Source organism: Dipodomys merriami, unplaced genomic scaffold, assembly GCF_024711535.1.
Source record: "Dipodomys merriami isolate MVZ:Mamm:240054 unplaced genomic scaffold, mDipMer1.0.p SCAF_249, whole genome shotgun sequence".
Lineage (NCBI taxonomy): Eukaryota > Metazoa > Chordata > Mammalia > Rodentia > Heteromyidae > Dipodomys > Dipodomys merriami.
Window position 1 is genome coordinate 545,915 of NW_027203926.1, and position 55,488 is coordinate 601,402.

At 37.0% G+C, this 55,488-nt stretch overlaps 2 protein-coding genes, 1 non-coding gene and 1 pseudogene across 3 annotated transcripts; 2 read left to right on the top strand and 2 right to left on the bottom strand.

The window, feature by feature from the left end:
* Positions 1-270: 270 nt before the first annotated feature.
* LOC138836103 (cytochrome P450 2C5-like) lies at positions 271-28,788 on the top strand. The gene is made up of 9 exons (XM_070034594.1): positions 271-535; positions 1,482-1,644; positions 1,831-1,980; positions 4,494-4,654; positions 6,288-6,464; positions 18,118-18,265; positions 21,960-22,147; positions 25,199-25,340; positions 28,242-28,788. The coding sequence occupies exons 1-9, from the start codon at positions 368-370 to the stop codon at positions 28,421-28,423; spliced, it is 1,479 nt and encodes a 492-aa protein (XP_069890695.1). The 5' UTR covers positions 271-367; the 3' UTR covers positions 28,424-28,788.
* Positions 23,887-23,993, top strand: LOC138836126 (U6 spliceosomal RNA). Its single transcript, XR_011374909.1, has one exon. It is a non-coding gene; the product is annotated as a U6 spliceosomal RNA (small nuclear RNA).
* Positions 28,789-32,666: 3,878 nt separating the features above from the next.
* On the bottom strand, positions 32,667-53,264 carry LOC138836082 (cytochrome P450 2C19-like). Its single transcript, XM_070034564.1, has 9 exons — positions 53,070-53,264; positions 51,780-51,942; positions 51,463-51,612; positions 48,737-48,897; positions 47,106-47,282; positions 44,332-44,479; positions 39,669-39,856; positions 35,605-35,746; positions 32,667-33,040 (listed from the first exon to the last, which is right to left on the bottom strand). Exons 1-9 carry the CDS (start codon positions 53,262-53,264, stop codon positions 32,859-32,861), a joined length of 1,506 nt encoding a protein of 501 aa, XP_069890665.1. The 3' UTR covers positions 32,667-32,858.
* Positions 37,466-37,551, bottom strand: LOC138836131 (U6 spliceosomal RNA; annotated as a pseudogene).
* Positions 53,265-55,488: the final 2,224 nt, after the last annotated feature.

Genomic DNA, 55,488 nt, shown 5'->3' on the forward strand with positions numbered 1-55,488 from the left:
AATGCGTGAAAGAAAAACCATTTTTGGAGTAATGTTTTTATATATCAAGTCATTGACTTCAGTTGTTCCTAATAATGGCTGTACATTGAAAGCATGTAGGTTTGTTTTTTAAGAAGCAATATTTGGTCACCAAAAAGTGCAACTAAACCACAATTGTCCATGTGCCCTCTGGAAAGAGGGACATGTGTACAGATCATTCTATTTTTATCTCTATCATTGGGACAAAGTCTAATCAGAAGAGATAGGAGAGACTGTCTACCCAATTCATTACTAAAGCACTAAAGATACAGGGCCTACAGTCTTGGGGAGCATTATATAAGGTCTGCAGCTCAAGCTCACAGTACTCTTAGAAGAAGAGAAGGCCTCAATGGGTCCGGTAGTTGTCCTGGTGCTGGTTCTCTCCTGTCTGCTTCTCTTTTCAATATGGAGACAGAATTCTGGGAGAAGAAAGCTCCCTCCTGGCCCCACTCCTTTCCCAATTATTGGAAACATACTGCAGGTTGATATTAAAGATATCACTAAATCTTTAACCAAGGTAAGTACTCTTCATGCTCTGACAAGAGATAAATAAAACCATCTTTTGGATTTACTGCTGAAGGTGTATGATTATTATAAAGCAAAATCCTTGTGTAAAATATTGTATACTTGTGACTCCTTCGGTTGCTTTTTTAATCATGGAATGAAGTAATGTATTACCTGAGTGGGTTATTGTCCATTATAATCTCAGTCACAAAATTGCAAATGTTATAGATGGTTCACCCCATTGTAGTTTAACAGTTGTGTTTATGATTGTTTGTTTCTGAAGGTAAGGAAAGGTTGTGATTGAATATTCAATCAAAAATGCTTATAGCATAAAATTAGTCAATGATTTTTATACAGAATCATCATGAAAGTTAACTTTTCTGAGAAACTGTGTGTGATTGAAAGGGAATAAATATCTGCCAGGATGAAATAACATAAAGACATGAGATATTTAGGGGAATAATGATGGTATCAGAATCCACCTGGATTTTTTTGCATAAAATATCTGTTTAGGGAAGAGAATGCTGTTGTGTGAGAAATTGTTTTGGAAAGTGTTTCATGTACTGGGGCAGCCTCTATGGGGCCCATCCTCTGTTTCTAATGCCAGTAGATCCCAACCTGCGCTTACCTATACAAGAACCTGTGCAGACTTTCAGAAAGTGAAATTCTCTGTTTCTTTGTGAAGCATGACAAGCCTGCTGTGTGTTTTGATGTGAAGATGAATTATAATGGTGTATCAACTGCCTGGTCCATTACAAGGCACAGTGTAGGCCATCTTTAAGTGACAGCTAGAACAAATGTCCTTTATAACAAATGAACTTTGGAAATATTTGAAGTTTTGTTTGCCAAAATATAGAAGCATAAAAAATACAATGATGGTATCAGTTTTGCTCAGGCTCACTCTGAGGAGCAAATAGTGACTTCTTTTGCTACTATTTTTTTTTCTTTTCATTTTCCAGTTCTCAGAAGTCTATGGCCCTGTGTTCACTCTGTATTTGGGCATGAAGCCCACTGTGGTGTTGCATGGATATGAAGCAGTGAAGGAAGCTCTGATTGACCATGGGGAGGAGTTCTCTGGAAGAGGCAGATTTCCAGTGGCTGAAAAAGCTAACAGAGGCCTTGGTAAGTGTACATATTCATGTGTGTGTATATTTATGTGTTGGACAGAGGATGTGTGGATGAAGAGGATGGAAAAAGAGGACTGAAGGAATTTTTAGTCAGTGCTTGACCATGCCTGTGGCTGCCATCTGTCTGCTTCCTTTTCCTTGCTTGACTTCTCCATCCATGCTTCTTCTTCCTTTCATTTAGGAATTGTTTTCAGCAATGGACACACATGGAGAGAGATGAGGCGCTTCTCACTCATGACCTTGCGGAATTTTGGGATGGGGAAGAGGAGCATTGAAGAGCGCGTTCAAGAGGAAGCCCGCTGCCTCGTGGAGGAGTTGAGGAAAACCAAGGGTGGGAGCTGCTTTATATCACTTCTTTAGATAGGGATTTAAAAGGTCACATTCATTCCCTTCTGTCTCAGATAAGGATTCCTTTGTTTTCACATCAAAGATCATTAATAGAATTTTTCTTTTTTGTTTTATGCTGATACTGGGTTTGATTTCTGAGGATCACACTTCAAAGCCAGCCCGGGCAGGAAAGTTCATGAAACTCTTTGTTTTGTCTTTTTTTTTTTTTTTGGTCCAGTCGTGGGGCCTGAACTCTGGGCCTGGGCGCTGTCCCTGAGCTCTTCAGCTCAAGGCTAGCATTCTACCACTTAAGCCACAGCACCACTTCCGGCTTTTTTCCTTTTTGTTTATGTGGTGCTGAGGAATCGAACCCAGGGTCTCAGGCATGCAAGGCAAGCACTCTACCACTGAGCCACCTTCCCAGCCCTCCTGGGTTTGATTTCTGAGCTTTAAACTCTTGCTCAGCTCATGGCCGGTGCCCTACCATTTGAGCTACACCTCCAGTTCAAGCTTTTAGCTGGTGAATTACTATAGGTTTCATTGATTTGCATGGAATTGGCCACCTGGGCTGGGTCCTAACCCAATTCTCAGATTTCAGCAGCTTCCACCAACCGCACCAGTGTCTGGCTAAATAGTTGTTTAGAGTTTCTTTTCTGAAGGCTTAAGGAACAATGCTTCCCTCTTAGCATAATTCAGGGTACTTAGTGTAGTAATGACCTGAGGGTGCTTGCTATCAACCCTCAGAGACCCCCACATAGATGCAACTGTATGGTATGCTTATTTCCATAGACATTTCAGTGGTTTCTTAGTACCCATGTTTATAATTTTGGATTGTCATGTTGTGGTGTAAGCTACTGTTTTATTTCTGCTATTGTCTTTTAATATAATTCACATCAAAAATTATTTCTTAGCAAACATAGTACAGTTGCTACAGGTCAACATTATTTCTTCTTACCCAGTACTTTAGTTTTAATTTACATATTTTGAGTAAGTATGTGCTCTATCATGAATCTGCAGAATATGCAAATATAACACATGATTCATTTAGATTTCAACTGTTACAATTTTTAATCCAGTCTTCTCTTACTATATTCTAGCTCAGTTTTCAGATTTTCCTATCACTTTTCTCCATGTTTATTGGATTTCATCTTAAAATTTTTATGGCAATTACTCCCATAACCGAGTCCACTCACCTATTAACTGTTAGTCACAATGGGTACAATTGTCCACTTGGATTCTAAATGACCTGGCTTTTTAAATACATTCTTCCAAATAAAATGAATAATTGAAAATCAGATTTAACCTAGAATGACACACACACATGCAGTCATGGAAGTGGAAAAGCTCAACAACTTCCCAAATATCACCCCCTTCATAGTAAAATAAAAATTTTTCTGAGAACTTATACTCATTTCAATTGTTAAGTAGCCTACATAAATGCAACCAACTAAATGAATATTCTATAATCCTAACAACCTACACCAAATTTCAATGCCTTTACTTCATGATATTTAGGGTGAAGTAAACTCAGTAGCAATTTACATATTCATTATTTTCCCATAGCAATTTCACTGTACAGAAAATGAAAATATAATCCTTTAAAAAATCTGTCAAGGTAAGTCGTTATGTCAAAAACAAACTTTACAACTTTGGTGGGGGGAGGGAGGGAGGGAGGATTAGGTGGAGGGGTGGAGGGAGGATGGGAAGGGATGGGAAGGGGAAACACAGGAGGATGCTACAATGCTTGATAAGAAATGTACTCATTATCTTGTCCATGTAATTGTAACCCCTCTGTACAGTATTTTCACAATAAAAAAATAAAATTCATATGTCAAAAGATAGAATCTCAGAGATAGACAAATTAAAAATATATATAACATATTATTCATCCCCAAATTCCAATAGTTCAGCCCAGTCCATAAATAAAATTTACTGTTTGATTAGATTTACCATCTATTGATTTCCAAGGAGGGAAGGTTCTCTTTTAAATATTGAAATGAAAAATGAAAAAAAACAGAAAAGTGATTTTATCTTTTGGTTTGCCTTACTGGAGATTAAATAAAAGGTTTATTACTTATTTTCCTCATACACCATGAATGCATTTTGCTTTTTGCTTTGGTTCCTTCTAGTATTTGAACTGTGGTACAATCTCTCTTTAGTTTCTCTCCATTGATTATTCAAAAAAGCTACAGTATTTTACATTCCCTTCCTTTCTTTCTTAGTGTTGTGTAGTCTACATACAGTCTTTGGAAATATATGAATTACTAGTCTGAATGGTTGACATCTGGGAATGAAGACTAAGCCTATAGGTAAAGGCAATTAGTATGAACTGACATTATTTTACTAGTTTGTTTGGACTGGCAATTCAAGCTTCAGGTAAAGTGACATTCCAGTTTAATGCAAAGGGGATATTTGGCTGGTAGGGCAATTTATAAGTAAAACATTATAAAAATTGGTAGAAATGACAAGGGCTGAGAATTTCATATGTATATTTCAATTTTGTTTCCAATTGTTCAGGCACACCTTGTGACCCCACCTTCATACTGGGCTGTGCTCCCTGCAATGTGATCTGCTCCATTGTTTTCCAGAATCGTTTTGATTATAAAGACCAGAACTTCCTTAACTTGATGGAGAAATTCAATGAGAATGTCAAGATTCTGAGCTCACCATGGATACAGGTGAAGCCAAGATCTTTTCTTCCTAAGAAAATACTTGTCTGTTTTTTTTCAACAGAACCAAATTAAAGAAAGAGTAAGTAGTAAGGTGAATACCTGGACATGACAATCCTACCTAAGGAATGGTAGAGTGCCATTCAGGAAGCTACTGATTATGGAAACGTGTTCTAGCATTTTCCCTATTCTATTTTTGTAGTAGCTTCAAAGTTTCTGGTTTTATATTAAAATCCTTGATCAACTTTGAATTCATATCACTACAGGGCAAGAAACAGGGATCTAATTCATTTTTTGAAGTTCCAAAATGGAACAATGAAGCTTTTTTGGAAGTGGTTTGGGAAGCAAGGAAGGGAGAGTAGCAGAGGAGGTGAGTCTCATCTAGATATATTGTATAGCTGGGCCCTTTTGGCTCATGCCTAAAATGCTAACGACTCAGGAGACTCAGAACTGGAAGATCAAGGATTGAAATCATTCAGGACAGAGAAATCTGACAGAATCCATCTCCCAAATAGTCAGGAAAAAAAAACAGGGCAGCACATATGGATAAAATAGTAGAGCGCCAGCCATGAGCAAGAAAGCCAAGCAAGAGCCTGAGTTCAAGACCCAGTCTGGCACCAAAAAGAAAGATACTTCTCATTTATATATGGACATGTCATAATGAAAGCCTCTGACAGCTAACTGATGCTAATAAAAATGGAAGAAAAATAATACAAGCATTTGAGAAATATGTCTTAACCTATATTTTATATCCACTTAAAAAGTGCAAATATAGGATTGACTCAAACTAATGAATTCAAGCAATTAATTTGATATTTACCATTAAATCCCAAAGGTATTTTCCTCTAAATTACTTTGTTCAGTTCCAGAAAGATGCCTACTGGATCAATGGATATCCAGGTCCTTAGTGAAAGCTTACATTTCCCACAGCTTTGTTTTCCAATCAGACATCTCATATTCATGCTATTACTGGGCAGTATGACTTTTCCTCAGAAAGAAAGCATATTTGGGACAATGGAAGCTACTAGTAATCACTGAGTAGTGTAGTCAGAGTATTTGCTGATTGTGCTTTGATCTGAGATGATGAGATAGTCTGGTAGAAATGATAAAATTGAACTATAAAAAAATCCTCACAATGTCTTCCCTTGTACTAATTTGGTGTGTCCTAAACTCTATAAAAAATAATAATTATGTGATCATGGAGAAGTCAGTTAGATGGTCTGGCCTGAGGCTGAGTTTTAGGTCATCCTTGAATTTCTCTCACTTTTTATGTTTGGTTTTCCTTCAAGTGGGGCACCAGTGGCTTATGCCTGTCATCCTAGTTACTCAGGAGGCTGAGATCTGAGCGTTGCAGTTCAAAGACAGCTCAGGCAGGAGAGACTCTGATTTCCTCAGTAAACTACTCAGAAAAAGCCAGAAGTAGGACTGGAACTCAAGTGGTATAGTGCTAGCCTTGAGCACAGAGAGGCTTAGACACAGAGCCCAGGCCATGAGTTCAAGACCCAGGACAGGCCAAAGAAAAAAAATTCCCTTCGAGATGGTAGCCATATAACATTTCTATTTATGGCCAAGTTTTATATAATATGTATAGTATGTATGTACAAATATATTTTATTTAATAAGTTATTGTTTTTACTTTTAGATCTACAATCTTTTCCCTGATCTTATTGATTATACACCAGGGAGTCATAAAACAATATTGAAAAATGTTGCTTATATAAAAAATTATATTTTGAAGAAAATAAAAGACCATGAAGAATCACTGGATGTTAACAATCCAAGAGACTTGATTGATTGCTTCCTGATTAAAATGAAACAGGTAAAATGTTAAAATATCTGCACAGTTATTTGAATCCTTGAGAATTTTGTGAGTAATTGGTATTATGAGGAATGTTTAAACTATCAGACCAGCAGTCCTTGAAAAAACCAAGTATCAATTATGTAAATTAATCTACACTAATCTTCTTAGGAAACTTAAAAATAATTTATTAAATAATTAGAATATGTTTGCTTTTTAAATTGTTTTTTATTGTGAAAATACTGTACAAAGGGGTTACAGTTCTATGAGCAAGGTAATGAGTACATTTCTTATCCAGCATTGTTGCCTCCTCCTTTGTTTTTCCTCTACCATCCCTTCCCTCCCACCTCTTCAGCTACACTCCCCCACCCCCCCACCTTCCTATCCCTCCCACCCCACCTAAATTGTAAAGTTCATTTTTCAACATAGTGTCTTGTACATCTCACTGTTGCAACGGATCAATCTGTATCCCTATTTAAACAATTTGTTTTTTCCCTTCCCCTCCCCAAATTATACCAATATCAAATAGAGTAAAAACAGGTGTTATACCATGGGGGAAGGACATACAAAGCAACAAAAAAATCACGTGGTACCTTATAAATGCTTTAGAAACAATAGCAAGGAAGAAAAAAACCACTTGCTTTGCATAAAAAAACCATTTCTTTACATAAAAAAATCTAATTATAAGGAATATCAATACCAAACTTCAAACTCTACTATAAAGCCATAGTAATCAAAACAGCTTGGTTTTGGCATAAGAACAGACCTCAGGACCAATGGAATAGAATTGAAAACCCAGAAATGAACCTACAGACCTATAGCCATCTAATCTTCGATAAGGGAGCTAAAACAATAGAATGGAAGAAAGACAACCTCTTCAGTAAATGGTGCTGGCAAAATTGGTTAACACATGTAGAAAACTTAAGCTAGATCCTTATATATCACCCTGCACCAGAATCAACTCCAAATGGATCAAAGACCTTGAACTCAAAGCAGACACTCTGAAAACATTACAGGATGGAATAGGAGAAACCCTAGGTCTTCTTGGCTCAGGCCGAAATTTCCTGAATAGAGACCCGGAAACACAACAAATAAAAGAAAGGTTGGACAAATGGGATTGCATAAAGTTGCAGAACTTCTGCAGGGCAAATGACATAGCTAGCAAGATCAATAGAAAGCCCACCGATTGGGAGAAGATCTTTACTAGCCATACAACGGACAAGGGTCTCATATCTAAAATATACTTGGAACTCAAAAAATTAAACCACCCAACAACAAATCCTCAAAGAAACAACTGCCCAATAAATAAGTGGGCGAAAGACTTAAAGAGAAACTTCTCTGAAGAAGAAAGAAGGATGGCTAATAGACACATGAAGAAATGTTCAACATCCCTAGCCATAAAAGAAATGCAAATCAAAACAACATTGAGATATCACCTCACTCCAGTTAGAACGGCAAAAATCAAGAACTCTAACAACCACAGATGCTGGAGGGGATGTAGACAGAAAGGAACCTTACTTCATTGTTGGTGGGAATGTAAACTTGTTCAACCACTTTGGAAAGCAGTATGGAGGTTCCTCAAAAGACTTCACATAGAACTCCCCTATGACCCAGCAATCTCACTTTTGGGCATTTACCCAAAAGTTTACAAACAAGACCACACTAAAGCTACCAGCACAACTATGTTTATTGCAGCATTATTTACCATAGCTAAGATATGGAACCAACCCAGATGCCCCTCAGTGGATGAATGGATCAAGAAAATGTGGTATATATACACAATGGAATTCTATGCCTCCATCAGAAAGAATGACATTGCCCCATTTGTTAGGAAATGGAAAAACTTGGAAAAAATTATATTAAGTGAAGTAAGCCAGGCCCAAAGAAACATAGGTCCCATGGTTTCCCTTATTTGTAATATCTAGTATATGTATGAGTCAAGCAAAAAAGGTCAGATAATGTGATGTCAGGAAAATGAACCCTTAGATGTGTATTTTAATGTTTTTTTCTTTCATGCATGTGTTTCTAACGCATTTATAAGATTATCTCTTTTATGCTTTGTATGTCCCTCCCCCACAGTATAACCCCTGCTTTCACTATATTTGATGTCAGTATAACTTGTGGAGGAGACGGGGAAAAACCAGTTGTTTAAGGATACAGGTGGACCTGTTGCAACAATGAGAAGTACAAGTTGTCATGTCCAAAATGAGCTTTACAACGTCGGTGCGGGGTGGGGGGGGGGGAAAGGAGAAGGACTGGGATTGGGGGGGAGGGGGGAGGCTGGGAAGGGATGTGAAGGATAAACAAAGGAGGAGGCTGCAATGCTTGGTAAGTCATGCTTGCCCACGTCATTGTAACTCCTCTGTACAGTATGTTCACAAATTAAATTAAATTAAATTAAAAAAATCTAATTATAGAAAAATAGAAGTCACAGGCCAGGTGGAATAGAAACAATTGCCATGCAAATTATTGTGTCATTTTATAAAGATGTGTGTCACTATTATACATTGTATAGAATAGAAGACCTTATTAGTGTGGACTTCCTGCATGTTCTGTAAGATAGAATTGGCCTTGAAGAAATAATTCTGGAAAGATCCTTAATTGTTCATAGCTCATCATCCTTTAAAAGTTTTTTTTCAATGTGGTATTTAAAATATATGTATGGGCTGGGAAGGTGGCTCAGTGGTAGAGTGCTTGCCTTGCATGCATGAGGACCTGGGTTCGATTTATCAGCACCACATAAACAGAAAAAGCCAGAAGTGGCACTGTGTGGCTCAAATGGTAGAGTGCTAGCCTTGAGCTGAAGAACTGAGGGACAATGTCCAGGCCCAGAGTTCAGGCCCACAACCAACAATATATATCAGAATTATATTATTATACTTTACACATATTTATTAACAAATTAATTGTATAGTTGATTTTATTGTGATATGTTATAGATGCATATAATCTATTTTAATGAAATTCACCTCTCCTATTATGTTTACTACCCCATCTTCTTTGTATATAAATTTCACTGGATTTCATTATAATTTATTCACATGAACATATAATTAATATATATGTAGCATATGTGTACAATAAACATAGATAAGTATAGTTGATTCCTTATTCATTACCATAGGGATTACTATAACACAGGTATGAAAGTCTAGTGTGAAATTACAGCATTAGCTTCTAACTAAAATTTAATCCTCCCTCCCTCCAATTGCATCCTATTTCAGTTTTTTTTTTGTCACAAATTACATCTTTAATTTATTGGGTACCCATAGCATTCATCCATGATGATTGCCTCATTTATTATCTTTAAAAATGTATATAAACTAAATATAAGTTGAGTATAAAAATAGTATTAACATTCATGTTTATCTATAGGGTCATATATAACAAGGATGTGTATTTCTTCATATGGCATGGATTTGTTGTTCAATATGTTTTAGTTTCTACTTAAAAGCTGACTACCCTTAGCACTTCTTGTATGATAGATCTATTCATGAGAGACTCATTTATCACTTTATCTTAGGAATATTCATTTTTTTTCCTGTAAGACAGGAGGAAATGAGATGAAATTAGTGTTTTAGTCCATGACCTGGAATCATTTCCACCTCTTAGATGTTCATTAATTTTTCAACATTTATACAGCCTAGATTATAAAAGGCTATGTGCCCTGCAACTGTTCAATCTCCAAATTCATTTCGATAGATGGAAGTTTTAGTATTGGTGTTTAAGCACACTATCCTAGAGTAATTTTACATTAAGATTTATGAGTAATTGTAATTTGGTGATCATATAAATGTATATAGAGTAGATATTACCAAAGTTTGTTTCACTTGACTAGTGTAGAAAGCACATGAAGTTGATATAGTCAAAGGAGATGACTCTTTTCCTAGCAAGTACAAATGTGGAAAAGTTCAGTTCATGTTAATTATTTTAATTACATATTATTAGACACAATACAAGTCATCTGGAGATTATGAAAGCATAATGGCTTTAATGTCAGTCCAGGGCTAGCTAGAAAATGATGTATGTTGACCATTTAATGTTTTGCTCATTCAACATTGAAAACGGCAACCTTGTTAACAAGTTAACTTCACAACAGCTTTTCAGTCCTTGGCACTGATTTATCCATCCTCTCTCCTTTATACCAATGAGAAGTTAATATGAACACTTCTAGTCTTCATGATTACTGTCTCTTCAGCTCATGCATTCCTAGTCATTCCTTCACAGGTTCCCTAGACCACCTGACTTGGTGCTTCCCATCTGCTGGCCAATCTCATTTTAAAGAACCCATTCTTGTTCCTTGTGAATGGTAGGTTTTGCTGCCTTTAGCATTTCCTCTTTTTTTGTATATATTTTTATTGAAAGATACTGTACAGAGGGGTTACAGTTACATGAGTAATGAGTACATTTCCTATTGAGCATTGTTACTTCCTCCTTTGTTTTTTCCCTACAATCCTTCTCCTAACCACATCCCCAACTCCTCCCCCCTATTCCCCCCCCCCCTACAAAGCTGTAAAGTTCATTTGGAACATAGTGTCTTGTACATCTCATTGTTACAATGGGTCAACCTGTATCCTTATTTTGACATTTTGTTCTTTCTCTTTCCCTCCTCAAATTAGAAAAATGAATATATAAGATGCAGGGCACCAGTGAAAATGGGAACATACAAAGAAACAAAAAAATCACATAGTACATTATAAATACATTAAAAACAACCTCTTGTGTCTATATCTTGGGGTTCATTTCACTTACCATCAACTTATATGGGTATATGTACATAGCTTTTGACCTTTTCAGCTTGTTCTAAACATATACTAGTTACTGCAAATAAGGGAAACCATGGAACCTATGTTTCTTTGGGCCTGGCTTACTTCACTTAATAGAATTTTTTCCAAGTCTTTCCATTTCCTAACAAATGGAGAGGTGTCATTCTTTCTTATGGAAACATAGAATTCCATTAGAGAGAGAGAGAGAGAGAGAGAGAGAGAGAGAGAGAGAGAGAGAGAGAGAGAGAGAGAGAGAGAGAGAGAGAGAGAGAGAGAGAGAGAGAGAGAGAGAGAGAGAGAGAGAGAGAGAGAGAGGCCACATTTTCTTAGCTATGGTAAATAATGCTGTGATAAACATAAGTGTGCTTGTAGCTTTGGTATGACCTTGTTTGTGACCATTAGGGTAAATGCCCCAAAGTGGGATTGCTGGGTCATAGGGGAGCTCTATGTAGAGTCTTTTGAGAAACCTCCATACTGCTTTTCAAAGTGGCCAAAGAAGTTTACACCCCCACCAGCAATGCAGTAGTGTTCACTTTGGCCACATCCTCTCCAGCCTCTGTTATTATTAGATTTCTTGATTATAGCTATTCTAACTGGGATGAGGTAGAATCTCAATGTTGTCTTGATTTGCATTTCTTTTATGGCTAGAGAAGTTGAGTATTTCTTCATGTGTCTATAGGCCATACTTATTATATCGTCAGAGAAGTTTAAGTCTTTTAGCCTACTTATTAATCAGGCAGTTGTTTCATTGAGGAATTGTTGTTGGGGGATTTAATTTTTTGAGTTCTAAGTACATTTTAGATATGAGATCCTTTTCTGTTGTATAGCTAGTGAAGATCTTCTCCCAATCCATGGGCTTTCTATTGATCTTGTAAGCTATGTCCTTTGCCATGCAGAACTGCCATGCAGTTTAATGCAATCCCATTTGTCCAACTTTTCTTTGTTTGTTGTGTTTCTGGCTCTTTATTAAGAAAAGTTCAGCCTGTGAAAAGGAGCCCTAGAATTTCTCCTGTTCCTCCCTTCAATGTTTTCAGGGTGTTTGCTTTAGCCTCAAGGTCTTTGATCCATTTGGAGTTGATTCTGGTACAGGGTGATATATAAGGATCCAGCTTTAGTTTTCTACAGGTGTTTAACCAATTTTGCCAACATCATTTACTGAAGAAGCTGTCATTCTGTCATACTATTTTTTGGCTCCCTTATCGAAGATTAAGTGGCCATAGGTCTATGGGTTCTTTTCTGGGTCTTCAGTTCCATTCCAGTGGTTTTCAGGTCTGTTCTTGTGCCAGTACCAAGCTGTTTTGATTACTATGGCTTTGTAGTAGAGCTTGAAATTTGGTATTGATATTCCTCCAGGACTGTTCTTTCTGATAAGGATTGTTTTTACTATTCAGAATCTTTTATTGTTCCATATGAATTTTTGGGTTGCTTCTTCTACTTCATTGAAGAATGAGGTTGGATATGTATAGGTATCACATTGAATTTGTAGATAGCCCTTGGAAGTATTGCCATTTTCATGATGTTAATCCTCCCAAGCCAGGACCATGGGAGGTTTTTCCACTTCCTTAGTTCTGATTTAATTTCCTTTTTCAGGTTTTTAAAGTTGTCATTGTAGAGGTCCTTCACTTCTTTAATTAACTTCTAAGTATTCGTGGGGGAGGGGAACTATTACAAAAAGAGTTACTTCCCTGATTTCAGCCATGCTTTTTTCATTGTTGGCATACAGAAAAGCCATTGTTGTTGTTGTTGTTGTTGTTGTTTTTGGTTGGTTGTGGGACTTGAATTCTGGGCCTGAGTGCTGTCCCTCAGCTCCTCAGCTCAAGGCGAGCACGCTACCACTTGAGCCATGGCGCCACTTCGGGTTTTTTCTGCTTATATGGTGCTGAGGAATCGAACCCAGGGCCACATACATTCAAGGCAAGTGTTCTACTACTGAGCCACCTTCCCAGCCCAAGCCACTGATTTTTGAGGGTTAATTTTATACCCTGCTAATTTGCCAAAATTTAAAATCAGCTCGAATAATTTGGGAGTGTAGTCCATAGGCTTCTTTAAATAAAAGATGATGTCATCTGCAAGGATCGAGAGTTTTACTTCATCTGTTGTTATTTGGATCCCGTTTATGTTTGTATCTTGTCTTATTGCTCTAGCTAGGCATTCTAATACTAAACTGAAGAGAAATGGAAAAAGTGGACATCTTTGTCTTGTTCCTGAGTTTAGAGGAAATGCCTTTAGCTTTTTGTTATCAAGTGTAATGCTGGCTGTACATTTGTCATATTATATTGAGGAATGTTCCATGGATTCCTAGTTTTTCCAGAGCTTCCATCATAAAAGACGTTGGATCTTTTCAAATACTTTTTCTGCATCTATTGAGATAATCATGTGGTTCTTATCCTTCCTCTTGCTGATGTGATGAATTATATTAATTGATTTGTGTATATTGAATGAGCTTTGCATCCCTGAAATGAATTCTGTTTGATAATGGTATATGAATTTTTTTATGAGTTGTTGAAGCCGATTGGCCAAGATTTTATTGAGAAGTTTTGCATTGATGTTCATCAAAGAAATGGGTCTACAGTTCTCTCTTTGATGAGTCCCTGCCTGGTTTTGGGATGAGTATTACTAAGGCTTCATAGAGAGTTTGGTAGTGAACTTTCACTTTCAATTTCATTGAAGATTTGGAGGAGTATTGGTGTGAGTTCTGCTTTGAAGGTCTTGTAAAATTCAGCTGTAAATCCATCCAGTCCTGGGCTTTTCTTGGGTGGGAGATCTCTTATTGCTATTTCTATTTTGATGCTTGATATGGGTCTGTTAAGTTGATTTAAATCATCTTGGCTTAGTTTGGACATGTCAATATTATTAGAAATTCGTCCATTTCTTCCAGATTCTCAAACTTATTATCCTAAATGTATTTGGTGACTAGATATTTAAAATTGTAATATTCCCCTCAAAGAGAGATCCCTTATTTAGTATGTAGCAACCTTCTTTATCTCTTGTTGCTAATTTTAATTTGAAGTCTATTTTATTTAGTATTAAGATTGCAACTTCCACCTGTTTATGGAGGCCATTTACTTGGTAGATTTTATACCAGCCTATCACTTTCAGAATATCTTTGTTTTTGTGGGCTAGGTGTGTCTCTTGAAGGCAGAAGATAGAAGGATCTTACTTTTTGATACAATCTATGTCGCTTAATTGGAGACATAAGTCAATTAATATTGAGAGTTAGGACTGAGAGGTGTTTGGTAGTTCCTGCTGTGTTATCTACTTTCTTGGGGGCTGTGGCAACTGGATTCTTCCTATGATTCTTATATTCTCTGTTTGGGGGCTGTTTCTTGGCCTTTATTGTGCTCTTGTTGGTTTTCTAAGTGTAGGACATCTTTAAGTATCTTTTGTAGGGCTGGCTTGGTGGAGATATATTGTTTCAATTTTTCTTTGCTGTGGCAGGTTTTTATTTGTTCTTCTGTTATGAAGGAGATTTTAGCTGGATACAGTATTCTTGGTTGATAGTTGTTTGTCTTTAAGATTGGCATACATCATTCCAGGCTTTTCTTGCTTTCACTGTCTCTGCTGAGAAAGCTGAAGTTATTCTGATTGGTTTCCCTTTAGAGGTGATTGATCTTTTCTTCCTCATAGCTTTAAGGATCCTTTCCTTGGTCTCATTTGATCCTGTGTGGATTACAATGTGTCAGTGGGCTGTCCTCTCCTGGTCTGGTATATTTGGGGTTCTAAAGGCTTCTTGTATCTGAATGGGCCTATCTTTTTGCAAGTTTGGGAAGTTCTCTGCTGGGATCCTCTTAAATAAATTTCCTAGACCTTTAACTTTTGTCTCTAGGCCCTCCTCTACACCCATAAGCCTTAAATTAGGCCTTCCGATAGTATCTTCTAAAAGTATTGCATTTGCCTTCAATACTTATCTCTTCTTTCTCTATAATGTCTAAGCTGTCTTCAATCCCAGGGATTCGATCTTCTCCATCGTCTAACCTACTGTCAAGACTTTCTACTTCGTTTTTCATTTCCTTTCCTTCTAATTGATCAGCTTTAATAGCTTCAAATTCTTTGTTGGAGCTTTGTTTTAGATCTTCTATGGACTTCTTTAACTCCTTAATTTGGTTTTTATTCTCCAGTCCTTTAGTTGGTTGGTTATAGTTTCATTGGAGTCCCTTTCCTCCTGTTGGGCTGCATTCAGGATTCCCTTTGTGGGCTCCATGGATTCCTCCAGCTTTCTGTTTGTGGATCTTTGTTTATTCTCATCTCATTCATGCAATTTTTCTGTTAGCTTCCTCACACTCACGAAATTCCTGTATTAATCTTTGGTTAGCCTCATCATGCTCCTGCATTTCCCTATTACCCTCACACAGAGACCTTTGCAGGCTTAAATCTCTTCATTCAGCATGCTTACCAGTAGTGTTTATAGAGCATTTTGGAACTCTCCTCTGGATTATTCATCAACTGCTTTGTTGTCTGTTTATCATGAGTGGGAATTGTGATTCCTGGACTTGTCTTTTTTTGTGCTTTTCCAACTTGTTCTGCCCATTTGGGTATGAAAGCAAGAACATTTTTTTCAAGGCAAGTATCAACCACAGCCCTGTAATTGCACTGATTGTTTGAAGCAGTCAAAATGAGTACAAATACAGTCTAGTTCAATAGATACAATCTAGTTCAACAACAGCTAGGGATCAATGGACTAAGAAAGTCAAAGAGGGAGTTAGCAGACCAGAAATTAATAGGTTTAGGAAGAATTGTGGGGAGAAAATAAGATTAGAGAATGTGGGGAGCAAAAAGGAGAGAGGGAATTTAACCAAGACCTAATTTCAGAGAGAGGAAAAGGATAGAAATAAAGAAGAGACATAAAGAAAAAGGGAAAAGTTTAAAATTAAAAAAATATATAAAAAAATAAACACTTAAAAGTATATAAGTATGAAGAAATAATACTACAATTAAAGGGGTTAAAGCTGAGAGTTTATGAACTGAGTAATCTATATCTGAATTAAGTATACATACAGTGAAGTATAAGGTCTAATAATCGAAGACAAGCATATATCTGGGGATGAACAGAACAGGAATTAAGTCATGCAAAAAAACCCCAAAAAGGACCAAAATGGAAAAGAGTAAAATAATTAAACACACACACACACACACACACACACACACACACACACACACACACACACACACACACACACACACGCCTAAAATAATGATGAGAAAAATAGAAAAGTAAAAATTTTAATTAGATAGAAACAAGAATTCTTCGATTTTTTTGAGGGGAGGGGGCGGTGGGATCTTGTGTCTCCCCTGTGTCTGTAGTCTTGGTGGAGTCTTGGTTTGCTTGTGGTGTTTGGTTTTCCTGTGGCTTGACTGTTTTCTTAAGTCAGTTTGTTTGAGCAGGCAGACAGCTCTGCCTTATCAGGACTTTGTGATCCTCCCAGTGGGAGGGAGATCTGTTTTGAGTATCACAAAAGAGGGAGCTGGCTGTTTCCTCTAGCTTGGAGTTGCTGTGATGAGGCTAGGTTGTAGCAGGGTTGAAGCTTATCAGCAATCAGTAGCTTTTCCCTGAGGGGCTAGCTCTTGAGACACACAGCCCAGCCTGAAGCCATTCTCAGGATTTATGTTTACTGAGTTTCAATTGTTTTTCTTTTACCCCTCCTGATGCTGGGTCTGCTGCCTGTGCTGCAGTGGGGAGGGGCAGCCTCTGGCTCCATTTACCCAGGGAAGAGAGTCACTCCTCCATAGGTGGAGCTTCCTCGGCCTGGGAAGTGCAACTTTTCCCTGTGTGTAGCTAGCCCTGCAGGTCAGGTTCCTTCCAAGGTCTGTGTTACATGCTAGCTGCTCTGGTTGTGTCTGTGTCAGTATCAAAGTTGGAGTTCTTCTCTCATGGTGGGGGAGGAGCTACCTCCCCACCGCTACTCCTGAGGAGTGAGGATGTCTTGGGGATACTCACACCTTTCCCTTGGTGTCCAGCCATCCTTGATCTGTGACTGTCTGTGGTCAGCAGGATGAAGATTTCTGTTCTTTGTCAGTTTTTGCTGGTGATCAATAGAATCCGTTCACACACCACCTCTGGTACCTTTGTCCCAGGCTCTCTTTTTGATATAGTGACCACAGTAGCAGCCGCCCCCACCACCGCAGACACAGGAGTGCTTGAATATGTCTCCTTAACCAATATCCCTGGTTTTTTCTCTCTGACTAAACTTTCTGTACTATGGTTGCGTACTTGGTGTGACTATCCTTGGACTTTTCACTGGAACATTTAAACTGTTTTCTATGCAAGAGCTTGTTTATCCCCCAGCTTTGCCTAGGCCATCTTCCTCCAGACTCTACCTTTAGCATTTTCACAAGAAATACTTAGCATATGTAAATTTTTGACACAAGATGTTAAATTGGAATAAGGACTTATGCTTGTAATCCTACTACTCAAGAGGCTGAAATCTGAAGATCAAAGTTTGAAGCCAGCTTCATACCCATTTAACCAGCAAGAAGTGGAATGTGGAGTTGTGGTTCAAGTGGTTTAGCACTAACCTTGAGCAAAAATGCTCTAGGACAACACCCAAGGCCTGAGTTCAAGCTCAAGACCATCAACATCATCAATAAAAAAGATGATTGCAAAATTTACTTAAGACTTGTAATTTCCTAACTTTCGTCCTTTATTACTCGATTTTCTTATCCTGTAAAAATTAGAGAAAATATAGTTATTAGTGGCTTAAATGAGTGGTGAGTTTCATGATTTCAAATACAGAGTCGCAGTACCATATCAGTGAGAGTAGAGACAACACAGTAGCCCTGAAACCCTGGGCTCAACTACTGTCACCCCTGCCATGTCATTGTGCATTTCTCTTAGTGCTTTACTCTCCAGGTTTATGTGAGATAGTGTAGATTCACTATAATCACATGTGCTGGTAAATATCCAATCCTAGGAACAGAAAAATCTGAAGGATCCATCAGAATTTACTACTGAAGGTTTGACAATTGCTGCATTGGATTTATTTGGTGCTGGGACAGAAACGACAAGCACAACACTGAGATACTCCCTGCTGCTCCTGATGAAGCACCCCCACGTCACAGGTAGGTGAATTTCAGGAAAACCTGGGTAAGATGCTGCTAGAGATTTGAAGATATGTCTCACAATTCAACATCCCATGCTACCAGCTGTAATCAAACAGAAGTGATGAGAACAAAGCATAAGGAAAAACAATAAGATTCTCCTTTGGTGTCTTGATTTTATAGAAGGTAATTATTAGAAAACAGTTCTAGCATAAATTGATTTTAGACCAGAAATTCCAGTTTTTACAAGAGGTCAATTCATCTATATACTTTTCCTTATTCTAACAATTCTAACGCTGCCATAGGACAAGAGAATTCTTGTCCCTATGCATCAGGAGAAGTACTAGAATTTAATGAGGCTGTCTGAGATAAATTCCATTCTGGGACACGTCCCCAAAACAGAGACAGAAGCCATACTTGAATGAATTGTAAAATTTCAGAAGTCTATTTCCAAAAAACTTAAGTCTGATAAAGTTAGAATTTCACAAGGACATTTGTATTTTTTTATCTTTTACAATGTTATTTTAAATTTAAAGATTTTTACTTGGGAAACACTGTGTTAAGATTTAGGAAATAATGATAAAATAGTTTCAAATAAGGATTAGTCCTCTGAGGGGAAAAAAGTAGGAAAATAGTAAACAGAAGGTCTTTACCAAAAATCTGATCTTCAGAGTATATGTAATTGTGATGAAATAACTGAGCCAGACACATGATGCTTTCATATGAATGTTATAGCAAGAAAAGTTCAGATAAAAGCAAAACCAAGATACAACTCTAAAATTCCCATTAAGTTTAGAAATAGCAGGTGTCACTGGGCACCAGGGGCTCACATCTATAATCCTGGCTACTCAGAAGGCTAAGACCTGAGGATTTAGGTTCAAAAGCCAGCCGTGATAGGAAAGTCAATGAGACTCTTCTCTCCAATTAAGCACAAGAAAACCAGATGGGACACTATGGCTCAAATGGCAGATCACTTGCCTTGAGCAGAAGAGCTCAAGGATAGTGCCCAGGCCCAGAATTCATGTCCCATGACAGAAGAAATGCAGGAAGGAAGGAAGGAAGGAAGGAAGCAAGGAAGGAAGGAAGCAAGGAAGGATGGAAAGAAGGAAGGAAGGACGGAAAGAAGGAAGAAAGGAAGGAAGGAAGGAAGGAAGGAAGGAAGGAAGGAAGGAAGGAAGGAAGGAAGGAAGGAAGGAAGAACAAGTGTCAAAGAAAATAGAAAAAGAATTTAACAAACAGACTTTCCATGCTCAAATTCTCACCACAGCTTCCACTCATCAGGTGTAAAGAAAGGTTGTCTCTCTAGAGAAATTTGAACCTGCAAAACTCTGTACTCAGAAATTTTGGGTAAAGGCAGTGAAATGTAAAGATGAGTGGCCCAGTAAAGCCCTCTTGTTGTTTATATTGCATAAGTTTCTATTTCTCTTGATTCCTGAAATTGATCAGCAAAGTACATCCTCCAGAATGAAGAACTTTAAGAACCTCCATTTTCACCAATTTGATAGAAAATTATCTCCAAGTGTCGAGCAGAACAAAGGGAATAGAAGCATCCACTCCGCATAAGTTGTAGCATTCCAGAATACCAGGATTAGAAAGATCATCACAACTTTCAGAAAGACACAACTAGGTCACATGTAAAGAGAAGGTGAAGATTGTATCAGAAATCTTAAGAGTAACAACGACCTATGTATTGATGAGAAAGGGTGGGAGAGTTAGACTTCCCTATCAGCCATAAACTTCATACCCCATTTTCTCTTTTTTCTCAAAATACCATATAACGTATTTCATTCAGTTATCTAAAGCCAAGATAAAGAAAATCATGGACTCTAGAAACTGGGACAGAAAGGTCATGGGGTGTTCTGAGACTGTCACTGAGGCTGCTAGAAGCTCACCTTAGGAAACACCCACATGAGAGCAAACCAGAAACCAACGATGCAAGGAGGGAGCGGAGACACTGGGAATGAGAGACATGACCAAGAGTCTGATTCTCCACTTACTGATTATGTATTGCTAGACATTTCAAACACCTCTTCGTGTACTTGCAAATAATTCTAACTCAGGAAATGGAAAAATCATGAACTGATATGGAAGACAAGAGAAGGACAATAAATGGAAAACAATCTTAGTTTCCACCCAGGGAACAATATTTCTGTAGCCAGAATGATTAATACTGGTTTAAAACCTCAAATACTATATCTAGTATATCATTGTTAATGAAGTGAGGAGAAATGTGGGTATGTAGCACCATGTATCTATTTATAAATGTGGCTAAATATATGAGATTGAGATGTAAATTTTTATTTCACATATTAGGAAATCAATAAATACTCTCTAAAAGTGATTTTAAAAAAGCCCAAATGGGCACCAGTGACTCCTGCCTGTAATCCTACCTACTCAGGAGGCTGAGATCTGAGGATTGTGGTTTGCAGCCAGCCCAGACAGGAAAGTTCGTGATACTCTTATCTCCAAAAACTACTCAGAAAAAGCCAGAAGTGATACTGTGGCTCAAGTGGTAGAGGCTCAAGGACAGAGCTGAGGCTCTTAGTTCAAGCCCCAAAACAAGAAAAAGAAAAGAAAAAGAAAGCATCATTATTTAGAAACCTGAAGATAATTTTCCGAAGCAGATCCTAGGATGCCCAATATGGCTATCATTAGAAAGTGATTGGATAATGGAAGTATTACTGCACATTGCTCATATGCATACATGAACACACACACTATTTTTATGTTAAAAAATAAAAAATAATACTTCATTCCTATTTTTCTTTGAGAACTATCATTTCTTCCTCTGCACTTTATTATTGTACCTTAATTGTATATTTAATACTGATACTTCCATATCTGCATACAATATTTTTTTCTATTATCATTAAGTTGTTGTACAAGGGGTTTCAAGTTAATACATCAATTCCTGAGTTACAATGCATCTTGATCAATGTCACCCCTTATATGTACTTCATTAATATTTTTACTTATGTTGTCTATTTTTAAAATATACTCTTACTATACTCATATCAATTACGGAAGCTAAATTCTCTTTTTAAGACACATCATTTGTTCTATAAATTAATAGAAATTGAAAATAATGTTATGGTAAAATCATCTCTTATCCTATTTTATGTTAAAGTTTGGTTTAAATATATTATATTTTGCTATATATATAGCAAAATAATTCTGAACTAGAACAAAATGGGAATATTTTATTAATATCTTAAAAGTCATACTATTGTCTTAGAGCCATTTATTTTATTGTGTAGTCCATGAATTATCATTCATATTTGTGGAGATTAGTGAAATCTAGAGATATAAGTGAAGATAATAATGCCCTCAAAAATATAATTTTATTATTAATATTTTATTTATTTTGTAATGTCTTATTATAAGTATGTAGTACCTATAGTAACATACTTCTTCTATGTCAAATAAAGGTACTTTACTTCAATATATAAAGTATATTACATGTACATTAATAGTCTTTTTGGTTTTGTGGGTTTTTTAACAAGAAGCTAAACTTTATGGATATATTAATATATTATAAGGCTACTTAGTAGAAGACTTATGTGAGCATATACTGAAGTATTAATATTCCATGGGGCATGTATTTTTTACATCAAATCTTGTTCAGACACATTATCACAATTTATGAAGCACTGACTGACTATGATCAATATGCGTCTTTCCTCCTGTTTCACCATTTCTTATTATGTCTCACCAGCTAAAGTGAAGGAAGAGATTGACCATGTGATTGGCAGGCACCGCAGCCCCTGCATGCAGGACAGGAGCCAAATGCCCTACACAGATGCTGTGCTGCATGAGATCCAGAGATACATTGATCTCCTACCCATAAGCCTGCCCCATACAGTGACCCGTGAAGTTCAGTTCAGGAACTACATCATTCCCAAGGTGAGCTTGTTTCTTGACTGCTGAGCCTCCATAGGAAGCCTGAGTTCCTGAGTTCACTCTGAGATTCCTCTCCTGGACACCACATGAGAGAGGTGGCAAAATCTCACAGTTCACTACTCAGGAGAGTTTGTGTTATAGAAGGTTTGGGTTGTATATCTATGCAATAATATCCCTGGCATATGGCACTGTGAATTTTCCAATTTTGTTCTGCCCCTTAAATTCTTTTGTTTTGGGGTGGTCCTTCCTATTGGCTATTTTGTATTTGTATTGCATTTTATTTTTAATTTGTATTTTGTATTGGCCTTTGTATTTCCAAATGAATGTTACAAGTATATTTTTATCAAGTTCCAAAAACGCTCAACTGGAATGTTTGTTATGACACAGGAAAATTTTAGATAAATTTGGGGGAAACTGGACTTCTTCAATTCATGAATAAGTTATGCTCCCAATTGTCTTATGTTTTACTTTACAAATAGTATTTTGTTTTCAACAGAGTGGCTTTCAAATATTTTCATTGACTTTTTCAAAATACTGAGTGTTTTGATTGTTATTATTCTTTTTTAGGGGTGAAGTGGGTCTTGGGGTTCAAGCTTTGGGCTGGGACTGTGTCTTGGAACTCTTTTTGCTCAAGGCTGGCGCTCTACCACTTTCAGCCACAGCACCATTTCCAGTTTTCTGGTAGTTAACTGGAGATAAGAATCTCATGGACTTTTCTACCTAGCTGGCTTATAACCACGATCCTCAGATCTCAACTTCATAAGCAGCTAGAATTACAAGTGTAAGAGACCACTGCCCCATTTGAGTCTTACTCATTTTATGGTGCCTTTGCTATACTTTTTACATAATATGTAGAAATATAATTAGTTATTCTGATGACATCATAATAAGTAAACTCATGAAATTTATTAGACATTACTAGTGATTTACTGCAGATTTATTTGGAATTTTAGAGTGCATTACCATAATATCTGGGTTAATATTTTTATGCGGGCTTTTCCAATTCTTGTGTCTATAAATTTGATTTGCTGAATTTTTGCACTGCAGCCAGGATGGTGTAAATAAAATCGGTGATGGTGGTAATCTTTGCTTCATTTATGATTGGCAGAAAAAAAATTCAAGCTTGATATTACACTGTCAAGTTTGGTATCTTTAGTAGATTTTGGGAGAGGTTTTTAAAAATAATTTTAGGGAAGTTTACCCTATATTTTTATGTACGAATTTTAAAAATAATTACATTTATATTTTGAATGAGATCATTTCTCTGTAATGATTCTTCTTTTTAAAGTTTTTATTATAATACTGATGTGCAAAGAAGTTACAGTTACACAAGTCAGGTAGAGTACATTTCTTCTTGGACAATGTCACTCCTTCCCTGGCCCTCTCCCAGTTTTTCCTTTCCAACTCCACCCACAAGTTGTACAGTTTATTTTCAACATAGTGTCTATTGAACTACACTGTTACATTTGTTCACCCTTTGTCCCTCCATTTCTGTGCACCTCCTTACACTACCAAAGACAGGTAAAGAAACAAAATCAAGAGAAAAGAAAACAAAAACAGCAAAAAGACCAAAACTCTTGTTTTCATTTCATGCAGTTCATTCCAATAAATATTACTTCCTACAATCAGATGCACGTAGACATTGAGCCTTTGTGCTCCTCTCCTAAAAGTATCCGTCTGTGGTCTCACTGTGTGCGGATCCCTAGGATTCTTCTTTTTATATGTTTAAAATTTTAAGCATCGTGCTGGCTTAGGCAGCACATATACTAAAATGAGAACAATACAGAGAAGATTGGCATGGCACTTCTATAAGGAGGACACTCAGATTTGTGAAGCATTCCATATTTTTATCAAAACAAATACCAGAAAATGGAAACATTGGAGTAGGGACAAATGAGGGCACAGGAATGGAGGAAGGAAGGGTGAGCAAATGCAGTCACTGTATTCTAGATGGGTATTCATAGACTTTCCATTACTTTATTAACCTCCTAGCTTTTAAGGTTCTGCTGTTGAGAAATCTGGTGTTATGCTGATGGGCTTGCCACCACAGAAGACTCATTGTGTTTCTTTAGAGAGATTCTTTTCTGATATGATCTGTTAGCTGTCCTAAAGTCCTCCTGTATCTGGATTGCTAAAGATTTAGGAAATATTCTCCAATTATTTTACTGAATATTTTCTTATTCCTTTAGCATGGGCCTCTTCTTTCTGTAGCCTATTTTATATGTTTAATCTTTCAAGTTTCCCAGATGGCTTTGTATGCTTTCTTCATTCTTCTTTACTTTTCACCTAGTTCTTCATCTGACTATTCTAATATATCTACTTTGCCCTTGAGCCCTGATATTCTGTTTTCAATTTGATCTACTCTTCGTCATTGAGTTTTTTACTTGATTTATTTAGTTTTTCATTTCCAAAACCTTACATTAATTTCTAAAGATTTTTCTATCTTTGTTGAAGTCCTTGTTGATATATTGCCTTGTTTGTCTTATTTATTCGCTGTTTATTTGTATTATCTTTGAATATACTCATATTTTATATATGTCTTTATTAATTTTAGCGGTCATTCTTATAGTTTTGTTTTTGAGATCTTGGGGTCTTCATCTTCTTCTTCAATACCCTTTGCATCTATTGCTATAGAATTGTTAAATGTTAGACATACATACCGTTTTTTATGTTTTCTGTGTTGCTATTCATCAGATCTGAAGCCATTTCCTTGATTGAAATTCTACATCACCTTTAGGCCAGAAGATTGAACTAAGTGATTTTCATTGTATATGTCACTCTATAACTATTTTGTACTTGTTGTTTATGGAACTTAAACTCAGGGCCTGGATGCTGTCCCTGACCTTCTTTTGCTCAAATCTAGTGCTCTAACACTTTTAGCCAAAGCACTACTTCCAGTTTTCTGGTGGTTAATTGGAGATAACTGTGCATGATAACTTTGAACTACAATTCTTCAATCTCAGCATCTAGTGTAGTTAGGATTATAGGTATGAGCTGCATATATATATATATATATATAACTTAGCTTAGCTTCTTGGTGTATGTTGTTTCCAGGGCACAAACATATTGACATCATTGACATCTGTGCTGCACGACCCCAAGGAATTCCCCAATCCAGACAAGTTTGACCCTGGCCACTTTCTGGATAAAAGTGGAAACTTTAAGAAAAGTGATTACTTCATGCCATTCTCAACAGGTAATAAAATTTCATTCCATATCTCAAGATACCTTTGGGGGGAAGGATGTCAGTTGGAACCTATATAAAGCCTCCTTGGGGCTGGTGTATTTACCCTAAACTCATGATTAGGAGCAGCACTCTCAATGCCCATGCACTTTCCTTGTTCATGTTGCATCTTCACTGTTTGGCACTTCAGTTTCTCTGTGCATTTCTTTCAAGTTCAACAAGTAAAGCAAACAAAACTAGCAAACTTTCTTTACATATATCATAATGATCTTTTCCTAAACAGTGGGTACACTCACAACGAGAAAGATGATTTCATCACGGGCGCCTCCCACATCTTTTTGTGGCATTTGTCACCTCCAGGCTCCTCTAAGGAATGATTGACTCCCAAAAGGCACAGAAGAGTACCAAAGGAGAGCAAGGGAAGATAGGATTTGTGGGGGGAGAATTAACCTATTTGTCACTTTCTTGTACCCCAATATTAAACAGAAAATGGACTAAGCAACATTCTAAGACATTGGGTACTTCAAACAGGACAGATAGTAGACAGAAGACACAGCAGAATATTTTTAAGTAAGTCATGAAGCATAAGAATAAAACATTTACTCTCAACCAAGAGTGTCAGAAAGTGTCACATAATCTTATGAACATATAAGGAACCTGTGACAGATATCCCACAATGATAACAGAGCACTCTGTTCTTCTTTTGATCGAAAACATGTGTCTTGGATATTGTATCTCCACGCTGTAGTATGTATGCTGTGTGTCTGGCCAGGGAGGAGCCTTCCTTCACTGACACTGTGACTTTTTGTATTTTTTGTTTGTTTGTACAATTATTTTGATTTTTTGTTTTTGTTGGTTGTGGGAGCTTGACCTGAGGGCCAGGGTGTTATCTCTGACTTTTTTGCTCAGAGCTAGAAGTTTGAGCCTCAGCTCCACTTCTGATTTTCTGGTGGTTAATTGAAGTTAAGAGTCTCACCCACTTTCTTACACAGGCTCACTTCTAATCACAATCCTCAGATCCCAGCCTTCTGAGTAGCTAGGTTTGGAGGCATGAACCACTGGCACCCAGCTAATAATGTAACCTTTGACATCTGTCTTACATCTGTCATTTAGAAACCATGGGGAAAGGCAGCAATCTCTCTTCAAAAATTCACTTTTTTTACACACAGGCAAACATTTTAAACAATGAGAAAATTATGCTTTCAAATGATTTTGAGCATCAATGAAAATCTGAATATGATATTTGGGAAAGTTAAGGCAAGATTTCATTGCTTGAAAGGACACAAAGAGTACAAAAAGGGACATGAAAAGTGCTCTGTGTATTGATGCCTATTCATTTTACAGTTTTGCCATACTAGCATATTAGTAAATCAGCAATAGGTAAGTATTAGCACATGGGGTGGTGAATAAGACTGTTATAAAGCACAGAGGACTATAGATGTGATAGTGAAGTGATACAGGAAACACTCCAAAATGGAGAATGGATCTTTCTGGATCTGGAGGGAGTGAGAAGATGTGAGAAGGGAGGACAGGAAAGTACTGTAGGCTGAGAAAAGGGGGAGTTGGAATGTATTAAAATGTAAAAAGTGTTCATTGAGGAGCTGGAAAGGTGGCTCAGAGGTAGAGTGCTTGCCTAGCATGCATGAGGCCCTGGGTTCTATTCCTCAGCACCACATGAGCAGAAAAAGCCAGAAGTGGCACTGTGACTCAAGTGGTGGGGCTCTAGCCTTGAAAGGGAGAGCTGCAGGTCAGTGCCCAGGCCTAGAGTTCAGGACCCACAACTGACCCCCCCAAAAGTGGTCATTGAATATTTTCCTGGAGACAGGCCACATAAGCAATAGGAATGTATTTTCTTAGAACATACAAAGTGTTGCATGGAAACCTGAACTCAACATTTTTATAAATAGAATAATGAAACCTTGATTAAAATTGTAACACATCAAAATCTATTATTATTTTAATTTCTCGCCAACACTTCTTGAAGGAATTATTTGCATCTCCAGTTAATATATGAAGAAACTAGGGCTCCAATAGTTTAAGTAACTCAGCCACATGGGTACTTAGTGACAGAGTCAAGATTTGACTTCTGAGTTCACCAGGAAAGCAGTGCTTCTCACCACTACTTCCAAGTGATGAATTCCACTTGGAGTGTCAGGTAGGTCTATGTCTTCCAATCCTGCATATATATTACTCTATACATACAAAAGTTTGGAGGAAATCCCAAAGTATATAGTTACAGGCCTTCTTGGTAAGTAGAGATAATATGAAGAAAGAAGGAATGGGAATAGGTCTACAGGTTGAAGACAAGCGATATTAAATCCTCATCTCAACCATGGGGAAAAAATATGATTGGAAGCTTAGTTGTATTCCAGAAGTATGACTCCTCTCTTTAGCAGAGAACCTAACTGACTTAATAATTCAGCACCCTCCAAATTGGCATACAGAGAATGAGAAAAGGGAGAAAGGGAGAAGGGAAATTTTAAAAAGAGAATATATCATGTAGAAATACTTAATAAAAGGTTAACATGAAGATGGTGATCTGTGTTTCTTTTAAATATAATTTAGTTTGGTGTAGTTTGCCTTTGATTGTTTTAAAAACAGCATGTAAAAAAGGTAGCTCAAATGGGTTATCAACTCAAGATTCTTCTTTCATAGCTTCCTGTGGTAGAATTACAGGTGTGCACTGCTATTCTCAGATTTAAAAAATAGTTCAATGATGTAATAGTTAAGATTACATGTTAGTAGACAAATTGTCTTACCTGTGTTCCTCTATGCATCCATCTGCCATGCATTCGGTAATCTTTGACACTTTCTTTTGTCAGTTACAAATACAATGTTTCATACTTTCACGCTTACATACAAAGAGTCAGTTCTTGCTTTGACTTTTTTTTTTTTTTTTTACAAAAATTTCAGGCAAACGGATTTGTGTTGGAGAAGGCCTGGCCCGCATGGAGCTGTTTTTATTCCTAACCACCATTTTACAGAACTTCAACCTGAAACCTCTCATGGATCCACAGGACCTCGATACCACTCCTGTTCTGAATGGGTTTATCTCCTTGCCACCATCATACCAGCTGCGCTTCATTCCAGTGTAAAGAAGAGCTCTGCTGTCTGGCTCCAGCTGTGGAGCAATCTGCAGTTCCCTCCTCTGAGCCATCACTCACCAACTTCCCCTGTCAGGGATGCTTCCTGTCCTCCCTTCTCACATCTCCCCTCTCCTCCAGATCCAGGAAGATACATTCTCCATTTTGGATGGTTTCCTGTGTCATGGCACTGTCACATCTTTAGTCTCTTGTGCAATATAATAGTGTTAGCAACACCCCACCCACATGCTAATACTTCTCTAATGCTGATTTAGTAATATGCTAGTATGACAAAACCAAAAAGTGATTACTATGTGACAACGTAGACTCCTTTCTCTCTATATTATCCATAATAAATATTACTTTTCATGCCTGCATCATTCTTGGACTGTCCTACTTTGTTCAAAATAGAGCAATGAAACAAAATAGAGTGCCATGTTGTCCACATTACTGCAAGCACTGGGAATGGGAAGGGGAAGATGGCAGGAAAATTCTTTGGCTATGTCACCTGTCATATCTGGAGATGTGGATTCAATAAACAAAAGCAATGACCAGAAGCAGCTCCTCCTGGAGGAACATACTGTGAGACGCAGAAACAAGAATAAACATTAAAGGCTAGGGTTCGTGTCTTTACTTTGGCATTAGTGTGAACACAAAATAAAAACTGGAAATATTCTTGTCAATTGATGTTTCCAATTAAAAGCCAGATATGGCTTTATGTTTTTATATTACTAATCATCTGTTCTATTATGTTTATTGGTATACATCAATTGTAAGGTGCTTCCTACATGTGTACTATATACTTTGACCATGTCATTTTTTTCTTCATTTTTCATAGTCCTAAAGTTTAAATTCTGGGTCTGCCCATCTGACTCTCATACTGTAGAGTCTGGGGTACTGTTGAGGTGGTAGATCTCTACATAAGGCCTAAGCAGCAGGCTTCAGTTATTCTGTTTTTGTCTTGATCTTGTCTCATTCTGTTTTCTTAAGATTCGGTACACGGTGTAGTGGGGATCCTTCTGTAGTGTGTCACTGTTCCAACATCATTCTTTGGGCTTTCTTATGGGAGTAGGAGTGGGGAAGTGCAGGTAGCATTGGGCCTGGTTTGGACTTCTAGTTAACCTTGGTAGTTTGGAAGCTTATCCCCCACCTCCTCCTCAATCCTTGGTCCACAGGAGGTTGAGAGCTGCCTCCTGCCATGCTGGGCAGGAAAGTCTATGAGATTCTTCTCTTCCAATGAACCACCAAAAAAGACAGAGGTGCAGCTGAGGCTCAAATGGTAGGGTGCTGGCCTTGAGCAAGAAAGCCCAGGCCTTGAGTTCAAGACCCATCAGCACACTGTCACACACACACAAACACGCATGCACGCACACGCGTGCACACACACACACACACACACACACACACACACACACACAAACAATCCATATAGACACTTCAATTCTACTTTCAATCTACCTTTGGCTAAAGAAAAATCATTTCCGTGTTATGACCCAGGCCTCAGGTTCATTTTTTGGATAAGGATATACCACTGCAAGGGCTAGAGATGAGGTCATAACACATAAACCCCAAGTCTCATAAGCCATTCCATAGTTAAAACCTTCAGTTAAAACAAATGAAAAGTTCTCTCAGTTTGTACTGTTTTTCAATATTCATGTTAATCACTGACTTTCAAAACAAATAAGAGTTTCATAATGGCAGTATCCATTGATTAAAATGAGGGTTAGGACCACCTTGTGTTTTTCATCTTGACAATTTGCAAATACTTTATGATGAATGAACTCTTTTTCCAGAACAATATTAAGCAGTAACTTTCTGAGTTCATTCATCAAATCGTGTTTGCAACTTATAGAGTTCTGAACTTTAAACCATTACAATTTAGTTCAGGAGTGAAAGAACAAAATATTTTATTTTGGATAAACCACATTTGGTGACTCTATTGTAGATTATCTACCTTAATCCCTATGAGTATTCCCACTCTTCTCTTCATGACGCAAAGAAGGGTTTTGAAGGGTTTTACAATAGATAAATGATATAGTACATACTGCATGTTCCAAGAAATATATCTAGTTAACTGATTTAAATACTGTATAGTGTATACAATTATTAAAAACCTAACAGGAGCTTGGGTCCAGTGGCACCTGCCAGTATTATTAACTACTCAGAAGGCTGAGATACGGAGGATTGCAGTTTGAAGCCATCCCCAGAAGAAATGTACATGACACATCTCCAAAATTACTAGTAAATCAGGCTACAGGAGTGTTTCAAGCAGTAGAACAACACCAAAGACAGTATGCCAACAAAGGATGGAATCTTGAGTACAAACTCCAATTCCACCAAAAATAAAAACATGGGGTTCCATAAACATAATTTTTATATTTTATGTATTATTTATTTCAAATATGAAACATTCATATCCAATTTTTCCATTTCTTGAAGGTTTGACTGGCATAGTTTTCAACAGGAAAACAGCAAGTTGTACAAAATGCTTTTTAGGGGCTGAGTAGCAGGTCCTGGGGATCAATGCAGGGCCTGGGCACTGTCCCTGAGCTTTTTGCTCAAGGATAGTGCTTTATCAGTTGAGCCACAACACCACTTCTGGCATTTTGGTGATTAATTGAAGGCAAGATTCTCATGGACTTTCCTGCCTGGGCTGGCTTGGAACCTCAATCCTCTGATCTCAGCCTCCTGAGTAGCTAGGATTATAGGCATAAGCTACCAGTGCCTGTTCAATATACTCTTCTAGTGAGCCAATTTTATGGAAAACCATATATAATGTATGCTTATGTCCTGTATAAATACATCTTGTATGTATAAACAGGCATAACAATTCACTGATACATGTATAGATTGTGTATGCATCTAGGTCCAATATATGAGATTAAAAATGGCTATGTACATATAACCATATAAGATGATGCTGAGCAAAATGAACCCCAAGATATGGACACAAGAGGTTTTTCCTTTGTTGTTGTTGTTGTTTTTTAATATACTGTGTGATTTTTCTGTTTCTTTGTATGTTCTTCTCCCTATGATATATTCCCTGTTGTCAGTGTATTTGATTTTGGTACCCTGCATCTTGTATATACTTTTATATATGGGGAATGATGAAATGCTAAAAATGAAGACAAAGGGAGACCCACTGCAACAATTACACTCACAAGACACTATGTTGGAAATGAACTTTACAACTTCTGTGGAGGAGAGGAGTTGGGGAAGTGGGAGAGGAAAGGGTTAGTAAGAGAAAACAAATGAGGGGGTAACAGTGTTTGACAAGAAATGTACTCATTACCTTTCCCATGTAATGGTAACCCCTCTGTACAGCATCTTTACAATAAAATAAAATTTAAGATAAAATCCTGGACCAAGGGGCTTCCTCTTAGGAAAGAGATCAGCAGAGATGACCAATAACGGTACTTCTCATGTGATATATGGCAAAATAGAAGGAAGGGAAAATTGTGTGTTAAATACACAATTGTGAAGGTTTGAAGAATGAAATGGGAGGAGTGATTTCAGTGCCCTTATTATAATTGTCATAACATTTATGTTGAGTGTAAAACAATGTGTACAAAGTAGAAAAACAGATGCAGATGCAGGATATGGTCCAATCAGTAGAGTTCTTGTCTAAGAAGGACAAAGCCCTGAATTTAAAAATTAGTACTGTCAAAAGTGAAGGAAAAACTGGTATGGTCAGAGTACATTGTATGCAGGTATGAAACATCTTTAAGTGTACAATTAATATGCATAAATAAAAATAATAGAGCAGATGATTATCAAAATCTGGCTTTCAGTTGCAAAGATAAATTGACAAGAATATTTTTATTTTATTTTTTTGTTCACACTGACACCAAACTAAAGATGCGAACACTAGCCTTTAATTTTTATTCTGTCTATGTCTGTCTCATATATTTTCCTTCCAAGAGGAGATATTCTGGACATTGCTTTTGTTCGTTAAATCTGCATCTCCAGATATGACAGGTGACGTAGCCAAAGAGTTTTCCTACCATTTCTCCCTTCCCATTCCCAGTGCTTGCCATAATGGGGTCAACATGGGATTCTATTTTGTTTCATTGCTTCACTGATTTTTGAACAAAGGAGGACAGTCCAAGAATGACCAAAGTCACAAAAAATGATATTTATTATGGATAATATACAGAGAAAGGAATCTGTGTTATCACATGGTAATAATTTTTTTTATCATACTAACATATTACTAAATCAGCATTAGAGAAGTATTAGCATGTAGACTGGGGAACAAAGGTATTATAAAGCAGAAGAGACTATAGATTTGACAGGGCAGTTATACAGGAATCCCTCCAAAATGGAGAACGGATCTTCCTGGATCTGGGAGAGGAGGGAGACATGACAGGGGAAGGAGGTAAGTGATGGCTCAGAGGAGGGAACTGCAGATTGCTGCACAGCTGGAGCCAGACAGCAGAGCTCTTCTTTACACTGGAATGAAACAGAGCTTGTATGCTGGGGGCAAAGAGGCAAACCCATTCAGAACTGGAGTGGTATCGAGGTCCTGTGGATCCACGAGAGATTTCAGGTTGAAGTTCTGTAAAATGGTGGTTAAGAATAAAAACAGCTCCATACGGGCCAGGCCTTCTCCAGCACATATCCGTTTGCCTGAAATTTTTGTAAAAAATAAAAAAACAAGTCAAAGCAGGAAATATCTCTATGTATGTAAGTGTGAGAGTATGAAGGATTGCATTTGTAACTGGTAAAAGAAAGTGCCATTACTGAATACAAAGAGAGAAGGAAAGCTGTGCAGATACCCAGGAATATATAATCTTCACTAGCACATTTATTTTTTTTAAATCGAAGAATGGTATCACAGGCACACACAAACTTGTAAGTCTAGCAAGGTGACTCATGCAGAAGAATCTTGAGTTGATAACTACTTCGGGCTACATTTTTAAGATCCTCTCTAAAAAAACCCAAAGAAAATCATACTAAACCAAATTATATTTAAAAAACAGATTACTATCTTCATGTAAACCTTTTATTAAGTATTTTTACATGATAAATGCTCTTTTAAAAAATTTTATCCTCTCTTCCCTCTTTTCTCTTTCTCTATGCCAGGCTGGGGGTTTCTAAATTATTATATCATTACTCTAATATGTTCCCTGCTAAAGGAAAGAATCATAACTTTGGAAGAATTTTTGGCTTCCAATCATACTTTTTTCCTGTGGTTGAGATGAGGATTTAATACAGTCTGTCCTCAACCTTAAGAACTACTCCCATTCTTTCTCTTTTAGTATTATCCCTACTAATCAGAAAGGACTGTGACCATGTGTTTTAAGATTACCTCTAAACCTTTGTATCTGTAGAATAATAAAAATGTAGGAGTAGAGGGCATAGACCTACCCGTGACTCCAAGTGGAATTCATCACATATAAAACTAGTGGTAGGAAATACTGCTTTCCAAGTCAACTCAGAAGTCAAATCTTGACACCGTCATTAACTACCCATGTGGGGTAAGTTAGTAAAATATCTGAGCCTTATTTTCTTCAAATATTAAATGGAAATGCTAATAATTCCTTCATGAAATGTTGGTGAGAAATTAAAATAATAATAGATTTGGATTTATTGCAATTTTAATCAAGGTTTCATTATTTATTTATAAAAAGTTTGAGTCTCAGATTTCAATGATACACTTTGAATGTTCTAGAGACATCTATGTTTTTCTAAGAAAACCCATTCATATTGCTCATGTGAACTGTCCCCAGAAAAAGAATGAACACTTTTTGCATTTTAATATTGACAACCCAACTATCCATTTCATCATAAAATTACAAAGTTTAAGTACTACATCATGAAATTCCTTTTAGCTATGATACATTTCCTACAGACATCAAGACCCAGACCACATTTCATGTCCTTTCTTGTGCTCTTTGTGTCCCTTCAAGCCATAAAATCCTCCCCTCATTCAGCTTCCCAAATATCATATTCAGATTTTCACTGACACTCAAATAATTTGAAACCATAATTTTCTCATTATTTAAAATGTTTCCCTTTGTGTAAAAAAGAAGTGAATTTTTGAAGAGAGATCACTGCCTTTCCCATGGTATCTATATGACAGATGTAAAACAGATATCAAAGGTGAGGTCATTAGTTGGGTGCCAATGACTCATGCCTAAAATCCAACTACTCAGGAGGCTGAGATCAGAGGATCGTGATTAGAAGTGAGCCTGGGGTAAGAAAGTCCCTGAGACTCTTACCTGCAATTATTCACCAAAAAGCAGAAGTACAGCTGTGGCTAAAAGGGCTCAAAGTGGCTTTGAGCAACAAAGGTCAGGAAGAGGGCCCAAACCCTGACTTCAAGCCCCACAACTGACAATAAAAATACCCCAAATCCAAACACAAAACAAAAGACAAAAAGTCACAGTGTCAGTGAAGGAAGGCTGCTCCCTGGCCAGACACATAGCACACAGACTGCAGGTGTGGGGATACAATATCCAGACACATGTCTTAGACTGAAAGAAGAGCAGAGTGCTCCGTGATCATTGTGGGAAATGTACCAATATTTGACAGTTTCTGACACTTTTAAGAATAAATGTTTTGTTCTTGTGGTTCATGACTTTCTTAAAAATGTTCTGCTCTGCTTCCATCTACTCTCTGTCCGTGTTGAAGTACCTTAAATACCTTAAAATGTTGCTTAGGCTATTTTCTGTTTAATAATCAAGTTCAAGAAAGTGACAAATGAGTTAATACTCCACCCACAAATCCTCATGTCTTGTCATCTGTGATGATCTTCCCTCACTGCCCTTTGGTGTTCTTCTGTGACTTTTGGGAGAGATTCATTCTATAGAGAAGCCTGGGGGTGACAAATGCCACAAAAAGATGTGGGAGGGACCTCTGATGAGATCATCTTTTTTATTGTGAGTGAAGGCAGTCTAAATGAGTTTTACTGTTTAGGAAGAGATCATTATGATATAAGTAAAGAGAGAATGCCATAATTGCTTGCTTACCTTGTTGAACTTGGAAGAAATGCACAGAGAAACTGAGGTCTCGCTAATATGATCAAACAGTGGAGATGCATCATGAACAGAAAAGTGCATTGGCATTGAGAGTGCTGCTCCTACTCCGGAGCTTATGGGAAATACGCCAGCCCCAAGGAGGCTTTATGTAAATTCCAACTGACATCCCCCCCAAAGTTATCCTGAGGTATGGAAATGAAATTTTATTACCTGCTGAGAAAGGCATAAAGTAGTTACTTTTCTTAAAGTTACCACTTTCATCCAGAAAGTGGCCAGGGTCAAACTTGTCTGGATTGGGGAATTCCTTGGGGTCATGCAGCACAGATGTCAGTGATGTCAATATGGTTGTGCCCTGGGAACAATACACACAGATAACATAAGCTAATTAGATAGATAGATAGATACATAGAGAGAGAGAGAGAGAGAGAGAGAGAGAGAGAGAGAGAGAGAGAGAGAGATCTACATAGATCGATACATATATATACCTAGATCTGTATAAACCTATATATATAAAGTATATATATATGTATATATGCATATATATATACTTTATATATATATGCATATATATGTATATAAAGCAAGGTGCCAGAGGATCACACCTGTAATCCTAGATACTCAGGAGGCTGAAATCTGAGGACTGCAGTTCAAATAGTGTTCAGGTGGGAAAGCCCATGATGCAGTTATCTCCAATTAATCACTAGAAAAACAGAAGTGGCACTGTGGGTCAAAATAGCAAACCACTAGCCTTGAACAAAAAAGGTCAAGGACAGTGCTCAGGCTCTGAGTTCAAGCTCCATGACCCTCCCCCCCCAAAACCAGAAAACAAATAGCTAAAGCAGTGACAGATACAATGAAAATCACTTAGTTCAATCCTCTGGTCTATAGGTAATGAAGACTTCCAACCAATTAACTGGCTTCAGAACCAATAAATATCAACACAGAATGTGTGGAAAAAGGCAAGTATCTCCAAAGTTTAACAATTCCATAGCCGTAGACCTAAAAGATATTGAAGAAGATTAAGCCCAAAGAACTCAAAAGTATGATTACAAGAAAAATATTTCAACAAAAAGATTTCAATACAATACAAAGAATAAGTATAAAAAATGAGTGAATTTGAAGTGGATACAAATAAACAGCTGGATGAAGTAAGACAAACAATGCAATGTATAAATGAGGAGTTCAATAAAGATACAGAAATATTAAAAAATAGTTAAACTAAAATTTTGGAAATAAAAAGCTATATGAATAAAAAAACTAAATAGAAAAGAGTGGATGAAAATGAAACAATATCAGAGAGCAAGGAAAAAATAGATATATTAGAATAGTCAGATGAAGAACTAGGTGAAAAGAAAAGTATGAAAAGATTATACAAGCCTACCTGGGAAACTTGAAAGATCAAACCTATGGAAAATAGGCATAGAGGCTGAAGAAAAGTTCCGTGGTAAAGGACTTGAAAACATAGTCAATAAAATGATGTGAGAATGTTGCCGAAATCATTTTTGGGCGGTGGGGCGTGGGGGGGGGTTCCAGTCGTGGGGCCTGAACTCTGGGCCTGGGCGCTGTCCCTCAGCTCTTCAACTCAAGGCTAGTGCTCTACCACTTGAGCCACAGTGCCACTTCTGGATTTTTTCTTTTTGCTTATGTGGTGTTGAGGAATCGAACCCAGGGCCTCGTGCATGCAAGGCAAGCACTGTACCACTGTGCCACCTTCCCAGCCCTTCCAAAATCTTTAACAATACAAGAGGCTTTTAGAACAGCAAACAGATCATATAAAAAAAGAATCACTCCAAGGCACATTATAGTTCAAAATGAAATATTCAGAAACAGTAAAGAGTACTGACAGCTGCCGAAGAAAAGCAATGAGTCATCTATGGTGGCAAGCCCATCACATAACACCAGATTTCACAACAGCAGAAACCTTAAAAGCAAGAAGGGCATAAAACAATAGAAGGTCAACAACCTCCCATCTAGAATACAATGGCTGCATTTGCTTACCTGTCCTTCCTCCATTCCTGTGCCCCTACATGTCCCTACTCCAGTGTTTCCATTGCCTGGTATCCATTTTGATAAAAATATGGAATGATTCACAAATTTGAGAGTCACCCTTCTGCAGGGGCCATGCTAATCTTCTCTGTATGTGCTGCCTAAGACAGCACCACAGTAAAAATTTTAATACATAAAAAGAAGAAACCTAGGCATTCACACTGTGAGAGCACAGGAGGATACTTTGGGGAGAACACAAAGGTTCAATGCCTATGTGCATCTGATCATACAAAGAAATATTTATTGGAATGAACTCCAGGAAATGAAAATGGGGGTTTCTTCCTTCTTTTGCTGTTTTTTGTTTTCGTCCTCTTTGTTCTGTTTGTTCATTTAGCTTTCTTGGGAGTGTAAGGGGAGGCACAGAAATGAAGGGACAAAGGGTGAACAAATGCATCAGTGGCACTCACCAGACACTATGTTCAAAATGAACTATACAACTTGTGGATGGGGATGGGAAGGAAAAACTGGGAGAGAGCCAAGGAAGGGGTGGCAGTGTCCAAGAAGAAACCTGCTCTATCTGAATTATGTAACTGTAACCCCTCTGTACATCACCTGTATAATTAAAACTTTTCAAAGAAAAAGAATCATTACAGAGAATAGATCTGATTATGTAAGTAAGAACACAGGGTAAACTTCCTAATGTTATTTATTTTTTAAAAATCTACTTAAGATACCAAAATTGACTGTGAAATACCAAGCTTGTAAGCTTTTGTTTGTTTGTTTTTGTGGGAGGGTCCAGTCGTTGGCCTGAACTCTGGACCTGGGCCTCAGCTCTTCAGCTCAAGGCTAATGCTCTAACACTTGAGCCACAGCACCACTTCTGGCTTTTTTCTTTTTGCTTATGTGGTGCTGAGGAATCAAACCCAGTACCTCACGCATGCAAGACAAGCACTCGACCACTGAGCCACTTTCCCAGCCAAAGCTTGAAATCTTTTCTATCAATCATAATGAAACAAAGTTGACCACTAAAATCTATTTTGTTTTATACCATCCTGGCAGCCAGTGCAAAAATTCAACAAAGCACAATTATAGGCACAGGAATTGGAAAAGCAAGTATAAATTATTAAACCAGATATTATGGTAATACACCCTAATGTTCCAAACAAATCTACAGATAATTCATTAGCAATGACTAGTAAATTTCATGAGTTTACATTTCATGATGTCATCAGAATGATTAAAGCAGTTATGTTTCTATATATCAGGTACAAATGATAGCAAAGGCACCATAAAAATATTATCAATCAAGCCATGCATTGGTGGCTCATGTCTGTAATCTTAGCTACTCAGGAGGCTGAGATCTAAGGATCATGGTTCAAAGCCAGCCCAGGCAACAAAGTCCATGAGTCTCTTATCTCCAGTTAACCACCAGATAACTGGAAGTGGAACTGTGGTGCAAACTGGTAGAGCACTAGCTTGAGCAAATGAGCTCATGGACAGTGCACAGGCCAACAAACACCAAGCCAATGAAAAAATAAAATAGTAATAGGCAAAATTCTATGCATTTAAACAAAGTCTATGAATATATTTGTAATCAACTCTATTGAAAACAAAATATTACTTGGAAAATAAAGCAAAGCACAGGTAAATTGGAAGCATGACTCATTCATGAACTGAAGAAATCAAGGTAACATTTTCCCCCAAACTTATCTATAACTTTACTGGAGGTGTAACATACATCCCAGCAGAACATATTGGGAAATTGATAAATAATAAGCTTTTGCATTCATTTGGAAATACAAAAACTAAGCATAGCCAAAAATTCAAGGAGAAGGAGAAGGAAAAGCAGGAGGAGAGGGAGGAGAAAAGGGAGAAGGAAGAAGAGAAGGAGGAGGAGGAGAAGGAGGAGGAGGAGAGGAGGAGGAGGAGGAGGAGGAGGAGGAGGAGGAGGAGGAGGAGGAGGAGGAGGAGGAGGAGGAGGAGGAGGAGGAGGAGGAGGAGGAGGAGGAGGAGGAGGAGGAGGAGGAGGAGGAAGAAGAAGACAACAAGGAGAAGAAGTCCCCAAAACAAAAAGAATTTAAGGGGCAGAACAAAGTTGGGATTCACAGTGTGGGAAACCAGGCATAATTTCCCATGTATATACAACCCCAATCTTGTATAACACAACCTCTCCTGAGCAGACAACTGTGACACTTTTGCAGCTCTCTCATGTGGAGGAGAGGAATCCTGCAGTGACCTCAAGAACTCAGGCTCCCTATGGAGGCTCAGCAGAAAAGAAACAAGCTCACCTTGGGAATGATGTAGTCTCTGAACTTAATGTCACGGGTCACTGCATGGGGCACGTTCATGGGCACAAGATCAATGTATCTCTGGATCTCATGCAGCACAGCATCTGTGTAGGGCATTTGGCTCCTGTCCTGCATGCAGGGGCTGCGGTGCCTGCCAATCACATGGTCAATCTCTTCCTTCACTTTAGCTGGTGAGACATAATAAGAAATGGTGGAACAGGAGGAAAGTGACACATTGATCATAGTAAGTACATAAATTGTGATTTGAAGTAAAAAAAAATTCATGCCCCATGGAGTATTAATACTTCAGCATGTACACACATCCTCCTCCTACTTAGTAGCCTTATAATAAGTTAATCAAGCCATAGAGGTTAGTTCCTTGTTAAGAAAAACACAGAAAACCAAAAAGACTATTAATGTACACGTAATATACTTTTTATTGAAGTAAAATACCTTTATTTAATATACCTTTATTTAATATATAAGAAGTATATTATCATAGGAACTATATACACATAAAGCTGTAATAATAAAACATTGCAAAATAAAGGGAGTAAAATATTAACAATAAAAGTACATTTTTGAAGACACTAATATCTTCAATTATATCTCCAGATTTCACAAATCTCCACAAATATGAATGGTAATTCATGGGCTATCCAATATAAATCGTTCTAAGTATGCCTTTTAAGATGTTAATAAAATATTCCCATTTTGTTCAAATTCAGAAATATTTTTGTTGATAAAAGATAATTTTACAGTAAAATGACGTTCAAATTCTATTAGTTTATGGATAATAGGTAAATAATGTGTTTTTAAAAAAAGTTTAGTTCTTCTGTAGTTGATATGAATAGAAAAATACATTTCAAACACTAAACAGGACACAATTAAGTAAAACTATTAATGAATGTATACTAAAGGGACTGACTTTGGTCCAGACACATTGTAATGAATGAAAGGCTGTGCTGAATTGAAACCACTTTGTACAGCTATTTAATAATAAAAATGAAAATCTTTGTATGCATCTATGGAAGTATCAGCATTAAATACTTTTGTACAATACATGTAAACTAATAAAAATGCAAAAGAAATGACAGTCCTCAAAGAAAAAGAAGAAATAAACATTATTTTTTATTTTTAAATAATTATAAATTAAGGATTATACAAATAGTGTATATCTTTGTGTATGCATGTGTACAGTGTACAGTACTACTCCCATTGTTGAACCACTTTCTGATGATATCCATATTGGGCATCCTAGAATCTGCTTTGGAAAATTATGTTCATTTTTTAAACAATGATGCTTTCATTTTTCTTTTACTGGACCTAGAGCTTGAATTCAGGGTCTGGGTGCTATCCTTGAGCTTCTTTGTGATCAATAATATGTACTTTGTGCTCGACCACTTGAGCCAAAACACCACTCCTGGCTTTTTCTGAGTAGTTTATTGGAGATAAGAGTCTCATTGACTTTAATACCTGGCCTGGCTTCAAATTTCAATCCTCATATCTCAGCCTCCTGAGTACATAAGAATCCAGGCGGGACCACCCGTGCTCAATGCCCAGTTGATTTTTTAATCACTTTTAGAGAATATTTATTGATACCCTAACATGTGAGAGTGAAATGTGCATTCACATCTCTGTCTTATATATTTAACCACATCTACAAATAGGCACATAGAGATAAACGTATGTTTCCCCTTACTTCATTCACAACAATATACTAGATATAACATCAGTTTTTGAGCCAATATTCACAGTTTCAATCATTCTGGCTCAGCAATATTGTTCCCTGGGTGTAAATTAGAATTGCATTCCATTTATTGTACTTCCCTTTTCTTTCTTATCAGTCAGTTCATGATTTTCTATTTCCTGAGTTAGAATTATTTGCAAATGCACAAATAGTTGTGTAAAACATCTAGCAATTCATGGTCAGTAAGTCAGAATTCTGAGACTCTTGTCCCTGTCTCCTTCCTTCCCTCCTTGCTTCATTGGTTTCTGGTTTGTTCTGATGTGGGTGTTTTCTAATTTTGTAGCAGCCTCAGTGAGCTTGAGAGTACCCCATAACCTTCTTGTCCCAGTTTCTGGAGTCCCTGATTTCCTTGACTTGGTTTTAGAAAATGGAACAACATGCATTATAGCATATTGTGTGAAAAAAGAGAAAATGTGGTAAAAAGTTTATGGCTGATTTGGAAGTCTACTCTCCCATCTTTCCTCTTTACTCTAAGGAGTTTTGATGCAATCCCATCATCTCTTGATATCTGACCTAGTTGTATCTTTCTGAAACTTGTGATGATCTTCTTTCTAACCCTGGTATTCTGGAATGCTACAACTTTATGCTGAGTGAAGGCTTTTATCCCTTTATTCTGCTGGACACTTGGAGAGTATTTTTTTTTTTATCAAATTGGTAAAATATGGAGGTTCTTAGAGTTCTTCATTCTGGAAGAATGTCAGGAAAAAAGACAGATAGAAAGTTGTGCATCACCTGGAGGGGATGTGGCCAAAAGGGAACCCTACTGCATTGTTGGTGGGAGTGTAAACTTGTTCAACCACTTTGGAAAGCAGTATGGAGGATCCTAAAAAGACTACACATAGAGCTCCCCTATGACCCAGCAATCCCACTTTTGGACATTTACCCAAACAATCACGAACAAGGCTATACTGAATCTACCAGCACAACTATGTTTATCGCAGCATTATTCACCATGGTGAAGATATGGCACTCATCCAGGTGACCCTCAGTAGCTGAATGGATCAGAAAAATGTGGTATAATATACATATATATATTATATATAACTAGTATATGTCTATGACTAGCACAAAAGGTCAAAAGCTATATACATATGACCATACAAGATGATGCTAAGTGAAATGACCCCAAAGATAGGGACACAAGAAGTTTTATCTTTTTGCTGTTGTTTTTAATGTATTTATAATGTAGTATGTGATATTTTTGTTTCTTTCTATGTTCTTCCCCCATGGTATAACCCCTGTCTTCACTGTATTTGATTCCAGTGCCCTGCATCTTGTATATACATTTTTCTAATTTGGGGAGGGGAAGGGAAATAACAAAATGCTGAAATAAGGATACAGGTTGACCCTTGTAACAATGAAATGTACAAGACACTATGTTGAAAACTAACTTTACAACTTCAGGGGTGGTGGAGGGAGGAGTTGGAGGTAGGGAGAGAAGGAACGGTAGGGGAAAAACAAAAGAAGAGGTAACAATGCTCCATAGGAAATTTACTCATTACCTTTTTCATGTAAATGTAATCCCTCTGTACAGTACCTTTACAATAAAATATATATACAAAAAAGTTATGCATCATAAACAAGAGGGCTTGGCAAGACCTCTCAACTTTATACTTCACTGTCTTTACTCAAAAAAATTTTTTTGCATTTTTTTATTGTGAAAATACTGTACAGAGGGGTTACAATTACATGAGCAAGATAAGGAGTACATTTCTTATCAAGCATTGTAGCCTCCTCCTTTGTTTCCCCTTCCCATCCCCTACTCCCACCTAACCCATATCCCCCCCCCCACCAAAGTTGTAAAGTTCCTTTTCAACATAACAACTTGTATGTCTCATTGTTGCAATGTTTACCCAAAATTTCTGAGTACAGAGTTCTTAGTACAGAGAGAGAGAGAGAGAGAGTTTTTTTGGTGTGGAGAGGGAGTTTTTCGTTTCACATGAGGAGTAGAGGTGTGATAAGAATATGAAATTGGAGAGTCTGTTTGCTAAATTCTTTTCTATCTTCTTTGATACTTGTTACTTCTAAGTAGGAAACTTTATGAGGTTGGGGATGTAGCTTAGTGGTAGAGTGCTTGCCTACCATGCATGAAGCCCTGGGTTTCATTCTTCAGTATCAGATACACAGAAGCAGGCAGAAGTGGAATTATAGCTCAAGTGTAGAGTGACAGCCTTGAGCAAAAGAAGCTTAGGGACAGTGACTAGCCCTGAGTTCAAGCCCCAGGACTGGCAACATAAAAAAGGGGGCGGGGAACTTTATGGGAATTTTGGACACATAGCTTGGTTTTCCTTCCCTCAGAACTTTTCCTGTTACCACATTTAGGTGAAAGCAACATGTGTCTGGCTCAGTTGTTTTATCACAATTACATCTACTCTGAGTATCAGATTTTGGTAGACATCTTATCCAGTCTTATCCAGTTAGTATTCTCTTCTCCTTTTTGTTGTGAGAGGACTAATTCTCATTGAAATTATTTTATACTTACTTCCTAAATCTTTACATACTGTTTACACACCTAAAACTCTAGAAAATGTTCCGGATTGGAATTTATCTCATACATCCTCATTAATTTCTAGGACTTGTACTTATGCATTGGTGCCCTATATAGGGCAACACTAGAATTGTTAAAATGAGGAAAGATATATAGAAGAACCTATAATAAAGCTGGAGTTTTGGGTGTAAAATCAATATGTTATTGTATGTCAATTTATGATATAGTAGTTTTCCAACAATTATCTGCCAGAAAATCCAGACACAAGACAGAGTCTCGCTGCTTTTCCTACTACATTGTTCTCATCACTTCTCTCTGATTTCAGCTGATGTTGAGCTGTGAGACATACCTGACAAGGCAAATCACTAGCAGCATCTTTCCTATATCTTCTGAAGTTTCACCTAGGTCTCCCCCTGTGCTCCTACCTGTGACTTGAGGGTGCTTCAGCAGGAGCAGCAGGGAGTATCTCAGTGTTGTGCTCGTCGTTTCTGTCTCAGCACCAAATAAATTAGTTGCAAGTATTGTCAAACCTTCATTAGTAAATTCCGATGGCTCCTTGTGATTTTCCTGCTCCTAAGATTTGATGCAATTATATTATTTACCAGCACATGTGATGACAGTGAATTCAGTATCTCACAGTGGTATGAAGTTGGAGAGTAAAGGAATACGAGCAATGCACAATTGACAGTGGGATGGTGACTAGTTTAGACTAAGTAAGGCTTCAGGCCTCCTGGCTGTCCTTACTCTAATCTGGTGCTGTGACTGTATTTGAGGTCATGAAACTCATCATTCATTTAAGCTATTAATAACTGAATTTTCTCTAAATATTAAAAGATTAGAAAATTGAATACTAGAAGTAGGAAAGTTAGGGACATAAGTGTTGTAAGCCTGAAGCAAAATCTGCAATTAAACTTTTTTTTTTTTTGCAGTTGATGTTATTGAACAGTGTGTGGGCATTGTCCTTGAGCTTCTTTTCTCAAGGCTAGTGCTATACCACTTGAACCACAGCTCCACTTCCCACTATTTTCTGTTTAATTTGGAGATAAGAGTCTCAAAGACTTTTATGTCAAGGCTGCCTTCAAACTTTGATCCTTAGATCTCAGCCCCTTGATAGTAGTTTTACAAGCATGGCTCCTAATTGCAATTTAACATCTTGTATCACACATTTACATATGCTCAATATTGCTTGTGAAAATTCTAAAAGGCAGCAAAACCTTGGAGTCACAAGGAATGAGAATGGGTTCATCAAAACACGATGAGTCAGCAGATGGGAAGCACCAAGTCAGGTGGTCTAGGGAACCTGAGAAGGAATGACTAGGAATGCATGAGCTGAAGTGACACTAATCATGAAGACAAAAAGTGTTCACATTAACTTGTCATTGGCACAAAGGAGAGAGGATGGATGAAGCAGTGCCAAGGACTGAGAAGATGGCCCAAAACCAACTTGTCAACAAGGCTGCAATTTTAGATGTTGAATGAGGAAATCATTAAATGGTCAAAATACATCATTTTCTAACTGGTCACTGGGCCAACATTAAATCCATCATGCTTTTGTAATCTCCAGATGACTTACAGCATGTCTAATAATATGTAATTAAAACAATGAAAATGAATGGATCCTCTCAACAATTGTACTTTCTTGGAAAAGGGTCATCTCCTTTGACTATATCAACATCACATGCTTTGAAAGCTGGTCAAGTTAAACAAACTTTGGTAATGTCTACTTTATGTACTTTTCTATGATCATCAAATTACAGCTACTCTTAAATCTTGAGGTTGACTTACTCTAGAATAGTATATTCAAACACCAATATTAAAGCTTCCATCTATCATAATAAATTTGGAGATTTAATAGTTGCAGGTCACATAGGCTATTATACTCTAGGCTGCATAAGTGTTGAAATATTAATGGAAATCTAAATGAATAAAAATCTAATGATTCCATGTCATGGACTAAAACACTAATTTTATCTCATATGCTATCATCATGCAGGAGAAGTTAATACTTCTAAGATAAATAAAGAGAAGAGAGTCTGTCAGGAATAGATCTACCATATAAGAAGTGCTAAGGGAAATCAGCTTTCAAGTAGAAACTAAAGCATATTCAACAATAAATTCACACCAAGTCAAGAAATACATATCCTTGTTAAATATAACCATACAGAAAATCTGAATGTTAATTATACTACATTTTTTATTCAACCTCTTTTTAGATTATATATATATATATTTTTAAGGCAAATATAGGAGGCAATAATCATAGATGAATTCTATGGATACCCAATGTATTAAAGATGTAAAGTGTGACAAAAACAACCAAAGAAGGATGCAATTTTAGGGGGGAAGATTAAAAGTGTTCTCAGACACTAATTCACTCTAATTTCACAGTAGACGGTCATAAGTGTGTTATAGTAATCCCATGGTAAATAATAAGGATTCAAATTCGCTTAACTTATTGCAGTATATTATATATGTATATAATATCTATATTATCTATGCATTATCTATATGTATTTTACATATATGTTACATATACAATATACTCATCATATATTTATGTGATAAAACATAAGGAAAACTCTAAAATCTATATAAAGAAGATGAATTAGTAAACATAACAGAAGAGGTGAAATTGATTAAATTACATTATATGCATCAGTAACATATCACAATAGAAGCCTTTGCACAATAAATTTGTTAATAAAAATGAGAAAAGCATAATAAAATGATATTGTGATATATATTTTTTAAATACCACAATTAAAAATCCTTTATAAAAAAGGTTAACCATGACCAATTAAGGATTATTCCAGAATTATCTCTTCAAAATCAATTCTGACTTAGAGAACATGCATAATATTTACATATTCTATTCTATACAGTATATAATAATGACACCAATCTTTAAATAATGACACATAATTTGCAGGAAAATTGTTTCTATTCACCTGCCATGTGCATTCTGCTTCTTCTTATTATATAATTTCATATAAAAAGAGTAAATGTATTCTCATTATTTGAGAAATTAATTTTAAGTTTCACAGGATGCTTAGTGTAGCTTCCTGTATACAACTGATAACTTCACTTACTTTTTCAAGCACTGCTGGTCTGATGGTTTAAACATTTCAAGTAACACAGACTATTTAATATGTCACAGAATGCTCAAGGATTCAAATAAATGTGATTTTTGATATCTTACCTGTTTCTTCTTAATCAAGAAACAATCAATCATGTCTCTTGGATTGTTAACATCCAGTGATTCTTCATGGTCATTTATTTTCTTCAAAATGTAACTATTTATATCATCAAAATTTTTTAGTAATGTTTTATGACTTCCTGGTAGATAATCAATGAGATCAGGGAAAAGGTTGTAGATCTAAAAGCAAAAGTAATAACTTATTAAATATATTTGCATATACATACTATATACATATTATAGAAAACTTGGCTGTAAATAAAAATGACACATGGCTTCCATCTTGAAGGGAAATTTAGATGGAACATATAAAATGAGAGGGGTTCAAAGGTGCTCTAAAATTTAGTCTCATGATAGAGTGTCTAACTGCTCTGTGATCACATAGTTATTAACTTTTACAGAGTTTAAGACATGCCAAACTCTATAAAACATTGTGAAGATTTTTTGGGGGGCGGGGGTTGGTCGTGGGGCTTGAACTCTGGGCTTGGGTGCTGTCCTTGCGCTCTTCAGCTCAATGCAAGCTCTCTACCGCTTGAGCCACAGCGCCACTTCCATTGTGAAGATTTTTATAGTTTAATTTTGTCATTTCTCCCCAGGCTACCTCTTCATCTAGCAGCATCACAGTGGAATCAGCAAACACTCTGACTCTATTCAGTGATTCCTAGTAGTTTCTATTGTTGCAAATATGCTTCCTCTCTGAGGAAAAATACTTCTGCTCAGTTATAGCTTGTATATGAGATGTCTGAAAACAAACCTGTGGGAAATGTAAGCTTTCAGTAAGCACCTGGATATCCATTGATCCACCAGGCATCTATCAGGACCTGAACAAAGCAATTTATAGGAAAAATCCCTTTGGGATTTAATGGGAGATATCAAATTAATTGCTTGAGTTAATTAGCTTGAGTAAATCCTAAAGGTTTAGACATCTTTCTCAGCTTATTATATTGTTTTTCTTCCATTTCTATTATTATCAGTTAGCTGTCAAAGGTTCTCATTTTGACATGTCCATATGTAAATAAAATGCATTTTTCCATTTGGTGTCAGTACCAGGTTTGAACTCAGAGCCCCAGACTCTTGCTTCAGTTTCTTGGTCATGGCTTGTTTTTGTTGACTTTTTATTTGGGAGATGGATTCTGTCAGACTTCTCTGCCCTGGCAGGCTCAAATCCCTGATCTTCCAGGTCTCACTCTCCTGAGTAACTAACATTTTAGGTATGAGCCAACAAGACCCAGTTTTACAATATATCTAGATGAGACAATAAATCTAGACTCCTCTGCTACTCTCCCTCATCATTTTCTTCCCTGCTTCCCAAACCAATTTCAACAGGCTTCATTTTGGAACTGCTGAAAATGAACTAGACCTTATCTATTAACCTGAGGTAATATCAATTGAAAGTTGATCAAAAATCTTTATATAAAACCAGAAACTTTGAAGCTACTACAAAAATAGAATAGGGAAAATGCTAGAATGTGTGGCTATAGGCTGTAAGTTCCTGAATGGCACTCTACCATTCTTTAGGTAGCACTGTTGGGTCCAAGTGTTCACCTTACTGTTGGCTCTTTATTTAATTTGGGTCTGTTGAAAAAAAAAAAAAAGACAAGTGTTTTCTTAGGAAGAAAAGATCTTGGCTTCACCTGTATCCATGGTGAACTCGCAATCTTGACATTGTCATTGAATTTTTTCATCATGTTCAGGAAGTTCTGGTCTTTATAATCAAAACGATTCTGGAAAACAATGGAGCAGATGACATTGCAGGGGGCACAGCCCAGGATGAAGGTGGGGTCACAGGGTGATCCTGAAGAGTTAGAAACAAATGAAATATACATATGAAATACTGTACTCAGCCTTTGTCATCTTTACCATTTTATTATTGTTTTACTTATAAATTCCTCTAAGAGCCAAATATCCCATTTGAATTAAACCTGCATATCTTTAACCTGGAGCCTGAGTTGGCCAGTACAAACTAACTAGCAAAATAATGTCAGTTCATACTAATTGCCTTTACTTATAGTCTTTCAATCCCAGATATATGCTGTTTTGGAAAAAGAAGACTTTTACATACCTAATAGTCAACCATTCAGAATAGCAATATATCTGTTTCCAAAACCTATAGACTACACAAAACTGAGAAAGACTGTGATGGAATATCAGGTGTCTATAGCTTTTATGAATTACCAATGGAGAGAAACTAAAGAGACATTTTTACCAGAGTTCAAGTACTAGAAGGAACCAAGGTAAAAAGCAGAATACTTTCATGTTTTATGAAGAAAAGGGGAATAACTAATTTTTTAATTTATTATTATTATATTTAAGTACTTGTACAAAGAAGTTCCCATTCTAGAAATCAGTATATGAATGTCTAACAACATTGTAACCCTTCGTTCCTAACCCATCTCTTCTCTCACTAATATTACTAATTTAGTAATAACTAAATTTAAGCCAGTTAATAATGTAAATGTCAGGGAAGGCAAACAAAAACGTAGCATTAATAAATGGGAGGTTGTTTTTCATTTCAAAATTAATAAGTAAATTTCCTCTCCCTAAGGAATAAGTAGACACTAAGTCTAATCAAACACAAAATTTAATTTATGGATAGGACTGAATTTTTGGAATTCTTCAATAAACAATATGTACATATATATTTAAATTTGTCTGCCTCTGAGGTTCTATTATTTGACAGGCTAATTAAAGAAAACATTATTTTTGGCACTCTGTACAATGAAATGGCTATGAGCAAATCATCAACATGTAAAATGCTACTGAGTTTAAACTGAAAGTAAATAGTCATGAATTAAAGACATTGTGAATTGATGTGGGTTTTTTGGATTAAACAAGTGTCATTGAGCTGGTTGCATGTATGTAGGCTAGTTAATGATTGAAATGAGTCTAAGCTCCCAGAAAAATTTTATTATAACTATGAAGGGGGCAGTTATTTGGGAAGTTGTTGAGATTTGCTATGACTGCAGGTGTGACATTCACAGGTTAAGTATGATTTTAAGTCTTTCATTTTATTTGGAACAATGAATTTAAAAAGCCAGGTTGTGTGGAATCCAAGTGGACAATGCTATCCATTGTAACTATAGGTTAGTAGATTTGTTAAGTGAGTAATTAACAGAAGCTTTTAAACATAAAATCCAATACACATGGAGAAAAAGTGACAGACAAAATTGAAAATTGAGCTACAATACACTAAAATAAGACTGGATAAAGAACTGATCATAATAGTTGAAGTATAGCTAATTGAATCATTAAATCAATGTGTGTATTTTACAGATTCATGATAGAGCACATAATTACTCAAAATATATAAATAAAAGTATAAAGTTTGGGGTAAGAAGAAATAATTAATGTTGGGGTATAGCAATTGTGTTTTCAGAGAAATAATTTTTAGATGAATCTTATTGAGACAATAAAGCAAATAAAATCTTATCTTTCACTACTCCATGACTATCCAAAATTCTGGCATGGGTACTGAGAAGTCAATGATAATGAGCATACCATATAGTTGCATCTTTGTGGGGGGTCTCTGAAGGTACACAGGGTCATTACCACCTTGTTCATTTAGCAAGCACGATCATGTAATGGCTACATTTCGAACCCTCAATTATGCTAAGTGGGAAGCATTGCTCCTTAACTCTTCAGAAAAGAAACTCAAAACAACTATTTAGCCAGATACTGGTGTGTTAGGTCTGCCCAGGAGGCCAGAGACTAGAGACCCATTCAGTTGGTTCTCTCCTCTTGAATTCTAGAAGTCCCTGTCCAGCATCTGTAACCCAAGCAACTGGCATGCCTGGGTGCAGTGTGAGGTCCTCCAGACGCTGCGATCATCTCTGCTTACACCGTGGACACATTCCTTCCCCCGCCCTCCCCTATATAATTTTTCTTCTCCCGCCATTATCTCTATTGCTCTGCCCAACTCTATTTTGTGAGGCTCAAGGTTGCTTTCTCCCTCTCTCAATAAACAACACTCTTCCCTTCAACCACTTGAGAGTTTCCTTTTGGCAACCCTTATATGGTGTTGTTCATAAAGAGAGCCCTAGGTACTCAGGGGGCTGAAATCTGGGGATTGTGGTTGGGAACAAGCCCAGGCAAACAAATCGCTGCAAATCTATGATACCTGTACTATCTCACCAGCTAGAAGCTTGAACTGGAGGGATAGCTCAAATGGTAGAGCACCAGCCATGATCTGGGCAAGAGTTTAAAGCCCAGAGTTCAAACCCCAATTACGCCATAAAACAAAAAAGGAAATTTACATTCATGATTTCTGATTAGAAAACAAAAGAATCCATTTCTGAAACAGAAGGGACTTAATGGAGCCTTTTATATTCCTCTCTAAAATAGTGATATAAGCAGCTCCCACCCTTGGTTTTCCTCAACTCCTCCACGAGGCAGCGGGCTTCCTCTTGAACACGCTCTTCAATGCTCCTCTTCCCCATCCCCAAATTCCGCAAGGTCATGAGTGAGAAGCGCCTCATCTCTCTCCATGTGTGTCCATTGCTGAAAATAATTCCTAAATGAAGGGATGCAGAAACATAGATGGAGAGGTCAAGCAAGGAAAAGGAAGCAGACAGATGGCAGGTACAGGGATGGCCAAGCTTTGGCTCTTTTTCCATCCTTCTTATCCACACACCCTCTGCCCACACATAAATATACACACACATGGATATGTACACTTACCAAGGCCTCTGTTAGCTTTTTCAGCTAATGGGAACCTGCCTCTTCCAGAGAACTCCTCCCCATGGTCAATCAGAGCTTCCTTCACTGCTTCATATCCATGCAACACCACAGTGGGCTGCATGCCCAAATACAGAGTGAACACAGGGCCATAGACTTTCGAGAACTGGAAAATGAGAAAAAAAATAGTAGCGAAAGAAGTCACTATTTGCTCCTCAGAGTGAGCCTGAGAAAAACTGATACCATTATTTTATTTTTGTGTTTCTTTATTTTGGCAAACACAACTTAAAATATTTGCAAAGATCATATGTTATAGAGGAGGCTTGTTACAGCTGTCATTTAGAGATGGCCTGCACTGTGCCATGCAATGGAGCAGGGAGTTGATACTCCATTATAACTCATCTTCACATCAAAACACACACAAGCTTGTCATGATTCACAAAGAACAAAGCAGACGGCTGGGGATCTAAATTCATTTCTAGAGGCCCACTGATAATGAATAGACAATTTGTAGTTGAACTCTGCTTATTCAACATTCCATGCTTGAGATATGTTTAATTCTCATTTGTACAACAAACCAGTGGCAGATTACTGCTTTCAGATAACTTCTGAAGCACTTATTCTTGAGAATCTTATTTCCTTTGACAAACAAGGAAAACCGGCAGTTTTCAGTCAGCACAGGTGCTTGTACAGGCAAGTATAGTTTGGGATCTATTGGTATTAGAAACAGAGGGTGTGCCCCAGTACATGAATCATCTTCAAAAACAATTTCTCAACTAGCAACATTCTTTGCCCTAGACAAAAGTTTTATGCAAAAATCCAGATGGATTCTGATACCATTAGTATCCCCTAAATGGTCTCGTGTCTTTATGTTCTCTCATCCTCACAGATATTACCTATCAATCACTCACAGCTTCTCAGAGAAGTTAACTTTCATAATGATGCTGAAAAAAATCAGTGTCTAATATGCTATATGACTTTTTGAATTGACCATTTAATCACAGAACTTTCCTTTCAAAGAACCTTCAGGAAAAAAAAATCATAAACTTCACTATCTAACTAAGCTGGGAAGAACCATCCACAACATTTGCAATTTTGTGGCTGGGATTAAAATAGCCAGTAACTCACTCACATAATACATTACTTCATTCCATGACTAAAATACAAACTTGAAAAGTCACAAGCATGTAACACTTTATACAAGGATTTTGTTTTATGATAACAAATCATGCTATTCTACCTTCAGCAGTACATTGAAAATTAAAAAAATATTCATTTATATCTGTCAGAGACCATTGGACAAATATTAAAAATACTTATCTTGGTCAAAGATTTAGTGATGTCTTTAATGTCAATCTGCAGAGTATTTCCAATAATTGGGAAAGGAGTGGGGCCTGGAGGGAGTTTCCTTCTCCCAGAGTTCTGTCTCCATATTGAAAAGAGAAGAAGACAGGAGAGACCCAGCACCAAGACAACTACTGGACCCATTGAGGCCTTCTCTTCTTCTGAGAGTACTGTGAGCTTGCAGGGCAGACCTTTTATAATGCTCCCTGAAACTGTAGGTGTGCCTCTTCAATGTTTTAGTCATGATTAGGTAGAAGTTTACTTTAATCTCCCTTCTGATTAGACTTTGTCCTGATGATAGAAATAAAAGTAGAATGACCTGTACACATGTCCCTCTTTCCAGAGGGCTCAGAGCTAATTTTGATTTAGTTGCACTTGTTAGCAATCAAATATTGGTACTTAAAATACAAACCTACCTGCTTTCAATGTTCAGCTATGGTTGAGAAGTATTAAAGTCAACAACTTGAACATTATTCAAACATGGTATTCGTTTTTTAAACATTTTTGTTGCTATTCTAAGGTAAATGTACAGAGGGGTTACAATTACATAAGTCAAATAAAGAGTATATTTCTTGATTCTCAGATTAGTGACACGTGGGGAAGTTTTGGAATTTAGAGTATTCTGTATTTTCCAGGAAATGTGTATTTAAACTTGGTTTTTGCTCTATACAACACTTCCAGATGTGTTGTCACTACTGAGACTCTTCAACAAGTTGGTAGAATTGTCCATTGTTATTTCTAACCAAATGTAAAATTCTTCATGCATTTTGAAAAGCCAAATATATATTGAGTACTGACCAAAAGTTGCAGGTCCTTGACCATTGTACAACAGAAAAACGGAAAGCTAAGCTCATTATTATTTTTCTTTTTCTAGTGAGGTAAGGGAGGAGCAGGAGTACAGGTGAACTGTACATTCACTCGATATTCCTCTCTCCACATGACCGCGCCTCCCCTTAGACTGTACCCTGACTCAGACCAGCCAGCTTTCAGCTTCCTAGTATTCACTTTGTTGAACTGTTTGTTAAATGTTCAAGGAGTTATACCAGGAAAACCAAGCTTTTTCAGTTTGACTGTGTATGTACTCTTGTGCATGCTTTAATATGTGTTTATATTTTAAATATAATTTCCATATAGTAGATAAATCAAGCACTCCATCTCTCTCAGGCTGATTTAACTCACTCAGTATGAATTTTTTTCTAGGTCCATCCATTTCTCTGTAAATGATGCAATATTATTATTCCTGATAAATTACTAATACATATATATGGGTGTCTATGTATGGTTTATGCGTGTGTAAGTGTGTGTATGTTACATTAACTCATCATGGGTTCTTATGTATGCATTATCTCTTGTCTCTCCTGACTTTCTTGCTGGTTTTTCCTCTGATTTAGAGGCATCCATGCATGGAATGTATTTAGGCTTCAGTGCCCACTGTGTGTGCCTTGGGGATCTATCTCTGCAGTCTATGTAACTACTTTTCCCTCTGTATGGCCTCAGTTCTCTTGATAAATCAAAACTGCTTTCCATAGCACTCACGTTTATAGCAGTTTTGTTAAGAATTAGGTATGAGAATATACAGTGTATATGGAGTGTATCTATAGGAAGAATATTGAGCTATGTCACCCATCATCATCTTATCTCTTATTTTGTGTGTGCCAGCTCTGGGGTCTTAAACTTAGGACTTGGATGCTATCCCTGAGTATTTGTGCTCAAAGCTAGTGCCCTACCATTGAAGACAAAGCTCTAGTTCCATTTTTTTTGTTAGGAGTGAATTATAGATAAGAATCTAATGGACTTTCCTTTCCTGGTTTTCAACAGCCATTTTGAGATCTTAGCCTCTGAAGTTATATATATGTACTCAGGGCCTCTCACTGGCTAGAAACACTAGTGATCCATATACTCAACCCTCTTTAAATTTAGTTTTGAGACTAAGTCATGTAATAGCTAACACAAACAACAAGGAGATAATTCCTCATTCCCCTAAGAATTGTTATTCTCAATAAGAAAATAGATAGCAAGTGCTTGTGGTATTTTGGATTAACTATAACTCTTGTACATACTGGTGTGAATATGAAGTAGTGTCAATATTCTGCAATATTATCTGTGAGCTCAGCAATTTTTAAAAAAGAACTATTGTAGGATCAAACAATCCCAATGCTTCTAAATTTCCACAGAAATGTAAAACAATATGTTGATGACATAACTCTAGCACATTTTACTAGACCAAAGCCAGAGATATTTTGCACAAGCACCAAAAAATAGGCTACATGTATATGATATAAAGCTGAACAGATACACAAATATAATCTTGTTTGTGAAACATGCATAAGTGGAAACATTACATTATTGGCATAATGTATTGGCATAA

Coding starts and splice junctions, on each gene's coding strand:
- LOC138836103 (XM_070034594.1), top strand. CDS start 368: ATGGGTCCGGTAGTTGTCCTGGTGCTGGTTCTCTCCTGTCTGCTTCTC. Junction 1,981..4,493: donor GGAGTTGAGGAAAACCAAGG/GTGGGAGCTGCT, acceptor CCAATTGTTCAG/GCACACCTTGTGACCCCACC. Junction 6,465..18,117: donor TCCTGATTAAAATGAAACAG/GTAAAATGTTAA, acceptor ATCCAATCCTAG/GAACAGAAAAATCTGAAGGA.
- LOC138836082 (XM_070034564.1), bottom strand. CDS start 53,264: ATGGGTCCAGTAGTTGTCTTGGTGCTGGGTCTCTCCTGTCTTCTTCTC. Junction 47,283..48,736: donor CGAGTTCACCATGGATACAG/GTGAAGCCAAGA, acceptor TTTTGCTTTTAG/ATCTACAACCTTTTCCCTGA. Junction 44,480..47,105: donor TCTTGATTAAGAAGAAACAG/GTAAGATATCAA, acceptor ATCAAATCTTAG/GAGCAGGAAAATCACAAGGA.